The sequence below is a fragment of the Protomyctophum parallelum genome (assembly GCF_964188405.1).
Source record: "Protomyctophum parallelum genome assembly, chromosome: 1".
In the NCBI taxonomy this organism is placed as follows: domain Eukaryota; kingdom Metazoa; phylum Chordata; class Actinopteri; order Myctophiformes; family Myctophidae; genus Protomyctophum; species Protomyctophum parallelum.
The window spans coordinates 55,374,717-55,446,805 of record NC_139697.1 but is presented as its reverse complement, the minus strand read 5'-3'; the positions used below and the strand labels follow the sequence as shown (position 1 = coordinate 55,446,805).

At 41.9% G+C, this 72,089-nt stretch overlaps 3 protein-coding genes across 9 annotated transcripts in view; all 3 read right to left on the bottom strand.

Annotated features, from left to right (window-relative positions):
• The window catches only part of LOC310863920 (tripartite motif-containing protein 2-like), a 45,970-nt gene extending 29,096 nt beyond the window's left edge, over positions 1-16,874 (bottom strand). For all 3 annotated transcript variants that reach the window (XM_083772448.1, XM_083772449.1, XM_083772450.1), the window contains exon 1: positions 16,768-16,874. In XM_083772448.1, the coding sequence (XP_083628574.1) occupies positions 16,768-16,851 (84 nt within the window). In that variant the 5' untranslated portion in view covers positions 16,852-16,874. The remainder of the gene's footprint in view (positions 1-16,767) is intronic.
• Positions 16,875-30,686: 13,812 nt separating this feature from the next.
• Positions 30,687-33,518, bottom strand: LOC310875870 (FH2 domain-containing protein 1-like; the record flags this gene model as incomplete). Its single annotated transcript, XM_083789287.1, has 5 exons — positions 33,500-33,518; positions 33,145-33,245; positions 31,830-32,205; positions 30,847-30,917; positions 30,687-30,741 (listed from the first exon to the last, which is right to left on the bottom strand). Coding segments are annotated over exons 3-5 (249 nt in total), but the record flags the coding sequence as incomplete, so codon positions are not given.
• A 7,676-nt stretch (positions 33,519-41,194) lies between these two features.
• arfip2b (ADP-ribosylation factor interacting protein 2b) lies at positions 41,195-63,932 on the bottom strand. Of its 5 annotated transcripts, none has more exons than XM_083783478.1 (9): positions 63,553-63,932; positions 58,621-58,731; positions 53,844-53,900; positions 51,190-51,298; positions 47,911-48,026; positions 47,073-47,294; positions 45,919-46,076; positions 45,380-45,554; positions 41,195-44,997 (listed from the first exon to the last, which is right to left on the bottom strand). In XM_083783478.1, the coding sequence occupies exons 2-9, from the start codon at positions 58,717-58,719 to the stop codon at positions 44,842-44,844; spliced, it is 1,092 nt and encodes a 363-aa protein (XP_083639604.1). In that variant the 5' UTR covers positions 58,720-58,731; positions 63,553-63,932; the 3' UTR covers positions 41,195-44,841. The 5 variants fall into 5 exon arrangements, with proteins under 5 accessions (XP_083639604.1, XP_083639605.1, XP_083639607.1 ...); XM_083783479.1 differs by having other exon boundaries at positions 53,868-53,900; XM_083783481.1 differs by lacking the exon at positions 53,844-53,900.
• Positions 63,933-72,089: the final 8,157 nt, after the last annotated feature.

Below are 72,089 nucleotides of genomic sequence, written 5' to 3'. Positions count from 1 at the left end.
CACACACAATTTCCAGGGATTTCCAAATACCTACATACCGACAATCACAGATCACATCACTGGGTGAGTTTGACTATAGGAAGGCTAGGATTGGAGACAAATTAACAAATGAAAATATTATACTCATCTAGAATATTGTTACTAAAGGCATGAGCTGTCACAGCTGTCCTTATTTGACATTCTTCCACTGACTTCAAAAGGGTGCAGTGCTGTACTTTGTGCTATACAGTAGTTTGGCACACTGAAGAAGATACACGAGTGAGAACTGTGAAGCAGAGTGGAATCACAACATCATCAACAAAGTGCAAAGACACTCCTCAATCAAGGCTGGGCTCCAGGATGAAATGACTGAGGGGGGGCAGTTGAAAATGTACATATAGAACTTAAACTGAGGGGGCAGACTAACTTCAGGGGTGGCTATAGCTTATTTGATGCTGGTCAATGCACTATAAAATACGGAGTTGTTTACAGGTCCATTTGGTTAGACTTGTACACTCTTGGACATACCTAAGTGAAAACTGAGGATTTCACGTGGGGACCGCCAGTACTGCTGGTATTCTATCCTAAATGGGAAGTTAATTCCATTCAACTGGCATCTAAGTACCTGATTTGACACATATAGGGACATGAGGTGAATGCAATGAATGTTCTAATAGGATAGAAAACCAGTAATAACTAGAACTGCGCTCTGTCGAGTGCATACTTGCTTGTTGCACACTAGTAGGCCATAAATGGCCAACTAGTGCGCAAGCAGAGCGCGCAAGTACTTTTGACCGCTGTAAACTGTTAAATCTCAGTATCTCTGTGAAGGAACGTTTGAAATGTATAATCATTAGGTGTAACTATTTGCTACCTACCTACTTTATGCATATAAACACCTAGTATTATTAAGTATGGTTCAAGTTTCTATCTATATAAGAAATACAGTTTTATCGATGTAGATATATTCTGTAATACTACTTTCACATTTGTTAAAATATACATGATCTAAAATACTTCCGTAATCTGTAGTTGGATTTAATTGTTTAAAGCCTAATCTTGACATGTAGGTCTTTATACTTCTATCTTTCTCAGTATTATGGTCTTCATTGAAATCTCCTATTATCATTATACCCGCCATTTTATGTGTATGCAAGAAAAACAGCAAATCTGTGCCTGGTTTGCTGGGACCAGATTACACAAATGACCATATTTCTTACGTCATCATTAAGAGCTAGTCATACAAATACACACCACGTACTCTGGTCCCAGCAGATCAGGCACAATTTGCTATTTTATTTTTACTGGTTATGTATATAGTATACGTATGACTAGCTCTCAATGATGACGTAAGAAATATGGTCATTTGTGTAATCTGGTCCCAGCAGAACAGGCACAGATTTTTTTTTTTTTTTTTGCATAAGCATAAAATGGCGGGTTGGCTGTCACGGTGAAAGAGACTGGGCGAAATTATTACTTGCGCGCTCTGCTTGCGCAAGTAACAAGGTTCCCAGGGTCCCTGTGTACCAGGGTTAAGTAACAAGGTTCCCAGGGTCCCTGTGTACCAGGGTTGTAATTATAATATGGAGGCTAATTTCAGGCTGTTGATTGATTTTACTTCGGTGTCATGCACACGTATTGCCCAACCCTCAAGGGTTTATAAGATACCATAAATACATTTAAGAATGTAATTCATACTGACTTCAAATGCGGGAAATTGTATAAAAAGTTATATTTTGTCTTGCTCTATTGACAAAAACAGATGAATTCTATGCTATCATGAGGCTTGTTGGGATCATTGAAAACTTCAATAGCTCCGTGAAACTTGCGGGGTCACTACAGGCTAGGCTATAGGTGTACACTGCAGAATGTGTGGGCTTTCTTTCTTTATGCTTTCTTTGGACATGGATGACTTTACATGTGGTAAACTGAACTCGGTGGGCGTTTGCAGGTAAGGTCTTGCATATATTAAAGAGGAAGAAATAGAGTCTGCATTCTCTGCAACACTGGTAAGGACAACTCAGCTCCACTGGTTAATTAATTCAACGTTTCCATCACTGGGATCTTCTTCAGGAATAGTGCACCTATATACTAACAGAATGGGTACAGCTGATTGGCTAGAAAGATGAGCAGTGACTCGTGCCACCGGAGCTCTAACCAATTCTCCAATCTTCCAATATCACAAGGTAATAATAAACATGACAGGTTTAAGTGTATACAAGAACATCAAAAAGGTACACAGTATATAAGCCCAAATCTACACACACTGAATCCAGTATAGGACACAAATAATCAGTCATAGATAGCAGTTAATCTCATTTAAAAATCCAGATGACTCATTTGATTATTTTTTGTATTTGTGTTTGGTGTTGAAAATAAATAGAGAAGTCTCAAAGCTCCTGGTAAGGAAGCTGAGACCATTTCTTTAGCACCAAATTGTGTCCTATCCTATGGTGAGAACAAATGGATGGGGGACTGGTAGCTTGCATATAGAATAGTCATGTAAACAACATGGATGAAACCACCATAGACATAATATTATATAAAGGCTAGATGGCTCAAGACGGAGTCTCCGACGTAGTTCACCCGGTGGCCATCTTGCCTTGGTGGCGCTACAGTACAGTATGCTCTAGCTCTGGTCCATAGCCTTACTGCTGCAGTAAGGCTCTGCTACTTTCGCTTTTAAATCTCACATGGAACTCAGACCAGCCTCTCCTCTTTAGTGGAAATCTCAAGACCTACTCACCAATACAAAGACGGGTTGTGTCATTAGAAAGCCTACTTTCCTTAGTGGACGCACTCTGAGCACCCCACCACACGTATAAACGGTACTTTTTGGCCAGAAAGGGATTTGTTTTTCACCGGAGGAAAAATATTCTCTATGAGGCAATTCTCTGGGCAATATCGGTAGAGGGTGCATTGGAGTAACTAAAAGTATTTTTTTTCCTGGTGGAAACAAAATCCCTTTTTGGCCAAAAAGTACCTTTTATACGTGTGGTTTTATACGTTTCCCACTAAGGAAAGTAGGCTTTCTAATGACACAACCCGCCTTTGTTTTGGTGAGTAGCAAAAACATTCTTTATATTTACGCTAAAGAGGAGAGGCTGGTCTGAGTTCCATGTGAGATTTAAAAGCGAAAGTAGCAGAGCCTTACTACAGGGCAGAATCACAGAGCCTTACTACAGGGCAGAATCACAGCCTTACTACAGGGCAGAATCACAGCCTTACTACAGGGCAGAATCACAGCCTTACTACAGGGCAGAATCACAGCCTTACTACAGGGCAGAATCACAGCCTTACTACAGGGCAGAATCACAGCCTTACTACAGGGCAGAATCACAGCCTTACTACAGGGCAGAATCATAGAGCCTTACTGCAGGGCAGAATCACAGCCTTACTACAGGGCAGAATCACACAGCCTTACTACAGGGCAGAATCACAGCCTTACTACAGGGCAGAATCACAGCCTTACTACAGGGCAGAATCACAGCCTTACTACAGGGCAGAATCACAGCCTTACTACAGGGCAGAATCACACAGCCTTACTACAGGGCAGAATCACAGCCTTACTACAGGGCAGAATCACAGAGCCTTACTACAGGGCAGAATCACAGCCTTACTACAGGGCAGAATCACAGCCTTACTACAGGGCAGAATCACAGCCTTACTACAGGGCAGAATCACAGCCTTACTACAGGGCAGAATCATAGCCTTACTACAGGGCAGAATCACAGCCTTACTACAGGGCAGAATCACAGCCTTACTACAGGGCAGAATCATAGCCTTACTACAGGGCAGAATCACAGCCTTACTACAGGGCAGAATCACAGCCTTACTACAGGGCAGAATCATAGCCTTACTACAGGGCAGAATCACAGCCTTACTACAGGGCAGAATCACAGCCTTACTACAGGGCAGAATCATAGCCTTACTGCAGGGCAGAATCACAGCCTTACTACAGGGCAGAATCACAGCCTTACTACAGGGCAGAATCACAGAGCCTTACTACAGGGCAGAATCACAGAGCCTTACTACAGGGCAGAATCACAGAGCCTTACTCTTGACGGATTTACAAACAGGTTGGTTTATTACAAACGTTATCAATGTGGCTATGATTCAGGATGCTTATCTGCTTAATGTTTTTTTTTTATAGGAACGTCGTCATATAAAAGCATATAAGGACGTCTCTGACGTTTATAACAAACTAAACCGTTTGAAAATCGGTTGAAAATTTAGAAAGTTATGGTTATTTAAAAAGTGCATGCCCCATAGACACCATGTTATGCTGCACCGAAGTAAGATGGCCGCTGATGTGGCACGACTGTGTGTGTGTCTTGTTTATCCTAAGGTCCGGTGGCCAATACAAACACAGAGATTACCCACTACCCAAAGCTTGCAGTTATTAAAATCATTCCACTGTATAATGAAAGGCAGAACTCTGAGGTACTGATTGGCCTCAGACTGGCATATATTTATTGACTACACAGGGGAATTCCCCTGAAATGAATAAGAACAGCACGACCTGTTACATCACGAATCAAATTCGATCATATCAGTTCGTCTGGGGCGCCCCTCGAAAGTAGGACAGAAGGCTCGTCTGTCCTGGAGAATTCTGAAGTTCTTATCTCTTACCACTTGCTATATCAAAGCAGCGTTGGCCTATGACCTTGCATTACAAGTCTCTGCAGTACACTATTATAAGTAATGGTACTTACTTAAAAGGTCTATTTTATCCCACCACCGCCACGTAGCCATTGGCCAGCAGCGGGTGAGCCATCTAGCCTTTCTTATGTATATCTATAGAAAGTAGAAACAGTCATAAATGCTATGCCTTAAACTAAAAGATTGTCTGAATGAAGAGGTCGATCCCCACTTGTTGATACTGGTGGGGCTTATATAATTGTAAGAAGATTAGTAGCACATGTGTCGCTTGTGCACTTCAAGTCAAAGAGAGTGGGGGTATATCCAGTGCACCAAACCATTAACAACTATTCTGGTCTAAAGGCAGCCAGACAGTGGAACTACATTTGTTATTTATCACTGCCCATTTGTGTCCCTACACAGCTTCTATTAGTCTGTCTGTCTGTCTGTCTGTCTGTCTGTCTGTCTGTCTGTCTGTCTGTCTGTCTGTCTGTCTGTCTGTCTGTCTGTGCTGAGCCCTGGTGATGGAGACAGAGTGATACATCAGAGAAGTGAAGAGATACATTACATACACACACCATGACATCTCCCTCTCGCACGCGCGCACACACGCACACGCACACACACACACACACACACACACGCAAACACACACACACACACACACACACACACACACACACACACACACACACACACACACACACACACACACACACACACACACACACACACACACACACACACACACACACACACACACACACACACACACACACACACACACACGGCCATTCCTCTTTTGTAATGTCCAGTCACAAGTCTTCACATACGTACAGTACTTATATACAGGCCTATATATAGAACAATCACTTCTCATCCTCCTCTCACCACTGGCTGTCACCACGTGACTGCATGGCACACTCTCACTGTGTGAATCCCTACTGCACAAATATACATCTCACAAAGTCACAATTCAATTCATGTAGGTTGCAAAATAATTCCACAAGTCTATTACAAATATTATCCTTTTCACAAATCTATTTTAAATAGGTCTTGGTCAATAAGAAAAATATTCTCTACCCTTAAACGAGAAGATATATTCTGTACATAATGACTCCTGTTGTGGAATGTGTGGGGAATCTCATCTCTCACTTAGTAATGACTTGGGAATGCTGTGATCTGTTCATGTAACATTTATAAATAATTATCTGTATATCGTTGAATGAAAATAATGCTTGATGCAAGCAGACCACCAGTACAAGGCCATGTACTGTAGTAGTAGTATGGTTTACAGAGCAGAATATATTCAACATACAATATGTGCATAAGTTGACTGATAGGCTGAGGCAGATGTAAAGGCTTGTCTCCCAGTTGCCTTCCAGTTAGATGGAGGATTAGCCAGATCTCTTCATGTCACACTTTGCCTCAGGACAAACAGGTGTGAGCATGAGTCGTGTGTTGACAAAAACGCATACCTCGTCTGCGTATACTCTTCCCAGACAAGACACTGGAAGAGTAACCAAGAGAAAAGTATGCACATGACTATAAGCGTCTGTTGCCACACTATCATCAGTGGCGTGCACAGATAGACACTAGGGGGTGCTAGAGCACCCCCTGCCCTTTTGGCAATTTTGCTCTTAAAAAAAAGTTTTATTTTTTTTCTTAATTTGTAGTGTGTGGACCATGGTGACATTGATCAAATCTTGATAAAAAACGCTTCTACTATATTATTTAGGCCCCCACAATCTATAGCTATGTTTCTATGTCAGTGGTTCTTCGATTAAAGAAAAATAGCAGACCTACAAGCTCGTAGCGCGCCACTCGGTGGCACGCTATGAGCTTGTAGATCTGCTATTTTTCAATAGCTAAAGCACCAAAATGGGTTCCCGCCCCAAAATGCGCTGCAAAAAGGTGCCCTTTTTTCACTTGAGCACCTGCCCCTCTAAATGTCTGTGCACGCCACTGACTATCATTATGATTTATGCTAGCCAACAAGGTTAGATGCAAAGCCACGTCAATCGTTCTTTGGCCCATGGGTCATCGCCGGTCTAGGTGAAACTTAAACAACTTAAACTCAATAAACAAACTGGCTTACTTTAAGTGGTCTTTATGCATTGCCAATAGCCATGAGATATTGGACTTTTCGATGTTGCTAAAGAGAACTAGTACTCATTTGGGTTTTGCTCACACCACGTGTTATGAGCATATAGATTTGCATTTTTTTTGAAAAGCAAGTATAAAATAGGGCAGGGGTTATGAAAGTGGGTGCTATGCCACGTAAGGGTGACTTGATGCAAGTCCATGTGTGTCACAGAATACTTCAGTTTAACAGTTTCACTGTACAAGCCGTTTGTACATAGACATGCATGGCTTAATCTTTGAGACAAGCATATGCTACTGGCAGGATCAACCAGGTAGTAAAACGGACGTGAGTTGAACTGTACTTGGTGTGTTCTTTTTCAGCCTACAGTCTCTTCTCCAAAAATAGCCGATCTACAAGCTCACAACACATTGGCTAAATTGGCTATTTTGGTGAATGTTCCCTTCACCAAGAATGAGGATGGTGAGGTTCAAGTGGTTAAATGCCAAGTATAAAATATTCAATCTGTCCTAATGGAAACAGATATTCTCTCAAGTTTTCCTCGTGACATACTGTATCAGGGGGAAATATTTACAGATGTGACATAAGGCGCTACTAAACAACATAATTCAGGGGTGCCATGGATGAAATTTCTATTTACAGGGGTGACCTGAGCCAAAAATGTTTGAGAACCACTGAAATAGTGTAATGGGGTCGTATTCCTCATTTAGTTGGGGACCCCCTGGAACCCCCTCAATTGACCACACACACACAACATTCCAATTACACAGCTGAGCTTCATCTAGACTAATGTGAGAGGCATCAAGACATTACTGTCAATCAGCTTCACTGAGCCTTAATTAAGAGTGATAGACTCTCTATCTTGCAGCGTGTGAGTGAGAAAGCAGATTAAGTATGTGAGTAACTGAGCTCTGTCTTTTCATTAAACACGCCTGAACTGGACAGTTTTTGAAGCGAACGGTAAAAATGAGTTCTACAATGCCGTAGTTTACAGAGAACCACACTGCAGTGTTCACAGCTTCTCACTTTAAGGCCGGTGCAGAAACTTGAAGAGGGACAAGACACAACCCATCACTCCAAGCAAGGTGATGTGGTTTGCGGGATGTGGGGTGCAACACATACAGTAATTGAATAAATTGATTTAAAAGGACCACTTCAACACTTTTCAACCTATCTTCATATAATACGTCCTCACTAATAATCATGATAAAATGGCACGATTTCTTTCTACTCAGTCTGTGTCTCATGGGAGGGCTGTGGGCAGTTTAGAAACCGTCCTCCAGTGACATCTTCATTAGGCAGATTTATTTTACAAAAATGTTTAGATTTTCATTATCGTGAGAACGATGGCTTCCATTTTCGCATTGCAACTTTTCAGGACTAGAAAGCCTGCCGTTTCTATTAGCTTGTATTCCCCATCGATGATGTCACTGGCGGACGGTTTCTGAACTTCCCACAGCCCTCCTCTGAGACACAGACCGAGTAGAAAAGAATTGCACCTTTTCTTCATGATTATTAGTGAGGACCTATTATATGAAGATAAGTGGTGAAGTGGTCCTTTAATCTAAATCTAAACCTGCAATAATTTAATAAATAATCAATTCATTATCTATCCATGTTTTGGGCATGACATTAGGTGAAAAGTAGAAAAGAAAGTGGTGAATTTGTTGTAGAAATGTGCTTCTCGATTATTTGATTAATCAAAAAAGTAATCAATGGAAGAATCGCTGAGAAAAGTATTGATAGTTGCAGCACTATTTGCAGCTACAACAAAAAACACAATACGGGTCACAGATGGAACTTCCACAAGACACGCTAAATGGACATCAAGTACAGAAGTGCAAAACACAGAGGAAGCATGCACATTAGATAATAGACTAAATGTGTGCACGCGCACACACACACACACACACGCACGCACGCACGCACGCACGCACGCACGCGCGCACACACACACACACACACACACACACACACACACACACACACACACACACACACACACACACACACACACACACACACACACACACACACACACACACACACACACACACACACACACACACACACACACACACACACACACACACACACACACACACACACACACACACACACACACACACACTCTCTCTTTCGGCACTCTTTCAGCAGAGGGGAATAATTTCAGTGAAAGAGAAGCGTGTGCCACAGGGTATAGGAGCTGGTCCAGAAATAATTTGTTTCTTTAAATAACCACACAGAGAAAGGCTCTGAGCTAAGCATGCATTAACTTAAACAGCAAGGTGCAGGACACCGGGCATCACACACATTAATCACAACACAATGGCCTTTCAGCGACATGAATGTTGGACATGCAAGGCCTGTACAGCTGTTTATTTCTGCGTGTGTACAGCGCGTTGTACGCGTGCGTGCATGTGTATGTGCGTGCATGTGCGTGCGTGCGTGTGTGTGTGCATACCATGACTACAGCCTCCAGTTTCTATGCTAAATAATTGATATCTGTTCTCATTTTAGGATGACTTCATCCAGATACCCGAGGAAAGCAACAAAACATCAACATATTTCTCCGTGTTCGTCTCATCACACCACCATGATTTGCACTGCAATAGCATGGTTGCCTATCATTTATTAGAGTGGATTAGTTCTGAATCCTGCTGATAAGACCAAGGATTAAATCCATGATGTACAAGACTATACCAAGTACCCAACCTGTATTTTCGAACATAATTGGGGCTACAATACTAAATGTTTCATTTACAAAGAGATACCCAGGGAGTATGTACACTTTATGACATAACATTAGCTTGAGTCGCCCCAATGTATGTAAAAGTTAGGATCACATCTGTCTAAGGCACTGATGTGAAGTATATATTTTTGTTTTCTATATCACAAAACTTGTGAGGCCAAGGTTAACAGGATCTGCTCTGCATTTGATCGATTGCGATACTGGCTGACAGCCATAAGAGGAGAGTGTATAGATCTATATATAGATCTGCCCGCTTACCAATAAGGACAGCAAATGAAACCACCCATGTATTCATTAAAAACAGAAGCTCAGTGGTGTAAAGTAACTTTTACTCAAGCACTGTACTTAAGTCCAATGTTTAGGTATTTTTACCTTCGCAGTGCGACAGATTGTCAGATAGTAGATCTGCTATTTTAAAACGATTTTATACATTTGATACATATGGAAAGTTGTGAAATGGGACAGTCTGCATACTGAGTACTTTCTACTTTTGGTACTTTAAGTACATTTAATTTGGATACCAATACTGTTGTACTTGAATACTGCATTTCAGTATTGATACTTTTAACCCATTCTGACCTGAGATCGGATTCATACGAGTTTTCCACTGGACACACACTGGTCTGATTAACCCATTCTGACCTGAGATCAGATTCTAAAAATGTCAGTCGTTCTTCGATTTTTCAAAAAATAGCAGACCTACAAGCTCGTATCGCGCCACTCGGTGGCGCGATATGAGCTTGTAGATCTGCTATTTTTCAATAGCTAAAGCATAACATGATGCCAACACCAAAATGGGTGCCCGGTCAGAATGGGTTAATTAAGTAAAACATCACACCCGTGTGAAGTGAGGGGCGCTCTTAACGTCATACATCACATTTCTTGCTCAACCAATCAAATCATCACAAATGTCATTCCGGCCAATCACTTTTGGCGTCTTCACTTTTCTGCCCTCACGTTAATCTTCAATATGTACTTTGCTCAGCCACTCAAATCATCGCTATGGGGTGATCAGCCAATCACAAGCCAATGTTTGTGTTGATGTGTTAATTCACACAAACCCGGAAAGCTGGCCATTGGAGAGGCTGCCGCTAGCGCGCCTCAAAAATGTGAGTACTTTTTCCACCACTGCAGAAGCTGTTATTGTGTGAGGTAAGATGCAACCATTTTCATTTCAAGGACCATTATCGTCTCCACCAGGCCGAAGGCATGGGGGGAGAGTATGTTTTGCACTCCGTCCGTCCGTCCGTCAGTGTGTCCGTGTGTCCGTCCGTGTGTGTGTCCGTGAGCAGCTAATCTCGGCCACCGTTAACCCGGTCGATGCCAAATTTTGCGCACACACTCCCTGGATGCCAACGATGAACCTCTGCCCCAAACTTTCCAGAACGGCCTGTTATAGCGCCACCAGGAGGCCGCTTTGTGCAAAACAAGTTTTTCTACATTCCTACAGATTTTGTCCAAACATCGCGCAGTCTCTCTAGAGCCATTCAACGAAACGGGTCTTTCAGATTTCTCAGACTCCATCCTGATTGGTTAAGATTGGCTTCCAAAGTTCACAGGAGTGCTCAGTTTCAAACAAAATGCTGCAAATCATGAACACATCGCGTGATTTCCGTGAAATTGTGCACGCACATTCCCACTAGGCCGAGGAAGAAATGCCACATGAACAATTTCAACTCAGCCTCAAGGTGGCGCTATAACTGGCCGAAAAGTGTTTTTACCTCTAACTGCACAGATCTGTGGATAACTTTGTATGCCAACTCCCTAGTTTACTTTTGTTGCCCTTTTATCCAACCACCAGATGAAGGCAAGCTGCAATGTCCTACATTCCTATCCTGGTGGAGACCTGTGCCCAGAAGGACACTTTTTCTAGTTTATTCTGCATTTGAGCCACGGGCGACCATTTGATGATATTTAGCTTCTCAGACCCAAATCTAAAGAATATTGTCGTTGAATAATATTTTGTCCACTATCCATGCTGTATTGATGTTGGTACCATTAGGAGAGATAACATTGCTCAAAATAACAATTCTTCTACATTCTGTAATTTCTACAAGGGTCCATTACTGAACCACCTGGAACCTCCTCAAGGACCCCTGGTGGTCCCCAGACCACTGGTTGAGAACCACTGGTATAGAGGCTGAGCATTGATGAGGAGTCTCTGTCTCAGTCTCTGTCTCTACTGTCCTCACTGGGACCATCTGACATCAGCACAGTTATAATTATCAGCCATCCTCATCTGAGCCAGGCAGGGCACGGAATGTGTTATAGGAACCGCCTGTAACAACATATGAACTCATGGCCTTTTCACACAACTAAATACATGTGCACACACATACGCACACTCATCTAATCACACAGACAGATGCGCATTGCGCACGCACGCACTCACTCTCTCTCTCTCTCTCTCTCTCTCTCTCTCTCTCACTCACAATCACTCATAAACAGAAACACATTCTGGCTAAATAAGATACACAAAAGACAAAAGCCAGAAGTGATCATGAAGACATTGTGACGGCATGACTTATACCTGTTCAAAGTGCCTGTTATTGCTGCTTGCAGCTATATAATTTTGTACAATTTGTTTGTTCGTACAAACTTCTCTTTAACTGGGATTTCAGATAATGGTCCATAGATTGTGTGTAAAAACTTTCACGCAGATTGCTCAAAGAATCAAAGTGCTGAAAATGGCGCAAACTCTGAGGGCGGAGCTTATTGGTCAAAGTGCCATGTCTTTTGGCCAAACGAGGCATGAGTTATGCCCGTTTGCATGTTGGTTTCAGTGCTACATACTGTAATGTTTCATACACATGTGATGCTGCTGCATGTATGTATTTATTTTCATAAAACTGATATTTTCATTGGCTCATAAAACCTTCATTTTTTCACTTAAAAAAATGCATTCCCAATTTTTTGTCTGTACAGGTCCAAAGTTCATGTGTAGAAAATTTCGTGCATTTTGATCAATGATCAAAGCGGGAGGAGATATATTTTTTTACTGTTTTTCCCAATCATTTAAAATGGTGGGTGATCTAAAGGTCAGAGGTCAAAAGTCAGAACACGAAAGTTGTTCGGCATGAGGAGACAAATGTGTATAGAAGTTGTATTGCCAAGTTACGGTTCAGCCAGAACTGCTATTTGTGGCGGGAGGAGGCCAGAACAAACTGTGAAAAACAAGTTTTCATGAACATTAATGCTAATGGTGATTTCATAGTAAAAGCACATCCTGGAGCCATGGTTGGGACCAAACCTCTTTGCACTTTTGAAATCATGTTCAACACAGACACAGAAGGAAATGTCCACAACAGCACAGTGATCATTTTATATCTTTGACCTGGAAAGCTCCCTGTTTGATATTCTGTGAGGTTGTGACTTGGGGGAGAACACACAGTGGAATGTGCAGTTCTAGTTAACTTACTGTGTCCATAGTAGCAAGTTCACCATGACTCAAATAATTAACTAGATAAACGGCACCTTGCTCCAAACTAACCAAAAACCAAACAACTCTTCTGCCTAATCACACATCATACAGATCAAGGACTTCATTTTCCAGTTGTTTCTGCTGCAGCAGAGAGATAGAATTCACACATTCACAGTATTGGACAAACTTTCCAATATCAAGGGAAACATCTGTTTTAGGGTGGACTTCCCAAATAATAATAATTTGAAAAAATATAGTAATAATACAAAGGGAAAGATATATATCACACTGATAGCAGTGCAATGCTGCACAAACATACACAAGTACAGTACATAACACTGGGGTCATACTTGTGTGTGATCATCACATGAAATGACTTGTGACTAACTGGGCTGCAGTGAGTGAAATAAGAGATAATCATCGAGACACTGACTACTGTAGGACCAACAGTAGAATGTTATTACAGATAACCTGCATTGTTAGTCTACACTTCACAGTTTAGAGTTTACAGAACTCTAGTTTGAGATTAAGAACGTTAAGCCCTATACTTTGTCAAATGCTAAATACAGCTAAAATAGCCTACAGTATTTTTGTTGATAAGCAATTGATAGGCTATCCAATATTAAAATTGCCTGATGGGAGGACCACAGCCACAGCACTCATCACCTGATATGCCCATATAATTTATATACAGTATAGGCATGTCACTATGTGCATATATAGGGGACTGACCAACCAACTTCAAATTTGGTGCGCACATCGACAAAGACCTGAGCAATGTGGTACGTGGTGACGTTAATGCGGTTGTCCAGAACCATAGATCCAACTGGCAACCGATAGGCTCAATTAAACTGTAAAAGGTTGTAATCTTTTTGTATCCATAGTGGATCAAAGTGGAGTGAGGCTGTATGATAATCAGAAGGTCACCGATTCGCCGACCAACCCGGGCCTGTGTGTCAAAGTGTCCCTGCGAGTCTTCACTTAACTTCTAACTGCCACCCCTGCCCAAGTGCACATCATATGCAATGCATCTGAAGCTGAAACTGAATTTCGGGTAGGACTAACAAATGTCTCTTTCATTTCAGATTCAAGATTGGATGAATTTGGTGTCCTTGACCTGAAAATGCATTTGGCCCTAATTTAACCAATATCCTTTTGCTTTTGCATAGCAAGATGCTGACTATTAATAAGACTGACCCACTGTACGAGTAAGGCAAGACAAACTTGGCTGACCAAGCATGGTGGAGGACAGGAATTCTGTTCCTGTTATCCATGGCAACTAAACCAACTCCAGAGTGTATCGAATCTGTAAGGTTTCACCATTGAGACACACACACACACACACACACACACACACACACACACACACACACACACACACACACACACACACACACCCCTCTGAGGTTAAAAGAGTAATTAACAGTGTTGGCTGACAATGCTAAATACCACCTTCAGGTCTAAAGGGCAAGAGAGACAAGCAGTTACATCACTCACAGACAGTGACAGGGGTGCTTGTGCGTGCCTCTGTGTGTGTGTGTGTGTGTGTGTGTGCGTGCGTGCGTGCGTGTGATAGAAAGAGGGAGAGAGCGCAAGCATTTGTATTTTCAAATGCATTGTGTCACTGTCTCCATTGATGGAACTAAAGACTCCTTTGTACTGAAGCTGAAGCCTGATATATGCCTCGTCTCTCAACGTTGTCGCTCACCGAAAATAGCTGTAGCTGATATTGGCATTTTCTATTTTAAACCTGCAATACAATGAAACACAAATTAAGCTAAATTCATTCACAGCCTTCTAATAATGCTAATATTCTCACGCAGGAAGAAAGAAGAGACATGCAGCAATGATGACAGATGAAAGTTGCTGTAAGGGTTGAGAATGTTCAGTGGTCACAAGAGCGGAAGTGCTGACCAGAGTAAAGTCTTGACTAAAGATTTAAAGATGGACAAGTTAAAGATAAGCTTAAGTTTTAAGGCTTAGGTTTATATTCTCAACCAGACAAGATTGAAGTTTATAATCCGACAGAGAATGGTTCAGGCAAGATGCCTTATAAAGGGTGGATGTGACGTAACGACTAGGTCGATGACGTAACAACTAGGTAGTCCTGACGTCAACCCTGACAGTTGTGCTATTGTACTGTAAGTAAGACTACTGTTGATATGACTCCGAGACAGGTCCATTTTTCACACTCAAAATGAACTAAAAGAATACAGAGAATTGTACTGTACTGTATTTACTTCCAGGGTTCCATTTACATCCCTCTGGCATGTCTTGCAGCCCCCTGTTCATTTCCCAGCCCCTCCCCTCCCCACATTCCACCCATACCAGCTGGACATTCCTCCAATACCACATCACACACACACACACACACACACACACACACACACACACACACACACACACACACACACACACACACACACACACACACACACACACACACACACACACACACACACACACACACACACACACACACACACACACACACACACACACACACACACACACACACTGGGAAATTGTCCGTGCTCATTTAACCATTAAGGTTACATTTGTACATGCACTCTCTGACACACAGAGACATTTGCATAATGTACTTTTCTGACACCACAAATGATGCTAGGGTACGGTAGATGTTTGAATGACAGTCTGAAACAGACACAGACGTGTTAAGAGCTGATGCACATTACAATCCGTAATGTTCATTTAACTTTGAAGTCCATTTTGGTTCCATTTGTACACCGTTCGAAATAAAACTTTGGTGGAGCTTTGGGTGGTGTGGTTTAGTTTCCATGATGTAACTCCTGGCCATGGACACTACACTGTGAGATCCTCAGGCCAGAGGGAATCCCCGCTTGTCCAGGGGACGGGTTTGGGGCCTATGAGCTTCAGGCGGGTTTGGGGCCTATGAGCTTCAGGCGGGTTTACTTGTCACCCAGGTGGTGTCCTACCCGACCATGGTCTAAATGGATCAATGGACGAGCAGGGAGACCACCTCCAACCACTGCAGATGTGCTATAACAACTACTATAATATTCTACCTGCCATACTGATTGGGGTCAAATGATTCCTTAACCGATTCTGACCTGAGATCAGATTCATACGATGTTTCCGCCGGACACACACTGGTCTGATGAACCCATTCTGACCTGAGATCAGATTCTAAAAATGTCAGTCGCTCTTCGATTTTTCAAAAATGGCAGACCTGGTGGCGCGCTATGAGCTTGTAGATCTGCTATTCTTCAATAGCTAAAGCATAACATGATGCTGACACCAAAATGGGTGCCCGGTCAGAATGGGTTAAGTTCTTGATTGTAGATTTAACTCAATTAAATTGACCCATTGATTAAAATTAAACTCAAATTAAGTTGATTACGTTTGTATACACTCTCAGAGTTACACATTTATACAATTAACACTATGGATTTGAGTCTATAGCCGTCTCACCTGTTTGGGATTCAGTGGCCTGTACGTGGTCTGTATTTCATGGAATAGATAGGAGGAGGAACAAACACCCATCCTCCTTCTCGACGTGTGAAACATCACATCAGTACAGGGCCAAACAGGTGAACATGAGGTCATGTTTCGAGTTTTCATGTTATACGTTGGTGCTCAACAAAACAATCACAGGCCAAGCTGCAGACAGTAACGATACCCATGACACTGATAACACAAGCGCACACACATTATCACATACCACACGTGCATTATATGTGGATGGTAGGGAGACCAGAGGAGAGGAGAGGAGAGAGAAGGCGGGAGAGGGAGAGAGAGAGAGAGAGAGATGCTGTGATGGATGGAGGATGGCGGCATGGTGGTGTCATACAGCGAGAGAGAGAGAGAGAGAGAGAGGGCTGTTCTCACCTGATGGAGGAGAGAGAGATAGAGGAGCAATCGACTGTCAACGGGAAGCAGCCAATCTTCTCCGGAGGGAGAGACATCCACCATTAAAGGCCGACATCGCAATAAGAGCCAAGGAGGAAATACCACGAACGGAAAGAGAGGGGCAGGAAGAGACAAGCAGCAGCAGTCCGACGCATGTACAGTATGTGTGTCTGTGTGCGATGGTGATTGGGATGTTGAATGCACGTATGTGTGGAGAAAGAGGGTGGCAATTTGTGATCGAGAGACAGAGGGAGATTGTAATAAGCTGATTGGCCAGAGTGAAAATGGGAGGGGGGAATTGAACTGACCAATGGCAAGACAGATGAGCAGAGGGAGACGGAGATGGCAACAAAGAGAGGATTTTCATTCCATTATTCCTCCCTTGAGTCTCTCTCTCTGTCTGTGTGCGCATGTGTGTGTGTGTGTGTGTGTGTGTGTGTGTGTGTGTGTGTGTGTGTGTGTGTGTGTGTGCGGGCATGTTAAGAGAGGAGAGTGAATGAGAGAAGAACAAACTATCAGAAGAAGGGTTAGCAATGCTTCTTACGAGACAATCAATTACTCTGTGACTTCGAGAGGAAAAGCAAGCGGTCAGAGTGTGTGTGTGTGTGTGTGTGTGTCATCGTGTCATCCTGCTTGGAATTCCAATATTTGAAGGAGACAGAGTGACAAATGTGAACCCTAAGAGAAAAGGAGGGGCAGGAAGAAGGATATGGAATGATACAGAGAGAGAGGGACAGAGGGAATGATACAGAGAGAGGGACAGAGGGAATGATACAGAGAGAGGGACAGAGGGAATGATACAGAGAGAGAGGGACAGAGGGAATGATACAGAGAGAGGGACAGAGGGAATGATACAGAGAGAGGGACAGAGGGAATGATACAGAGAGAGAGGGACAGAGGGAATGATACAGAGAGAGAGGGACAGAGGGAATGATACAGAGAGAGGGACAGAGGGAATGATACAGAGAGAGGGACAGAGGGAATGATACAGAGAGAGAGGGACAGAGGGAATGATACAGAGAGAGAGGGACAGAGGGAATGATACAGAGAGAGAGGGACAGAGGGAATGATACAGAGAGAGGGACAGAGGGAATGATACAGAGAGAGGGACAGAGGGAATGATACAGAGAGAGGGACAGAGGGAATGATACAGAGAGAGGGACAGAGGGAATGATACAGAGAGAGGGACAGAGGGAATGATACAGAGAGAGAGGGACAGAGGGAATGATACAGAGAGAGAGGGACAGAGGGAATGATACAGAGAGAGAGGGACAGAGGGAATGATACAGAGAGAGGGACAGAGGGAATGATACAGAGAGAGAGACAGAGGGAATGATACAGAGAGAGAGGGACAGAGGGAATGATACAGAGAGAGGGACAGAGGGAATGATACAGAGAGAGAGGGACAGAGGGAATGATACAGAGAGAGAGGGACAGAGGGAATGATACAGAGAGAGGGACAGAGGGAATGATACAGAGAGAGAGGGACAGAGGGAATGATACAGAGAGAGGGACAGAGGGAATGATACAGAGAGAGAGGGACAGAGGGAATGATACAGAGAGAGGGACAGAGGGAATTATACAGAGAGAGAGGGACAGAGGGAATGATACAGAGAGAGAGGGACAGAGGGAATGACACAGAGAGAGAGGGACAGAGGGAATGATACAGAGAGAGGGACAGAGGGAATGATACAGAGAGAGGGACAGAGGGAATGATACAGAGAGAGGGACAGAGGGAATGATACAGAGAGAGGGACAGAGGGAATGATACAGAGAGAGGGACAGAGGGAATGATACAGAGAGAGAGGGACAGAGGGAATGATACAGAGAGAGGGACAGAGGGAATGATACAGAGAGAGGGACAGAGGGAGAAAAATAATTAAGAGAGACACAGGTGAATGGGAAACATTACAGATTTTGTGTGTGATCAATGGATATATACAGTAGAATGCACATATATATATATATATATATATATAAACGAATAATTATATAATGTAATAATATAGCCAATAAACATTAAATTTATTTATATGCCTTTAAATTAGACGGGTGTGTGTGTGTGTGTGTGTGTGTGCGTGTGTGTGTGTGTGTGTGTGTGTGTGTGTGTGTGTGTGTAATCTGTGCATGCGTGCCAGCGTGAGAGAGAGAGAGCATTGTGCATGACCGTGGGGGGTTGGGGGCTAGTTCAACTTGCTAATTCTACTGCGGGAGCACTATGTTGCCATGGAGACTGCATCCGTTGCAGCAGAACACACAGATGGCTGCTCTCTCTCTCTCTCTCTCTCTCTCTCTCCTCTGCACTTTATATGTCTCTCTATCATCAACCACCTCCCCTTCTTTCTCTCAGACTCTCTCAGTGGCGCTAGCCTCTTAGCAGCAGCATGAACACTGCTAGCCCTGACATGTGGATAACATAAGCTCACAGTATCCTCCAGGTACAGACAGTCCTGTGACTCAGCAACTGTCATTGTTTTTCATTCATGTCAGAAGTTAATCCTCATTCCACATTTCTTGTATGTACGTATACGTACTGCCTGCCTGCGTGTATGTGCCCCTACAGGTATGTGGCTCCATGTGGCTATGGACCACAGACACAGCTATGGACGTAAGTATATAAAGATCAGAATCAGTTATGTTCAGGCAAATGGAACAATGCATATTTGTTTCCCCCACTAGAACATGTACCGTAATTTCCGGACTATAAGCCGCTACTTTTCCCCATGCTTTGAACCCTATACAACGGTGCGGCCGCTAATCTATGGATTGTTACAGCTAACGGCCACTAGGGGACCTTGTAAATCTATCTCCATGGCCTCTATGCGGTTTATAGACCATCTGTAATCCACCAAGTCTCTGTAATCCACGTGACTCGAGAACCGCTCGCCCCCACCGACTTCAACACGTGACACGCGCGCTCCACCCCACCACAGGGGGCGCTGTTGACCAGAACCGCCCTCCGTTTCAAATGTGCCGTGTGGTCTGGTCGGGAGCGGATGATATCATTACGTCATGTTGTCGTATTGTTTTGTAGACCTCAGGCAGGAACAATCAAACGGAACTTCCTTTTCCCTCAAACCGGAAGAATATAACAATAAAAGCTCTCGAGTCGTATAGCCTGTAGCTTTAATTGAGAAAACTCGTTTCTGAGGGAAAAGGAAGTTCCGGAAGATTGATGACTACTACAAAACAATACTACAACATGATGTAGCGTTATCATCCGCTCCCGACCGGTTCATGAACCCGAAATGGAATGGTGCCCAGGATAGTTCTGACATAATTCTGACGGCTGCATAGACTCCATATTTGGGCATGCCTGACAAAGAACTCAAAGTCTGGGCATAAAAGGGACACGTACATAATATCTGGCTGGGGCATGCATTTCCAACTTGCATCGTTCCAAGTAGGCCAGAATCCCCAACGGGCAGCGCTCTAGTCTAGCACTCATTAAAGCATTTCAACTTTCTGCCTCGCTGCGTCTTAGATGATTTCAAAACGTCTGTGAATGCAGGTAAATGGGTATTAGTTGAGCTAGAATAGACATACTGTGAGGTCATGACACAGCTTTGCCTGTGTGAAGTGCCCATGTGAAGTGAGGGGCGCTCTTGTCGTCGTCCAATAAAAAATTAAGTCAGTGTTGGGTTTTTCCAGGAGGGGTTGAACTACTGCATGCTTGAAGCAGTTGGGAACTGTGCCAGTGGCCAGGGAGCTATTTATTATTGCCAGGATGCTGGGACCAGTCCAGCGGTGTTGGCAACCTCTTTCAGGATGGCAGAGGGGACAATGTCAAGATGACAGGTGGCAGGCTTCATGGTGGAAATTATCTTGATGAGGGTGGGGAGTGTGGTGGGAAGGTAGCTGTGTAATGTGGAGGTGCAGGCCGATGGGGTCGATAAGGTCAGATGTGGGTGGGGGGAATATTCTGTCTGATGTTATTTACTTTGGTGATTAAAAATTGAAGGAACTCGTTACATTTCGCAGCAGAGATGTCCATATTATCGCTCAGGGGGAGGGTGGATAGCTGAGTTTATGGTTTTGAAGAGGATCTGTGGATTATGGGAGTTGTTAGAAATGAGGTAGGCTACTGTAGATAGATCTATAAAAAATATATACGGACAGACGGACGGATAGACAAACGGACGGATGAACGGATCTTTATTGATCCCACAAGGGAAATTAAGTTGTCATGTCAGCACCGCAGTGTCAAAGACAGGACAGATACAGGACAGCATACTGTAAGTCTACAAACGTGCGTGTCATGCTGGTACCAGAGAACCTATGTAGCAAGATCACAATCTCAGCAATCAGAGACAGTGTGCTAAGTGGCTGTGCAATACAGTTCATACATTTTCACAAACATGAAATAATTATATTAAGTGCACTGTATGCCCCAACCCACCTCACCCCTGTCCATTTAGACAGGCTGGAATGGCTTAGGGTTGACCAGAGTACAGCATCTTGGGTCTGGTCTACAAGATTCGCTACACCACTAAGACGCCATGTACCTGTCTAAATACTTCCTTAATGTCAACGAACTCCACACTCGCAACACCAGAGGGAGTTCAACAAACCATGTGCAACCTAGATTCAGCTCAAACAAGTGACTAAATTAATGTTGCTCCTATGCCACAAAAATATGGAACACCCTACCAATAGCCATTAAGACATGTGAATCCCTTGACTCCTTCAAAACCGCTCTCAAAGGGCACCTACGGACGGCTGCAATTCAAAATTGGCCCCCCAAGTCTGAGTCCCCCCCACCCACAGACACCCCCTTTTCCCCATACCGTACATGATTTCCCCTTTTTACTTTCTTTATATGATGATTTCCTGATTTTTTTTAAATAGAAGTGTATATTTGTATGTCTCAAAATATTCTGATGAATTGAAAATGGTGGACCCTGTTGTAAACAAGTGTAAATGCTTTATCACGGTTCGTCCACAAGTAACAGTTTTTGTATTGACTTGTGCTTTCATTTGAAATGTACCCATTCTACATACTGTGAAATAAAAATGTCAATCAATCAATCAATCAATCAATAAATCAATATTAACAGTGCAAACCAAGTCCAACATATTCCCTGTCTTTCATTAGCTAATCGCTTTAAACTCCACCCCATCCACTAATATCAGTTACAGAAGCCTACAGGTCGTTCAAATATAACTTCAGTTCTGGTTTGGTCATTTTAGTAATGAAGGGAGGGGGGGAATTAAAAAACTTCAGTGCACTGTGCCTACACATGTTGCGACCGAAGGTCGCAACATGTGTAGTCACAGTGCAAGGAATAAATGCATTCGCCATGTATCCGAAGGAAGTCTGATCCAATCACTTTTATATTTCTCCAGTTTAATCCTGAGTTTAAGTTTTGTTGTGTTCAAGATCTGATTTTAGGCATGTTTAAGCCTCCAGGAAAATCCGCGTTGAGGTTCTTAATCCACTGTTTTTCATTAAAATGTCTTTGTCCTACTGTCCAGTTGGGATTGTGTTGAAGTCCAGCGCATTTTAGAGGGGGGGGGGGGGATACAGACTAGTACATTTGTAGAATGTAGTTCGTTGAACTATGCAATCAAGACATAAAATATGACAATATCCTTAAATATTGTGAGATCACAACATTAACATTTGAATGATTTAAATAAAATATTTCTCCATTCCCCACACACACACACACACACACACACACACACACACACACACACACACACACACACACACACACACACACACACACACACACACACACACACACACACACACACACACACACACACACACACACACACACACACACACACACACACACACACACACACACACACACACACACACACCTTACCCATCCATCTTGCTGTGAGAAACGTTGGTCCGTGGGATTTTTCCAAATGCTCCTCGTTTCCTGATCGGAAAAACAGCTTGGATTAATATACATTAGATCTGAACAGTCAAAAAACATTTGACTATTTTAAGAATATATGTTTGTGAAACACTGCTCTCTTCCCCCATCTTGTGACTGACAATAGTAACAATCAAATAATGGACGATCAATGAGTGCATGTTAGAACATCATTAATATATATGCGTAGAGGAGACCGGAGTGGTTTCAGGTTTAGATTGAAAATCAACACTCCACCAGGTGTTGTGAAAAAGGTGTACAAATGTATGTATTATACAGGAAACCTGACACATTTAAGAGCCTTTTTATATATATACCATTGAGCTAATAGAGCCGAGCTGCTTGCTCAGGGAATACATTTAATCTTGACCATCAGGTAAACATTTGTGTCAGATCCTGTCTAAGTGAGACATGACCTGGCTTTGACATTAAATGTCTCAATAGAAGAGCAGGGAGACAAAATACAACCACCCCAATTGTATAAATTATATTGTATTAATAATACTCAAAATTACATTTTATTTACAAAATAAAGTTACATAGTGTGAGGCTTTAATAACATAGCAATTCTTTAATATTATTATCATCTCATTAAAATGCTAAAAACACCTTAAAATGGAGTGCATTGCATAACAAATACAATACAACAATACAGTGCAGTACAATACTACATTACAAAGAGGCATTTTAATGCACTTTGAAAACTAAACAACTGGTTTCCAGGGAGAGAGCAGTAATCTCCATAGATATTTGTAATGTCTTTTAGTCTTTACATTACACTGAGCAGAGTAAAGTGCAGGTGTTGTGGTCTTTTTTGGATAAAGGCTTAATGGTGTGTAAATGCTAATGAGAGAACAATGTCTCCCACAAAAGTCACACACTTTGAGAACAGGACTCCATGATGGTGTCAGTATTACTCAACATTCGACAATTAATCAATACCATACTATCAATAATGTGTATTATAAACATGATCCTACTGTATATCTCAATGATATACTTAATAATATATATTTATCATATTCCATGAATTCCATGCTAGAATGCTTTCTTACCTTTCTTTGTAGTTGTTGCGTCCCCATCAAAGAGGTCCAGGTGTTTTTTGTGCAAAAGCTCCTTGTTGGCTATTCCCCCTACCATAAGCGCTCAATGAATTGCATTGAATGGGAATTGAATGGGGCTATGGGGTGTTGTGCTAATTCGCTTATTTTCATCTAAATAAGTAGTAAAGTGTGCCGCTTGGGATATTATTTACATTATGAAGAGAGGATATATACAAAATAATTATAATTTTGAGGGATGGAAATAAGCGAACACCCCATAGCCCCATTCAATTCCCATTAAATTAAATGCAATTCATTTAGGGCTTATGGTAGGGGAAATAGCCAATAAGGAGCTTTTCCACAAAATAACACCTGGACCTCTTTGGTGGGGACGTAACAACTACAAATAAAGGTAAGAAAGCATTCTAGCATGGAATTCTCCTTTAACACATTTGTTTTGTCAAAACTTCTGGCATTATATTATACTTATTACAGTTCATACATTGTAGTATTGCGATAATAAAATGGTGCCCAGTATATACGTTAAATCTCATCATACTGCTTTTATTACAGGGGGGGCTATAAAAAAGAATGAACTACTGTCAGAGAACATCACGTTGCATCACAAGAGTGGTTTATTCACTCAAGTCTGTTTTAACCTCAAATCCAATTGCAACGCTCACAAACATAGTGTAATGTTATTACTTTATGGTGTGTACTGTGTACACAGTTAAAGTGCAAACCACCACAGTCTTTAGACAATGTGATCTTGTGTCTGCCTTCTGAGAAGCATTGGGATTGGATTTCAGAGCGGATTTGGTCTCACTCCTTCTCCACAGAGTTCCCAGGGTATACAATAGTTTTACAATTGAAGCATCCAATTACAAAATCTAACATTGCAATACAGTGGTACATTCCACACAAAAGGTTACATTGATTTCTTATTGAGTGCCAAACAGATATTTCGGATTATTTCTTTTTAGATGTGAAGTACATTTGCAGTAGGCCGGCTACTGTATATTCAATATAAACAAATGAGAAAATAAAAGGATACCGTGTCAGTTTCAGGCAGCCAGCGGTTCAGATTTAACAGTTATCCAGTCGTCAACATACAGTATTTTTCTCCACTCTTGCCGTTTAGAAACATCTTAAGTCAATGGCTTCTTCCCCTCATCCCTGCCTCTCATTCTCTGCTCTGGTTAAATGCACCGGCACAATACAACTTTATTCCCCCTTGTTTCTCTGGGCTCTGTCTGTACCAAGCCCCCCCTCCACTTAATCCCACCCTCACTCTGAGCTCAGTCTGTGTACTCGCCTTCCACTTGGACACACACATGCACGCACGCACGCACGCACACACGCACGCACCTACAGAATACACATGCACAGGGATGACTAATGGACTAGTCTCTCGAGACAGACTGTTGACTCGCATAAACTAAGGAAAAGAGGGTGCCGTTTCTCCTATATTTGCAGACAGGTTCTCAGATTGCAAGTACTGTTTTCGGCCAATCAGGGTATTGTGTATTTTTGGCCAATCAGGAGCCACTGTTTTTACATAAACATACACAGTTACGTCATCAGTCAATCCCTGATTGGCCGAGCGACGGTGTGGATGCGATGTGGATGACGTAACCAATTTGAGTTTCAAACTTATATATAGGACACTATATTTGCCCATTTGCCAAAGAAGCTTGCAATTTACAATGGGAAAGAGAATATACATAGGCAAGACATCCTCGCACTTTGGACATTCTTGACACCCCCGGTCTATAGACCAGGGGTGTCAAACTGGTGGCAGAAGGGGGGAGCGACAGTAAGTTGACAAGAGTCAGAGGTAAGTTGCGCGCTCTGCTCGCGCACAAGTAGGCCATTCATGGCCAACTTGTGTGCAAAGTGCAAGTTGGCAGCTCGACAGAGTGCATTTCTAGTTTAGATCAGTGGAACCCATCTCAAGTCCTCATGAGACTCTGCACTGCAGTGCTCAGCATTATGACCATCACAATGGCCTAATTGTATTGTGACTCTCACTTTACTTCGCATGCATCATGATTCATGACACATGCTATTTTTCTCGCCTATGTGAAGTGCAAGTCTATGCTTTATATGGAATTTATTTATTTAGTTGGCTACACAATTGTCACACTGAAAATGAAATGTTGAATTAATAATCAAGACTGACCAGATATTTTATGAGTTCTTCATTCCTTCTTGATGATTCTTCTATTTCCAAACTTCCCCCTTTGCCAGGCTATTCATCAGACCCCTTCTTTTGAAATACAGATGTCAGCCATTGTCTCCACTGAACTGGCTGCCAAAAAAGAAGGGATGGAGGGAGGGATTGAACACAGCACCTAGAAAGGAGCCTATGTGGGGCAGATCGTTCCAGAGGGTATGATTTCACTGCGACACCAGCCAAACAAACTGGTTGTAAACAAACACCGTTACCCTAGCAACACAGCCTCTATCCTCTGCCTGTCCTGAAGACAAGAGCAGACAAACTACATGCAGTTGGGACATTTGGGGCAATCTGACATTTAGAATTTTAGACAGTGCAGTCTACCGAGTCTACAAAGCAAACATAACATAGACAAAATACTTCAACTTGTAGTAACTTTCTCTTACCCACTGTAAAATACTCAAAATACATGTTTAAAGGTTTTATGACATTCATTTTAATTTATTTGTCTTTTTTTTTTTAGGTTTTATGACCTCAATTACACCCAAAAAACCTGAACTTTGAACATTCAGTGGATTTTCTGTGGTCTGAAGTTTTCTTTGGGGTTTGGAGCTACTTTTGAGCTACAATGAAAACAGGCAACACAGTGAAACAGTGACATCTGCTGGCAAATCCCATTGACATATATGGGATTTGCAGTAAGTGATGTCACTTACTGCCGGCAAATCAGAGCACCTGTTTGAGCCAGAAAACCCCAGATCACAGAAAATCTACTGAATGTTAAAAGTTCATGTTTTTTGGGTGCAATTGAGATTAGAAAACCTAAAAAAAATAAGAACAATTCCAAAACCTTTTTTTTATGTCACAATCCCTTTAATAATAATAATAATCTGTTTGATTATTTTATATTAGGGGTGTTGTTATACAAAGACCGAAGACACATTTTGGAAGTTCATTGGTGCAAAAATCTTCCGACCGTACAGATTCAGATGAGTCAGGTCGAGCATTCATGCCTGTCTGATTCATCTGACCGTCAGATGAGTCAGAGAGGCATGAATGCTTGACCTCGGCAGTGGGAAGGCAATGTACCTGTTAAGCAGTGGCATTTTCATGGCATAGTTTGGGCCCATTTGTCCACACTCGTGGACAAGGTTAAGGTAACCGTCTGCAAATCTATCTTGTTATTGTGGATCATCATGCCGCACCATTTCACTACTCACATTTGTATGAGTCTACATTATGGACAGACATGTTGACATGTTACTTTGAGAGCACCATTTGACAGCACATTTTGTGTGACATGTCGAAGCATTAATTACAAGAAAAGAAAAGTTAAAATACAAAGAGAAGAGCTTTCTGCCCGACAGTACAGGTGGAACAAACATCAAAGGTGCTTTGCTACAAGCAGAATAGAGCTACTTACAGGTGGTAGTCCTTGGTGGCAGGATGGTCTGAGCATTGCGACTACCAGCTGTCAGTCAGGGTCATGAGCTTGGAGCCATCCTTTAGCGATGTTTCGCCCCTTTCATCCCAGAACATCTCCGGATGGTGGGGCCCACAGTCAGTGACGTCTCCCTGTCGCTCTCTGCAGCTGGACTCGGGACTATGCATGGCAGGGGCGTCCTACTCCCTGAGCCAGGTCTGAACCTGGCTGCATACCTGCTGCTTCTTGACTGGGAGCCGTTAGTGAGGCCAAGATTCACCTGCTCCAGCCTCCAGGGTTCCAACTGCAGGCTCTCATAAGCAATGCAATGTGGCCTGGGAAATATACGTGGCCCTCTTCTCCATCATATATATATATATATATACACACATACACACACACACACACACACACACACACACAATACATACACAGAGCATAATGTACACAAGGCTGGCATATACTATAGGATACATTTATACATTATATTTGTAGACAGTCATTCACTCCAGGAGTAGGCTACGTACCGTATATGTGGCAGTGTTTGAACTGAACAGAAAGTAAATTTAAAAGTGACTAGGATGTTATGTCTAGTTTTTAACCATTAACCTTTACAGTCTCATAACGAGCAGGGTATTTTCTACTGACTTCTTAATTTACCGATTACCTGCCTTAACTCATTTTGCAAATTCTTTCATGAACGTGAAGTAGCCCACTGTAAAGTGCACAGAAAACCATGCACTTTACGGCACAAGCAAGTACTTTGTCATGCAGAGAAATATACCGGTATGTTTAAACCTCAAACACTGTGCCCAACGCTCACAGAAACTTTGCCTAAACACACGTAAATATGGGCGAAACACCAGTAAATGAGCGCTTATTTTACCAGTGGTTGTAGACCACCTATAGCAAGCCGTTTTAACATCGAACCACACTCCTATCTGTAATTCAATTTTACTACATACATTTCTCCTACATAAAATTGTATTCTCACTAGTCATATTGAAAATGATAATAAATAACAATTGTACAACAAATGTATCCTATAAAAAGTCAATTTAAGATAATATAGTTTAATAACATTTAGCTAGACTGGATATGTATTCTAGATTAATTTAATTCTTCCTAGTCAAAAGTAACTTTTCACAATCCACAATAACATTTGTCGCTTTCTTTTTTTTTTTACAATGGTGGGCAGATAACATTATGGACCTTTTAAGGCAATAGTAAATACCCGTTTAGATCATAGTCATGGGACAATATTAGTTTTTTAACAGTGCTGAAAAACACATTTTCACATGGTTTTAAAAGTTTATTAAAAATTGACATTGGGTAGAAATCCACCCTTTATTAAAAACAGACAAAAATATTAAAAAAGCCAACATAGACAAAAAGCCAGCATAGACAAAAATCCAGCATAGACAAAAAGTTAAATGAAGACGAAAGACAAACTCAAATAAAACTACTACCTAATTCCTGTCTTAATTTCTATACCGGTAGTTTTACTCCTCCTGTACTCCTGGTCCGTGAACGTTTTGAAAACCAAGATAACCCAGAAGTGTGTTCCTCTGCACTGCGAATCAAGGAAGAGTCAGAGGAACCTCTAGCTCTCTCCACCTTCAAAGACTCTGTTGAGGTCGTTTTTTGATGTACGCCTCTCTTGAAAAGGTTCCCCAGCCAAGAGCCGTATCCCTTGTGGTCATCAAGGGAGATAGACCTTGGGATCGCACCTTGGGAGGCTACTCTCTGCAGAGCTGGGCAATCAGGAAGAGAAGCAGACTCCCCAGATGCTTTTATGGAGGACGCTGGACTGTTTGGGTCAGGGAAACAGGGTGGGTAATGGTCGCCACCAGATGGTCTGGCAGAGAGAGAGGACATGCGGGGGAAGGTGGGGGTGGTCGGGGTAGAGGTGGAGTATGGCGAGCCGGGATTTGGGGACAGCTGCCAAATTCCTTCGTCCAAGTCGTCTCCGCTGGGCAGAGACAGGATTTTGTCGAGGCGGAGATTGCGTCTGTTGCGCTGCCGGGGAGTGTCCACCCGAGGGCAGGACAAGGGGCTGAGTATAGTCCAGGGGGAATTGCTACCGAGGGAGACCAAATCCCTGTTCCTGGGCTCCGGGGTACCTATGATGACGGGGGAATCGAGGGAAGCGTCCACTCTGCGCGGGCTGCCTGGGTCTTTGTGACTGTGGCGGTGGCAGACCACCTTATGCATCTTCTCAGCTTTCTGCTCGTTCACCACAGCAGGCTCGGTCCCCTCTCCCACTCCGTCTCCTTGCAGCTTGGGTTGTTTCTTCTCAGGGCTTCTCAGCGCCTGGCCTCTGCCCGAGTCCTCTGGTTCTTCTGTCGACATGTCAATCAGGGAGAGGACCTCTACGGAGGATACTGCTACCGGTGCCGGGGATCCTGTGATCGGGGAAAGGGCACGTCTCCTGCTTCGGACGCTTCCCTCCCGAGATGTACTGAGGAAGCTGTGGAGGACATTCTCCAAGCTGGAAGCTACCATGGAAGACTGGGAATCGTCACTGGTTACAGATCGTGCGGAGCGACGTCTTGTGGAATTATTAATGCTCTCCCTATTTATGCTCTCCCTATTAATGCTCTCCCTCTGCTGGCGCCTGAGGTCTGCTGCCTCACGCACGCGATTCTCCTGCAAAAGAGTTTGAATTTAAACCAGTCAGTGTGTTTTCTGTCTGTACAGCTTCATTTCGGGTACTATTATTGATTTGATTATATTTATTCAGGGACAGGGTACTAGGTTTACTAAGCCAATGTTGGCCAATGCATGAATGAGGGTTAGGGGTTAAGTGCCTTGCTCAAGGGCACTTCAAAGGTGGGCGTTGAAGGGGTTGGTCATTCACCCACCCAGGTTATTCCTGCTGGTCTGGGGAAACTCTTGGCCACAATAGCACATCACTAACATTTAGGCCACCATGACCTATACATTACCTTGTAACGCCATCAGTCTCACCTGTATGGCTACATCAAACTTCCTACAAAAGGAGCTGAAGATGGAGCAGCACTCCTCCAGTTTGAAGACAGAAGGGTCTTCACAGAAAAACTCTGCCACAGCACGACTCTGAGAGCCGAGCTCTTGGAGAGACTGTTCCACGTCAGACAGCACAGCGTCAGCCCTCTGCAGAATAAAAACATAGATAGTAAGAAGCATTTTAGCACCGACGATGGGCAAAGGGAAATCTAAATGCAATATTAGTTTTCAATCAAATGTAAATTAGCATGACGGACTGAAACCTAAAGGCCTGCTGTGTTTCAGACTTCAGAAAAAAACATACTCACCAAGATAAACGTCTCAAGGTGTTGAAATAGATCAGGTTGTCTGCTGGCAAACAGTTTTACTTCCTTGATCTTCTGGACTTCTCTTTGGAAGTCCTTGTCAACCTCGTCTTTGGAACATCTACACAGTCACCAACATATAAACAATATAGGAAATGAAAAAGATCAAACATTTTTTAAATGACTGACAGTACACAGTACAGTACGTGCTGTATCTGCCACCAACCTTAATGCTTTTCCAATATGTTCAAGCTGGCTGGAAAACGTCAGCAACACAGGGTCGATGACCTCCGCTTGCTGCAGGTTGGAGACAATAATCAGAGATAAGATGGCAGTGCCATGTCAGAGTTACCATATAAAGCTACGGTCACAGATATGCATTTAGCTGCATCGGATGCACCAGCTTCCCTGTTCACTTCCATGTAAGTGTAAGTGCTGGAGCGCATGAACTCTGACACGAGTAATCTTGACTGCGCACCAACCAATGGCAAAGGGTCAGAAGCGTTGTGCGTTGGCACATTTATGAACTACACACCGGAAAACCAGCACCCCCGCCGGCACTGCCAACAGCCCAGCAAGATAAAATGGGAAATACCGGTAGATGCATCTCGGATTGGCTTGCATTGACCCATTCTGACCTGAGATCAGATTCATACGAGGTTTCCACTGGACACACACTGGTCTGATTAACCCATTCTGACCTGAGATCAGATTCGATTTTTCAAAAATGGCAGACCTACAAGCTCGTATCGCGCCACTCGGTGGCGCGATATGAGCTTGTAGATCTGCTATTTTTCAATAGATAAAGCATAACATGATGCTGACACCAAAATGGGTGCCCGGTCAGAATGGGTTAAAGACGCATTAACTATCTGACGCAGATGTCACTGCAGCCTATAAAGGCATTTAATTTGGCCCATAGTGCCCTGACAAGCAATGCATAAGAAAAATAGAAAATACAAGAAAATCAAATAAAAAAAAACTGGTAGGACTACAATAAGATTCACTACATAAAGGGATATACAGTATTACTGCAATGTACTTGCAGAACATTATTCAAAAACTATTATTACAACTATATCCACAAGACAGCTGATATTTGTCTTTCATCTTAATTAATATTTAGTAGCAGGCAACCTTAAAAGAACGTATGATAATCAGTGTGGTGAGGAGTGATTGGTGCATCCAACACCCCCACCCACTTCTCACCTTGGCAACAAAGTGCATCAGGTTCATGCCAGGCTTGTTGGCCTTTGTGTCTGCCAGCTTGAGGAGTGAGGCCATCCTGAAGCCAATGGCGTTGCCGCTGTAGCCACCCTGCACAATATACATTTGTGGTATTTGGCTGATAAACGTATTGAGTAATTATAAGCAAGCAAAACCCTAGTAATTCCTCAGTCATTAAACTGACAAAAAGACTGACACATTCTAATCATTTATAATAAATAGGATTGCGATTTAACGATGATAGCTGATAAAACTGTATAATTATGTACAGTAGGAAGAATACCCACAGAGTTCATGTAATTCCCAGCTTTCAACACCAGACGAATGACTGAGTGGAGATCATCACAGTCCAACAGCTCTGTAGGGGAGAGGGAGCGAGAGAGACAGAGAACAGTGTAGCCAAAGTCAAGTCTGCTGTACTCTCTGATTTTGAACGTCTTATCTATGCTTTTATCTCAACCCGACTCCTGTAATGCACTTTTATGATGCCGTTAGCCAAGCCTGCTTGTCACGACTACAGTTGGTCCAAAACGTGGCCATTTGCCTCTTAAAGGGGTGCGGACTGCGGAAATGTGATCACATCTCCCCGATTCTTGCCTACAGTACCTAGCTACATTGGCTAGCTGTTCGTTACAGGATTAAGTTTAAGATTTTAATGTTTGTTTTAAGTCTTTAAATGGGTTGGCACCACTGTACATATAAGACCTTCTAGCTCCCAATAACTCTACAAGGGTCTTGAGGTTCAGTGACATGACTGATATAGTGATGTTCTGTTCTTGCAGTTTTAATTGCAATCCGGACTAATTTGTTCTTGATCATGTTTTTTATCTTGTTATATTGTGTCATCTTTCTTTTGTTGATTGTTTTTTTATGTAAAGCACTTTGGGCTACATTTGATTTTGATGTCATGAAAGGTGCATTACAAATAAAGTTAATTATTACCATCATTATTCTATATGTTGTCTTGTCTTGTATATAGCGTTTAGCTTCTTTATTTTTTTATTTTGCATAGAATTTCAAGCATAAGAATAAAGGGCAGTCCATACTGTCTCCGACCACCAAACTTTTCGTCGGAAAGATCAGACTTTTATTTTTTCTCCGAAGTAGAGTTCGGAGAGTCACAACATCTGGGAGTGCAGCTTTCAGAACAAAAATTCTGAGAAATGCGTTTCAGAAGTTGCGAGTGACGTCATGTTGTAGTTGTACCGGAGCTTTCCGACGAAAAGTTCGGTGGTCGGAGAGAGTATGGACTGCCCTTAACTCTTTGATCTGGTATTGCGTGATGTATGCATGTTACCTTTAGCTGCCTTGGTCAACACTGCAGTGGAGTTCTTCACCTCCTCCATAAGAGGAAAGAACTCCTCCCTGAGCACCAATGTTTTTAGCTGGTCCTCATAGCTAAAAGATAACATCACAACACACTAATTCATTTTAAATTAAGCTTACACACACTCCCCAAGGTGGTGCTCCCCATACAGCAACATAGGAATGGGCAATATATCTGTTTCAATCTCTGCTCAATTGCCCAACCCTACAACAACTGTATTCCTCAAGTATAGTTTCGTGCAAATTATAATTTTGGAGGCTGTCTTTTTAGACAGTGGTGTGTGCTCATTTCAATTTAAAAGTAAAGCACCCAAACCATGACTTACCGTGGCACTTTTACCAGCTCCACCATAAACTGATCAGCCTCGGGTAACTTGGCGAGATTTCCACTGTAGGACAGCAGCTGTCTCACCTGTACAATAACACAAACACTGGCTAATATGTTTTAATAACTCAAACTTATATAGTGCAGAGTACCTAAAGAGGAAGCAACAAATAAAAACAACTTTATTAGAGGAAGAAAATGAACACTAAAAGCTAAGGAATAAAACCATTAAAAACAGTGAACTCTCTCTCTCTCTCTCTCTCCTCACAATACGTCATTCTGATTAAATATTGAACCGATGACGAAGTAAGGAAGGAAGACAATTAAATGAGAACTGTAGAGTTGTAGCTACCTCACTTTCCTCTGGAAGCATTTTACACAGTTCTTTGAGTTTGCCTGATCCAAATCGGAGCCAGTTCCCAAGACGAATGTCTTCAACCAGTTCCTTGACTGGCCTGTAGAGGGAGACAAAGGACAATTGAAATATTGAGTAAGGTGGTAGGTGAGCCCTAATATGTATGAATTGATTGATTGATTGATTGATTGAAATATTTATTAACAGTTTGTAGAATTTACAGTACATTTTAAGCACAAACTCAATACAAAGACTGTCAACTGTGAGTGGACGACCCAATTAAGCATTACACTTGTTTACAACAGGGTCCACATTGTTATAAATAACTACCAAGTAACTTCTTGGTCCCATATGTGATCTTTAAATGTATTCAAGATTGCGTTTAAGATCAGTCTTATCTACTGTATATCTCTATTCTCTCAGACTCAAACATGGTGTGTGTGTGTGTTAGGGCATTCATCAAAAAATCGATTTATCGATAAACGAGTCACGAGTCGACTCGCAGCAGCGCGAGTCGAAAGTTGAGCTTTTTGTTTCTTCTTTTCTCCCCTTTTTTCATTGCATTCAGAACGCGCCCTTAATTAAAAACCAAATGCAGCTGTGTAGGCTATGTGGCTCTCAGCGCGCGGTGTCCCACTATTGAGACTGGCTGAAGTCTGTTTGAACTGCGCTGTGTCAGAGAAGTAACAGATAGAAGCACGCAAACGTTACCCCCAAACGATATCCCCCTCACCTCCGTGCTGGAAATATAACGTCTGGGTTCCCGAGGCTACATGCATGCTGACGCAATGACTGTCTGTTTCTGGCTAAGCTTTACGCGCAGCGCACATGAACCTCTCCGTCTCCGGTCAGTGCGGGTTGTTGTTGTTTATTTGCATGGCTCAGAAAATGAGTAACAAATGAGAACGTTATCGAGTTGTGGAGGAGGAGGAGAATAATAATGTCATATCTCTTATTGTGTTCTCGGTGCTGCTGCTGCGCTGTGTGCCAATACCACTACTTTACCTGGATAACATCATCTTTTCATTTTGACATGATTCACATGAAATAATAATCCTGTACCGGAACCGCGTGTAGCGTTTGGTTTCATTAATGCGATCGTCACAAAATAGCCTACAGCTGCTGCTGCTAAAGATACAAAGATTGGACATTTTTAAACGACGCAAAACTTAGAATTCCCCTCTTGCGTACCAGTGCCACGTGTCCCGCGGACCGGCACCGGTGTTTGGGAACCTCTGATATAGATGATACATGCACTGTGACTGTGTCATATTGGAGAGGCCACTGAATGCGCAGTGCTTTGTTTGACATGCTCCGTATTTGAGCGCGCGGCAGCTCCACCCGCCCCTGTTAAATCCCCCCCCCCCCCCCCCCCGCGCGTCCGCGTCCGCCCCCCCCCCCCCCCCCCCGCCGCCAGAAACGATAAATCGATACGACTTCAACTTTACTGTCCGACAAGTCGACTGGGAAAAATCTCAAGTCGTTAATGCCCTAGTGTGTGTGTGTGTGTGTGTGTGTGTGTGTGTGTGTGTGTTATGACCCGGGACTGCCTAGTAGCAATTTGATCAGACTGAGAACCGCGATTGTACAACGACCATATCATATGCACAAACTGGTCCAAGTCAGCTGTCACCCGCCGGTCTAATGAGAATAACTTAACACTACTGAAATGGTTTTGTAACTGCTATTCCTGCACCCCTCATCTCTTCTGGTAGTTTCATTCTAATGACAGCAGAGAAGGAGGTGTTTACAATGAAGCTCTACCTGATAACACCACTCGAAGGCTGCCAATATGTTTTGAAATTGAAATATTATTCAAGGTTGTTACAGCGCTCCGCTGCTGACGCACACACTGAGAGGTGCATTTGGTATTCAAATTGAGACCTGAAGCTGGAACTGAAAGTCAATATAATCAACATGATAAGGCTCATATACTGCACATAAAGTGGAACAGAACACTAGGTGAAACACTTGAGTTACACTGCACACTACATTTAGTTCACAATAACATCTCACAACTAGAAAAAGTGCCCTTCTGGGCACAGGTCTCCACCAGGAGGATAGGAGTGTGTGTGTGATGTAATATATGTAATATAAAGATGTCTTTTTGTTTGTTTGTTTTTTGCAACAATTTTCTTCATTTTGTTGAGGAAATGCAGACTGAGCCAGATCACTCATAGCATCTCTGAGGATAGAATTCTCGATGAGCAGGACATGTGCAGCATTTTGTACAAAACGGGCTACTCCTGAAGTGTAGAATCTGAGAAATTCAACAGGCTCGTCTTGATCACATGACTACAGAGATCATGTGTACCGATTTGCGGCCTCATGGTGGCGCTATAGCAGGCCGTTGAGGAATATTTGGGGCAGAGGTTCATCGTAGGCATCCAGGGAGTGTGTGTGTGCAAAGTTTGGCATGGATCGGGCCAACGGTGTCGGAGATTAGCTGATAACGGACGGACGGAAGGACGGACACACACACACGGACGTGCAAAACATACTCTCTCCCCAAGCCTTCGGCCTGGTGGAGACAATGATGTCCACTCCAGACCCAAGATCAATTTCAACAGGCAAATGTAATGATTGAACCTATGATGTAAAATACACAGCTAAAACTTCTTGTCCTTATACAGACTTTTATACAGACTTTAAATGACCAACTCAACAGTTCACAAACTGCACTCTACAGTAAAATATAAATAACAACCAACCTTTCATAGGGCATAAACCTGTTGTTCTGACCTTGCTGCTCAGCATGTGATTATGTTCCTAGTTTTTATCCTATTTTTGAAATACCGTAATTGTTGTCATGGAAACCCCCAAACGCCTAAGTCAAGATACAGATCCTCTAAACCAGCGGTTCCCAAAGTGGGGTCCGCGGACACCTAGGGGTACGCGACGCATAGCCAGGGGGTACCCCAAGCCCCCTTTTCTTTTTTTGAGGGGGCTAGTGAATCATGGTGTGTGTGTGATATGAAATGTCCAGTACCTCCCCAGTGCCTCTTCAAGTGCCACCCCAGTGTCTGCCCTGCAGTGTCTGCCCAGTGTCCGCCATGGTGCCTCCCCAGTGTCTGCCCAGTGCCTCCCCAGTGTCCCCTGAGTGCCTCCCCAGTGTCCCCCTGAGTGCCTCCCCAGTGTCTCCCCAGTGCCTCCCCAATGTCTCCTCAGTGGCTGCAGTTTCTCCCCAGTGTCCCCTGAGTGCCTCCCCAGTGTCCCCCTGAGTGCCTCCCCAGTGCCTCCCCAATGTCTCCCCAGTGGCTGCAGTTTCTCCCCAGTGCCTCCCCAGTGTCCCCTCAGTGCTTCCCCAGTGCCCCCCTGAGTGCCTCCCCAGTGTCCCCCTGAGTGCCTCCCCAGTGTCCCCCTGAGTGCCTGCCCAGTGTCTCCCCAGTGTCCCCCAGTGCCTCCCCAGTGTCCCCCTGAGTGCCTCCCCAGTGCCTCCCCAGTGTCCCCCTGAGTGCCTCCCCATGCTCCCCAGTGTCTCCCCAGTATCTCATTGTCTTATTAATTAATTATTGAATCAAATTAAATTATTCATCAAAATGTTCGAAGCAAGAAGGCCCCCCTGCGACCTGCGCCCAGCACCATGCCAAAGCTTTTTCCTGCAGGAAACACTGCTTGTGGTTGTAAATATATTGTTATCTGTGTTGCGAGGATGAGGGGGTACCTGGAAAAATATCTACCCCAAAAGTGGTACCTGGTCCAAAAAAGTTTGGGAACCCCTGCTCTAAACCATAAGACCTCCTCAAACGGAGCCTCTTACACAGCCCACTGACAGCTCCCTGCTAATACAGGAAATAGTCATTACAGTAATAATAAAATGACTCAAATAGAAGACTTGTTGACTTTCTTCTGACTCACATCATTTGAGGTAAGTTAAAAGATCATTTGAATGTATTTGAATATGGAATAAGATACCGGTAGAAGTCAAACTTAATTTCTGTCTGACAGTGTTTGGCATAAAGTTAAAGTACTCCTCTCTCTGCTGCTGTAACTCCTTTGGGTGGGCTGTGAATCGTAGAGTGAAGCCCCATGCTCTATGCTTACTCATGCTCCCCTGTGAGAGAAAGTGTAGTGGCACTACAAATGGTAAATGGTGTATTTATTTATTTTTAAAATAATTATCCCACGATTTTGTAACCCATTTTTCACCCCTGTGTCAATTATCTAATGTGATCCTGGGTTCTACACACCCTCCGCCAACCTAGTCCCCAAATATGGGGGACATGGGTGTCCAAGTTGCTCTTTTACACCTGACAGGGGGGAGTTTCCCTGGTTGGACGTAGCGCGTGGAAGGAACACGTTATTCCAACCAGTTCCTTTCCCCTCCATCAGGCGCCCGGGCTGGCCAGGCGGAGGCAGTTTAGAGACCAGGATTACTGCATGTTTTTTGTGAGGGTACCTAGTACCTACCTACCCTAGGGGACAAGGGGAGAACATGCAAACTCCACACAGAAAGGCCCTTTCGCCAACCAAGCCTCGGGTATGGGCACTGATGACGCGGAGGAGGAAACACGCCTCCAGCACCCACAGAATCCTGAGCGGGAATCGAACCCAGGACCTTCTAGCTGTGAGGAGACAGCACTACCAACTGTGCCACCGTGCATTTATATAGTGCCAAAGAGCTTTACAATGTGCATTACTCTGTTTAACTTTAGCACCGGTTGAAAAACATGGCCATGTTTTTGACAAAAAAGATAGAAATGCAGCTTAAAGCTGTAATCCAGGCCTGGGCCACGGGCGTGGTGGTCCGAGCACCCTAGGCTGCAATGCCAGCCTGACAGCGTTTCATGGGTTCGAATCCCGACGACCTTTGCTGCGTGTCTCTCCTAATCTCCATAAAAGCCCAAAAATAATTAATAAAATATTACTTTGAGTATAACTAGCAATGTATAACTACAATATAACGAGCACATCTGCAGTGGTTGAGGTGGTCTACCTACTCTTCTATTGAGATATTCAGACCCTGTGTTGGGTAGGACACGGACACAAGTAGTACAGTACTGCCTAAAGCTCATAAGCACAACATCCCCCTGGACAAGCTGGGGATTGCCATCGAAATTAGGCATTTCATACGGGAGACCCAGGTTTGAATCCTAGGTGGGAGAAAAGTTATGCTGTATACAAATTGCAGTTTCTCTCATACAGGAAAGTATGAGAGAAGAAAGGATTAAATGTTGCAGCCTTCCGGCCCATTACCTCTTGAATTGTTTCAGGAAGATCGTAAGATTCATACTCTTCTTGGAGGAAAGAATTGACACCTAGAGAGAGAGAGAGAGAGAGAGAGAGAGAAACTGCTGATTATTACAGCAGGTCCAAAACCGTTCAAACAAACAAGCAAACACCGGAGACACCTCAGAGTTCAGCATGACATCTAGCATTGACTATGGGGGAGCAACATATCAGGTGTTGTTTAATTTATGACTGAACAAATCTTTGACCACTTCCTCAATGATGAACAGGTTTCTATGAGAACTTCAACTCCTGGTGGTTAGGGTTAGGTGGTTGAAGCTAGCCAATTACCTGTGTCTGATGAGAAGGCAAGCCCTTGCGACCCAGACTGTGGGAGTGCTGTTGTGGGGCCGATTTCTTCTCAGCAAAGCTGAACAGCTCCTCCATAATGTTGGTGTCAAGCACAAGATTCTTGTGCGACCGCTCGCACGTCCACACATTCAACTTCCCTATGACGCTCTGGTGGGGGATGGCATCCCAGTTCACCTTCTTCATGGAATGGCGCTGGGTACCCCGAATAATTCCAGGTGGTTCCAGGAGTGGAGGTGGTGGGGGAGGTGGAGGAGGTGGTGGAGGAGCACAGGGTGTAAAGATGTTGCAGGGTGGGGAAGGTGAAGCATGCTGATCCAACACCTCCTGTGCGTTTGGATGAGAACGGATGTCCAGGGGAGGGGGAAATGCAATTGTTCCTTTCATCAACATCACTGTCACAGAACTCAGACCTGAGGGAACATAAGACAAAGTTTAACCATGGCCATTTTACAACCGCATACGAGCCACCTGACACACTGGTCACACATTCAAAGCCAAATATAATCTACAGTACCTTTTTTAAAGCTCCAACAGACAATGTTATAGCACCTTTCGGAACCTTTTTGTATTTGGGATGTCATCCCAAATACAAAAAGGTATACAGCCTACAGGGTTCTGTAACAAGAGGCTAACAATGTTACAGCATTTTCAGTACCAACAATCAATGGCAATTGTGTTTAGAACATGTCGTTATGATTACAACTTTGCATTAAAAAAGTGAAAGCTTATTGATTACTTTTTTTTCAAGTCCAGAAGCCATGTTCTTAGGATAGAAGCCATCTAGCCAATATATTCAAAGTGGATCTACAACATCCATCATTAATATTGATCAAGTTACAAACCACATTAAATAGTCTAAATTATGCTATATCCAATATCCTACTGTTTTTATTCATAACCCTAGTTCCTGGCACTCTTCCCTGGTGTCCTGCTGCTGCTAAATGCTGCTGCTTGCAGGCCCAGCATGTTTACTAATCTCTCAAAAGTCAAAATAGATATTCATTAAATCATAACATTGGAAAAAGAGTACTGGTATTTTAACAGCCAATCAAGTAAACATGACTATTTCAACTGACAACGTGCAAGAGTAGAACATCGAGGCTATATTCATCAAACATTTTCATGCAAATATAAACAGTGTTCAGCATGATGTTCAAAATAGATTTGAGATTCAGCCAACATCAAATGTTTTCATCCCTACCGACAAGGTATAAAATGTAGCCGACCACAGAATCCAGCATAGAGGAGTAAACCACAGGATGTAATGTCAATAAACTACTGCAGCTGAGCTGAGGAGTGAGTCAGTGAGGAGGACGCCCCATTTTGATATTGCCTCCCATCTTTGACGTGCTACCGTGTACGCCCACACGCGCACACGGGCTCCGTCAGGCATCCATAGAGCCTAGCCCTAGGCCCTTGGAACTTGGAAGCGGTTCCACTGTCCAGCCAGGTGGTCCGACCTCAGGTAGACATGATGGGGAGTTGGTAACCAAATGTACAATTATGTAGGCCTATCAGCCTGTGTATCTTCTACGGTAACTCGAACTCGAACAAACCGGGTAACAAAAAAGGCAGTAGGTCTAGTCGTCATTACCGCAACAGGTAATCTTCTCAGATATTATGACGCAAGCAAGGCAAACAGCGACATCCAGCGGCAGCGCCAGAAGCTCACAATGCACACAAATTACTATAGGCCTACTAATGATAAACACATTGAAAACGAGTTAATACTGTAGATTAGAAGAAAGAAGGAAAAAAGAACAGCACCAAAACAGAGCGATTGAAAAATGTGTAGTTTAATTCCCTTGGGAAGAGGGGCCACGTCTGAGTGAGGAATGAAGGCAAAATATCACTCAATATCATCCACATACTTTTACAGCAGGTACAATCATCCATACCATACAATAAACCATTGCACCTTAGAACACATTGATTGTTCACAAATGAAATCTCACTGCATAACCCTCATCTCCATCTGCAACAATCTCATCTAATAGTTGAACAGTGACTTCATTCATGCCACACCTCACTTCCCTAGTTGGTGAATAAATATATTTAGCTTCTACAAAGTACATAGATGCGGGCAAATTGGCAGGACAGGGTCACACTAGGTTCATATTGCTGTGCAGAAGTCAAAAGGATAATAACACCAACAGGTGCACAAACATCAAACGACTGCGTACTGAACAGAAGATCAGTAATAAACCATGCTTACTTTGCACGATTCAGAGGAATGCACACTTCACAATTTGAGAGACGAGACCCCGAAGAAGTCATTGGGTCCAATTTGACATTTGCATGGGTTTGAAAAAAATAATCTCTTAAAAAAATATTCACAACCGTATAAGAGCCGTGCTATTGAGCCTATTGATCTTGCTGTGGCCAGATTCAAGATTTAGATACCTGGAAGCATGGAGTTATGCCACTATGTGCGAGCTGGCACGTACAAAGGCCAAGCTTAAGGGTCACACATAGGTAACAAATGGAGTAGACCAACACCTACTACACATTGTCTCATTGACTACCATGCAAATACACAAGAGACAAGCCATTTGGAGGACTAACCTGTGTAACTCACGTAGATCTCTCACTTTATTACTTTTTTTTTTATTGGGGTTTTTAAAGTGGTTTAATAATGCAACATGGTATTCAAAATGAAACATCCTTCATACAGGCTAGTGCATTTTATGTCATAGACATAGAGCATCAGCACATAATATGCACCAGTTACAGAATACCCTTTGTATCCATTCAAAACCATTAGAACAGCTACATAATTATCAAACTTATGGATTAGATAAAGGGGGCTGATTTCATAAGTTGACCCATCTCGAGTTGTCAGTATTGCAGTTTGCTGATACCAAGACATTAAGATGAACACATTTTAATTCATAAATATATAGTCATGTAGCTATTTGAAAAAAATAAATACAAAAATCATACAATCTCAACATCATGCTCCTAGGTTGCGGTAAACCGAATTTTCATTGCCATCTATTGAAGATTGTAGCCATTCTGTGTTCATACCATGAAAATGTTTTACTGGTAGTTAAAAAGGGATAGTTCACCCCCCTCCCCCCAAAATAATCTAGCGATTACTCCCAACATGGAGACTTGAATTCATGGATACTTATTTGTTTCTGACGCTTTTCTAAGCCAATCAAATGATGACCAGCTCCCGATATACCCTATGGAGACTATGGAAACTGCTGGTCATCAAATTATTGGCTTAGAAATGTGTCAAGAACAGAAGATATCCATGAATTCAAGTTTCTATGGGAGAGTAATCGATTGGGGCGAAATCTAACTCGTTTTTCTAATAAAAAATGTCTTCTGCTTCTACTTGTTCTGTAAAGCGACTTTGGGTACCCAGAAAAGCGCTATATAAATCGTATATATTATGATGTACAGGTTTCTTGTCTACAAATATTACTGGGAGTGTGCGCATTGAGGGGGCAACCCACTTCGACTGAAACACTCACAGGTTTGTCAGCTAGAAAAGTGGTTCCCAACCTTCTTTCATTGGAGCCCCCCCGGGCCCCCCCCTTCTTACATCATGATCTGACACAAGCTGAGACCCTGAGGCACAGGTTAAAAAAACAACAACCATGTTAACCACTTGAGCCCAATATACACGATTAATCGTAGCTGATCTATGAGCTCACAGTCAGTGTATTGCAATGCGATGAATTGTGAGCTTGTAGATCTATTTTTGAAAATCTTGAAAAATGAATGCTAACCTGTGACCCTGTGCTATGCTAAAGTTATGATTTTGTGCAACATTTTGGAACCACTTCCAAACAGACAAAGCCCCAGGTTGGAAAACACTGAGCTAGAACAGCAGAGTGTGAGAGGTGAAGATTACTGGCGTCGATATCCTGATCCCTCTGATTTTCTCAAAATTACCAATCAACAGTTAAATCATTGGGATTTGTCATATGATTATAGATAAACTAGTACGAAGAATGCAAACCAAAATGTATATTGGTACAGTTTGGGTGTTTAAGGTTCTACAGTAATTTCAAGTGTATTCAAAATAAATGTATATTGCAAACATAATTTGCATCCTTCGGATTAAAAAATAAAAAACACTAAAAGTAACAAATTGCGCATTTCCAAACAAGTAGATAGTCCTTGAAAACAAATAAATACCGCTACTCAAAATTGCGACCCTTCAAGTTGGTGAGAGCATGACTTAGTGAATCCTTCATTTGACTCTAGTTAACTTGTTATCTATCACACCGTCTTCAGCCTTCAGTGACACTGAATCCTTGAGTGTACTCACTCATTCACACAGAAGGGATAGCTTTTCTACTCTCAGGCAAAATTACACTTTGTCAAATTAACAAGCACATCAATTGTGATAAACCAGATCCAACCACATCTCGGTTCGTAGATCTTTGTACTTGAAAGCCGACTGACCAAGTGGCTTATATTAGCTGTGTTGTCACAGCCAGAAGATGCCTTTCAGAATCATCTGGTCAAAAGTCTCTCTAGGGAAAATGACCCAAATCAGTACATGTCATCATGTACCATTTAAAGTCAAATATTTCTGAGTTTACAGGTTACAATTTCAAATCTGTAGTGCAGACAATAGTGTTTTTTATACTTGTACTCCAAATGCCTGTGGACACCGCCTTTTCTTATGCACATATAAACTAGAAGTGATTTGATTACCGTAGCAAATATAAAGAGAACAGTCAAAAGTAAAGAAAATAACTAGGCTAAACACAACAATGTTTTGTGTTCCTAACTACAAACAATCATATATTTATCTCAAAGTGAAAGTACATAATTTGGAATGTACATTGATTTGAAACATCTGAACATTCCACTTCCAGTGTACCATACAAATCCTCTTTTTGTTTTTAAAACGGATGGCCACATGTTTATTCAACACATATTGGAGTGCATTGCTGTGGACCACCTTGCCTCGACGTAAGCAAAGGTCTGGAAGAGATTTGATGTGGTTGTCATCCATGTTTGAGGGTCTTTTTCCATCTGTCAAAACCAGCCACACTATTTAAATGGTATAATTTGTACCATTCTCTGTCTTCTCATGTTCGGATGGTGCGAGGTAGAGTCTTATCTCTGCAAACAGGGTAGCACTCAGGGTGTGCAGTAGTAGCAATCATATTGTCTAAGCAACAAACAACAAAGAAAGGAGTGGTGTGGCAAGCGGAACAAAGTCACTAGGGGTACAAACTGCAGGAAGATTATTTTTAAGTGAAGACAGGGGTGGAGTGCAAGAGGCACTAGAAGCACCCTGATCAATCATTGAGTGTTATACAGACCGCTGATCTCTCCTGCTGCCTTGATCCTACTCACTGAAATATCCTTTCATCCATCCATCGTTCTAATAGTTTGCACATATCCGTTTGTCATTGACACTTTTCCCTCTGTAGTGTTCCTCTGGATAAAAGGATGGTAGAGAAGTAGATGTCCCCTCACTGTTCCTCTAACCAGGATGGCTTGTCGGCTCCCGGAGGCTTCAATATGATGTTGAATTGCTTCAGTGTCTGCTCCAGCTGTTGCTGGTTGCCAGCAAAATATGCAGAGATGGCGTTGTGGAAGAGGAGGAGTTGTTTGTGCATCACCTTTACCTGTGTCACAGCGATAGGAAGAGAGTGAGAGATGGTGGTTTCATGGTTATAGGCCTCTAGACCTACTAAATGTCCTAACATTACTATATATAATTTACTTGACACATGAAGTTCATATATGAGGTTGTGTTAACATTTTACTGCCGACCAGAATGTCCAGCATGATTACAACTTTCCAAACAAATATAGATAGATTGTAAATTTTCAATACAAATACTGAACATGGGAAATGTCTTTAAAAGAAAATGCATTATCCTTAGGGAGATGGTCCCACACACAATGTGTGGGACAATGTAAGGGCATGATTTTACGGTAGTTCAGAGAAAATATGACACACAAAACACCCAACTGATGAATATGGTGGCCTGCTCCACTCACTGACCTTGTTCTCTTCCAGGAACTTGAGTTTAATGGTGACGTCCGAGCGCAGACGTTCATACTTGTCCTTTTGAAGCTGGTATTGTTCCTGGGCGGCATCTATGCGGGCCATGGCCACCGCATCTCTGGGGCCCAGGCTCAGCTCCTCCAGGTCACACCGGTAGGCATCAAACTCAAGTCTGTTCAACAGAGGGTTTTGACCATTACATTTCTTAGCTGCACTTTAGGGCTCTAATCAGTCGTCCAATAGGTCAGACAAGAGGTACATCCACTACATTGGTCCCAAACAACATAACTCTGAAACCACTAGCTGTCATGGAATCTGCTGTGCATGTTCATGCTCCCCAGATGATGAACCCTAATGATATTGGTGACCCAAAGGTGTTTCCTCTAGTACATACATGGGCAACTGTCAGCCTCCTGAATTTGAAATACACAATAAACGTGCTTCATCAACAGGCAGAAAGTAATTTATCTTATTGGTCAATTGTTTCACTACTAAAGCAAAACTTATCAGAGACCAGGTAACGCTAGTGTCCTCACCTTGCATTCTCGTACATCTTGATGGTCATCAAGGTGTCCTCCATGGTTTTGTTGACCAGCGTATTGATGCTGGACACAAAGAAGTTGATGGCACCCAGTAGAGTCTCCCCATTCTTACATAGCAACTTCTGAGTCTCTGCGTTGTAGCCAAACTCATCCTGGGATGCAATCAAAACATTTAGTCACTCACTAGGCTATTAGGAGGGTTTGTTCAGCACGTCAATAAATACCTGCACTCTCAAGAACAACTGAGCATATTTATTATTTTGTTCTAAGAGAAGGGTTTGTTCAACCTAGCAATATAATTCAGTGACTGACAGACAGAGAGACAAGACAGAGATCCCACAAGGGAAATTGATGTCACAGCATTAAACACAGTACCGATATACAGCTAAAAAATACACCCATCTAATAGGCGGGCTGGCAGTGTTTCCTTACTTAGATTATTTCAAATATGATGCTTTTTCTTGTAAGGTCCCGTAGATATTAACCTTCCTGTAATACACCAAGAGTGTAAATAAGTGGTATTGTACCGATATTTAAATTCTGGTCTGGCTTTCTGCACTTGGACTAATAGGGATTTGCAAAAATGACTTAAGGGGCAGTGTTCACCAGTGTCTTCCCGGCTGAAAAACCAAGGTTCTCACCTAAAAACGCTTCCAACACCGAGTTGAAAATATTTAAACTTTCAGCAAGTAGATTAAAACATCAGACATGAACACAGTGTGGAATAGACACTCAGCACCTCATTGTGATATACCCACTTATTCAATATACTGTATTCCGTATAGTGGATTGATACTGGATATGGGATGAGGAGTGTGTGGACATCTCACATGGGAGACCTGTTCGTAGCTACAGCTGGGGCAGAGACATGGCACAGGGGGTAGATGTGGATGGCATCTACACAAGAATGCTACCAATGCCATATACATTTTGGGGTGGTTTCATGGAGAACCACAGGTGTGTTACACTTCCATTCATTGACGTGGTGTTTATTTGAGTGTGTGATGTGGGATAAGGTTTCTTGTTTGATTGTTCTTCTAATGTGGATATTGAAGTTAATATTAATGTTTTATTAATTAATTTCTTAATTTTGTGTCACTGTCTCTCTCTTTCTTTGAAACAATCAAGATAGACTTTAGAGGCCTTACCCGCAGTTCTGGAGACTTCTGACTGAGATCAGCGAAGGTGTCGCCCAGGGCGTGCTGCGTCTGCACCATGCTGTAGAAGTGGTTGGTCAGTGCTCTGGCCAGTTGGAGTAGGTTCTCATACTTCTTTTTGGTGTCCCTCAGGACCTCGATCTGAGCTTCCAGCTCCAGGTCCACGGTCCGCGAGCCGCGGCCAAAGCGCTCCGAGAGCATCTGCTTCGTACACTGACGGCAGACAGCACAGGTCAGAAACCAAGTAGTATACAACATCCGCTTCAGGAACCTGAGTTGCAGGTCTTTCCCATTAACTTACTATCTCTCTACTGTTTTTGTCAAACTGCTCTTTCTATGATTAAAAATCACACCCGTGTGAAGTGAGGGGCACTCTTATCAATCATCATACATCATCATGGCGTAGCATGTCTTTTTGCTCATTCATTGTCAATGGGAATTTTATTTTGTGTAGGACGAAAATAGCCGATTTGCTCAGACACATGACGTAAAGTCTTCATTCATTGTCAGTGGGAATTTAATGTTTGTGTAAGACGGAAATCTACACTAATAGCTGAATATAGGAGGGGCTAGCGCCCCTCAAAAAAGAAACTACTTGTTGGCCTGCCCTACTGCATCAAATCAAAGCATGAGTGTGTTGTGAATTAATTAATGCTGGGCTAACAAGTTGGTGGGAATGATTAAATCAAGCAGCCCAATTACAGAACCAGAACCCATGCAAGTCTTTACATTTTGTGATGTTTTTGTATTGTATGAACGTACAGAGAAACCTATTGAGTCAAGTTCCTCCTTGTATACATACATATAAAACCATCCACCAGCAACATACCTTGTAGGTGTTGAGGCCCCATTTCTTTACATACTCCAGTTTCTCTACAGCCACGCCTCGTGAGGCCTCCTCTGCTGTTATTGATGAGCTGCTGCTACTGTGGTGCATACTGGACCCTGACAAAGGAAAGAGAGACATCCCTATTTTTGGCATGTCATTATAGGTGAAAATGCTTAAAAAAAAAGTGTAGGCCTATTTGGTTTTAATCGTGTCACACACATGCAACTTATATACGTAACTAGTAATAAGTAATAATAGTATAAGTAATATAAGTAACTGACCAGGAAAACCAACTAAAGACATCAACTACAAGATCTAGGCAGCGTTACCATTTAGATAATTTCTGACAGACATCTTCTAGAATCTAGCCCATGCCCATCACTACTAGAATTCAAATTACAGCATAGTGACAACATGCACAACAAGTGAGTGTGGTTTGAGTGGAAACATGAAAGGGAAATATGATTGAGTGGAAATAGGACAAGAAAAGTAGTGAAAGTAAGTGATCAAATTTAAACTTTATATAGATGTAGTGGCACCTTCTCCCCAACATATAGTTATAATGCTAATCCTGTTAGCATGGCAACATCTAGAATCTACTGAGGTTTGGAGCAATGCTCGAGCTTATGGACAACTTCTACCCCTTCAGCTTCTACATGTACCTCTCTCTACCCGAGTGGGTAGAGAGGTCTGGAAACCCAACAGTGGCCAGTTCAACCCTTGTCCCTGTGCTAGACACAAGCCCCTAACAGCTCATCTCGGCAGCCATTTACGGGATGAAGCCGTTCAAAGTAAATTTCCCTCCCACGGGGGCCGGAAAACACTCCCTTTACCTTTGCCTTCATGTGACTGGCTGGCTATGTGGCGGGTGAGAGAGCCGCTTTGAGGAGCGCTACCTCGCCTGGCCTTCATACGCAGGTCTGTGGTGGGTGTGTGGGTGGGTGGGGAGGGATCAAGGGTGAAGGGGTAAGGGTTGGTATGGGTGGTATAGGGTGGGGCATGTGAATGCCATAGGTTTTGGTCAAATGCATTTTTTTTATAATGGCGGTTGAGTTATAAAATGCATAGAAATAACACAATATGTCATCGTATTGATGTATTGTAGATTAACAAAGTAAAAGTTTGGATCAGGAGGAACATTTTATGGAATGCCAAGGGAAAGATAAGAGGAGGATGCCAGAGGAAGTATTCATGGGTAGGAGGGAATGATGACAAATGGAAGACAAAGATTGGCATGAAAAAAAGACAAAGATACAATGTTTAGTGAGAATGCAGACAAAGACAGAGACCGTGTGGCACTGGGTAATGTTCAATTGCTTTGACAAGGCACACATGCTATGTTAAATGTTGTGATGGCTGAATGAAAATCTCCCTCCTGTCATTAAAGACACTAAAGAATAACAAGAGAAAATGCTTAGCAGATGGCAGACATTAAAGTCCTATTAAAAAAAAATATTCAGCTGAGATCCGGCCCAATAAAGTCTCCATTCATATACATGCCCCTGTTCCAGTATCAAAATATTTTCTCTCTGCACCAGAGATCACTCTGGTGAGTCATTCTAGTCTTAAATAAACCTCCTCCCAAAAACAAAACAAGAAAAGCAAAGACAGATTATAAACAGCAGCTCCCAGGTCCCAAGAAAACCCAACCTATGAGCAGAGGAATAATATGGAAAAGAAAGGATTAAGTGTTAGAAAACATCCAAGGAAAAGACAAAGTGGACAGGGAGCTCCCATCACCTGGAAAAAGAGTAAGGACCGATTAATATGGAAAAGGGATAGAGGTGGAAGCTTCCCAGTGATTCTCACTCAGACTCCAAAATACACATTCAGAACAGAGCCAGAGGAACGAGAGGATTTATGAAGTGTTGTATTCCAAAATGACATATCTCCCATTTGAAAAACAAGTGACACCTACTCTGTCATCTGATGGAACATACTGCCATCAATACATCTCATAGTCTATTCACAGCTCCAGTCATATATCGTACACAAGCACAGACCATTCTACCATTTACAGTAGGTCGTTTATGTTTATATTTTGTGCGCTTTTCGATTTCCCCCCGAGCCATTAATATGTTACTGAACATAGTTGAATAACTGAATCAATGTTGGCTAAACATTATTGTGCACTTAAGATGTCATGAACGTTATTATGAATTAAATCAATATTTCCTCCAGGGACCATTTATTATTAGACATTTTAAATCAATCCGTCTTTTGAATGCAATAATGCTACAACAACATAATCTTGACAAAATAATTAAATAAGCAAGTTTCAGGTCTCTGCAAATGTTATAATCAAATAATTGTACAAGGCATTTGTACTCTTAATATTTGTTGTTTGTACAGCCCTGTAATGTAACCAATAGAGCATTTAACCACTTAAACAGTAAACACTTTAAACACGCCTTTAACTCGAGTTCGGCAGAGGTCTACAGATCTAGTATACTAGATCTGCTATGTTCACCCAATGTTCGCCACAGGCTAGGGACGCTAGGGTCCTGCTGGTAAAAAAATAAATAAATCTGACTCTAGCCTGAAATCCATTCTGTTTAGAGTCCTCCCTTGCTGCATGTATGCTTTGGAAAATAGTGAGCAGTAATGTCAAGTATACAAAGAATCATAGTCAAAGGGCTACACATGCCAGAACTCTTCCATGGTCATTTAACCTTTTCAACTATATGACACTTTCTGTCGACTGGAGTCTATATCTTACTAATATTGAGAAACGTTGTTCTATATTGGATTATGTGGCTTTTTGGAAAGGATCTCTTCATGCGGAGGTAAGGTAATCATGACAAGAGAAAATGAAGTGCCACCTATTCCTGTTACTGTGATCCTTTTCTGAAACTCAGGATTGTAGCGCACACCAGGGCCTGACGGAGAACAAAAAGACATAGAAATGCATAAGGTTAGTAGTTAGTTAGTAAAGAGCGTGATTGTCTACCCGTCAGAGAGGCATGAGAGAGCAATGTGGAGGCTAAAAAATTAAATAAAAAGTGTATACATTTAGAAGAAAATGCAGAATGCAGATTGACAGTTGCTGTCTGGTCGCCAAGTGGAGGCTACGGTGTTGTCAGGTAGTTGAGAGGCTGTCCAACAGTTTCCGTTGATGTAAGAAATTTGTCATCGTCACATATTGTCATAAAATAAATATAATAAAATAATAAATCACACCATAACTAGAGGCGGTAGCAGGAGGAATCAAAAAAGGCAGAGAACAGCATGATAAGACATTTAAAGCAAAAAAAGACAGCGGGTGAGAGAGACCTATACCTTTGATGGAGCTGGTGGGGATAATGCCCTCTGCTGTTCCACCGTAACCCCCCGACACAATGCTTGTCTCGTTGAGATTAGGACCTGATACCATCACCTGCTGCAGGTCCTGGAAGGTCAAGCAAACGCAGGGAAAGATGGGAAATAAAAGAGAGATGGGGGAGGGGACATATAGACACAAGACTGAGAGGGTTAGTCAAAGACAACAAGCAAGCAGGTTTATTGAGACTGAGATAACTAGTTTTAGAGGTTATCCACTAGAGGGAGACAAACTATTACATTAGAAAGGTTAGAGTTAGAAATTACACCATTCTACACCGTTTGGTTCCAAAAGTTTGAACATTAGACACTGGCGGCAATGTTGGATTTGACCTCTCACGATCCTTAGAGGTCAAAAGTCACTTCACTCCACATAAGAATTATGCCATTTGCAAAAACTATACTAGAAGTTTCATGCTTTTTTCATATAATGCACAATTATAATACTGGCAATACTGCACACATCTTTAGGTCACTAACTCTATAACGCATATGTAGAAATATTCTCCGGAACATGGGAAATTATCCCACCACTAGCCAGTCAATGTTTAACCTGACTAATCTACTTTGTTGAGCCCTCTTCAACACGGCACTGTCAGGGAACAGGCAGACTAGTATAGGCATCTACAGCCCACCATGTTTGGAAGACAGAGCCAAATGTGCTTTACTTACTTTACAAGCTTTCTACTGTCAGAGTCAGATCATACATTTGTTTTGGAGCTCACATTTTTCATTTTAGCTACGTATCTGTGTAGCTCATTTTAGCTACGTATATGTGTACTGCAGTGCGGTAGCAAACTCAGACTGTGACTTGAAAGCCGAACTAAAGCGAAAATATTCACTGTCGTGTCAAGTTAGTCCTTAGCAGGGCATATGGTGTGACAGTTCCTGACAAACCGTTTAAGCTAGCTAGCTGTGTTGGTTCTTAAAATGTGTCAAGAAGAAACTCTGGTGTTAACACGAGACTCACCAAGAAGGGGAAATAGGATGTCTATTTCCTGTTTATAAACAAACAAATGGACAAAGCCTCCCTTGAGTTTATAAAGGAGGGGTCCAGCATCAAAAATGTGTTGAAGATAAATATTCAATAAACACTCCTCCGGATGTTAAATAAAGTAAGTTTTGGATTTTTATATATTGTGGCCACCTTAAGTAAAGGAGGGTCCAAAATATATTTGTTTGCAATGTTTTGTATTATTTTAAAGGACCTATAACATAAAATTCAACTTTTTCCATTTCTTTTGTGTTTTTGGGGCTCCCATATGTGTTTTCTATCCCCACAAATAACCACTTTTGAACAATCAGGCTTTCATATCATATCAGGTGCTTTAATGGAAATTGCTCTCAGAAACAGCTCGACTGATTTTGGCCTCATCGTGATGTCATCAATGTCACCCTACTTTGTATAATTCCTCCTCTTCTTCAGTCTTCAGTTCCAAATTTGCATTTCCACTTCCAAAATGTCCACCATTGTTGATTTTCCAAGCTGGCATGGAATGGAAACAAGCCTGGTTTTATCTAGCATCAGTATTATAATGACTAAAATATTAAATAAGCTGCATATCAGCACCCCCACCACCTCAGGACATTGTGGTACTGCATCTAAAACTGATTTCAAAGTCCAGAAAGAAATGACAAGGCCTGGTTATATCAGAGTGGTGATTGAGGCTCAAACCATTAGAAATAACTTTGAGGGACATAGACCATATGATTATTAAATATTAAAAGCAGTTTTAAAATGCATGTTATTTGCGCTTTAAGTTAAATGTCTTTATTGTACTACTATTATTGATGTCACACACAAAGTGAAGAGAGAGGAGTGTGGCTAAGACTAACGTTCCTCTAATACAATTATCCTGGTCATAATAACATAACATAACATGGGAGTTAGACCTGAGAGCATTAGTATGCAGAATTCACTAACTACTTTCTCCACACAACCCAAAGCTATGTTAGACAAGACAGTGTACTACAGAGCACACCAACATCACATTTGTTATTCATACACCAGCATGTCCTGTCATCAAACAAAGACAAATTAATCATACACACGCATACACAATACACAGAAATGTTCATTCCGGTACAAATGTTAAACCACCGTTGTGAATTAAACCAAAACAAAGATGAATGCTTGAGACTAGGTGCCTTTTGTTAGGGAGAATGAGGCTGCGAGATGTCTCTTAAAAACAAGGAATTCAACATTAGTGTAAAGAGAGAACATGATAAGCTATTTTTCCCATTGTGTTTGAGAGACACGCTGCAGCTATTGGCTACTTTGACTAGTTAGTAGCTAGGATTCAAGGAAACAGGGGGTACCCAGTTCAGTCTGCACAATGGTTTGTAATATCCAGGAGTTTTACATGTTAATCACATGAACCCCAGTGTCCCTATATGGCATTTGGTGGGAAATGGAGCTGGCCTAGTATAGAGCCCTGAGGAATACTGCATACCGGTCAACTAAGTATATATGGCTTAAGTGGTTGTTTGAATACAAGCTCATTATAATCATAGAATGTCAAACCATTGAGCAAAACCGAACGATAAACATTAAAACGTGTGTGCGCACGCACGGACACACACACACACCACGCACACACACGCTGCCTGCTCACCCTGCCGTCTCTGGAGAGTCCTACCTTCTGATCTAAGCTCCACTGAAGCTTTGCAGCCTGTGTGGATTGATTGACACACAACGATTGACAAACAAAAGACAAACGGAGGGGAAAGGGGGGAGGAAAAAAGGAGAAATGAAATCAAGAACAAAATGAATAACTGAAAAATCATCCAAAACGGGACAGAAGACAGATGGAATATCATGAGGGGAATCAGCACTGCTGTCAACAGAGAGCAGTGTGATGTGTGATGATGTCAGAGCAGTGGTGTCACACCACAAGTGTCGACATATGGTGCGTTCACAGTCAGATGAAACGATGCAAAGGTGCACTGCGAGTTGATTTGGAGCAGCTACATGCATCATTGCGTCTTTGCAACGTCATGTCGCTGGCATCCATTGACAATGAATGGTAGACTGCATCGTTTAATCTCCCTGCGTTAACGCGACATTAATTTAGGCATGGACTCGGGGTGAGCTGAAGACCACAGGAACATATCCTGCTTTTAATTTCACAGTGCCAACCCTGTGAACATGGTTTACATCCGTGCATAACGACAGGACAGTTTGTATTGATGCCCTTTAGAGGTTTAAAATGATCACAACAGGCCATTACTCTAGTAAGATAATAATCAACCCCATTTCAAAACAGCAAGGCATTAATTGTTTGTACTGTTGCGTAGTTGCCCTGTAACCCTCAATTTAACTACGACATTACACATTTGAAAACCTACATTACTACACACATTTTCTATATTGTGTTATAAATGAAGTTAAAAAAAAAAGGTTTAGTTATAATTCCTTTCAATAACAAGCCTACCATCTTTTGATTATGTGATGTCAAATCGTAATAATCGCTTCATGAAAATCCCTGGCCTGACTTGGAGCTTGGCTGTTCATGCATTGTCTTTCCTGCTAGGACGTCCCAATCGTCTTGAATGCAACCAATGACACTCAAATGTAACTTTGGTCTTTCTTGCATGCTCAATGTTTGACTTCTTTTTTCAGTGTTAATGTCATCATCACATCACTTACTGAAAATACACTGATAATGAAATTTGCAGACATGAACAGTGAACACGAAATAAACAACTTACTGACCCCCCCCCCCCCACACACACACACACACACACACACACACACACCTTCTTGCTTAGATCGATCTCTTATCTTGCACCAAAACGGGATTGGCATTATTAGACTCCAAAATCTGGAGCTCTACTCTTCAACCCCTTATACAGTAGCTACATGTGAATGCAGCAACACAGAACGTCATCAGCCTATTTAATCTCCCATGACAAAAAACAAATACCAAGAATCTTCTAATCCTGCCTGTGCATTGTGATTCATCATTGGTCTTTGTAGGCCTGCACAGTGAAATAGTCTCAAGTTAAAGGACAACTTTAGTTTTTTTTTCAACCAAGGTTCATGTTTTAGGTTGTTATTAGAGAAACTAAAAGGTGAGTGTTCATTTTCTTTCATTTGCTGCTTTCTTTCGTTTTAGGGATTTTAGCAGTTTTTGACAGGGGGGCGGGGGCATTCGAGCATGGGGCTAAATATGTATTTTTTTACAAATTGTTATGGCGATTTATTATTTTATTATTTACTATAGTCCTACTAGACCCCAAGAAATTACATCTGGCCACAAAAGATCACAGGATCTATTGAATGTGACAAACTGACATATTGAGCCTATACACACACACAGTATAAGCCTTCCCCCAGTAGGCTACCTTCACATTCAGTAGATCCTGTGATCTTCTGTGGCCAGATGTAATTTCCTGAAGTTTATTAGGACTATAGTAAACCATAAAAAAAGAAATCACCATAAAATTGTGTAAAAGAATACATATTTAGCCCCATGCTCGAATGCCCCCGCCCCCCTGTCAAAAACAGCTAAAATCCCTAAAACGAAAGAAAGCAGCAAATGAAAAAAGATTAACACTCATATTTTACATTCTCTAATAAGAAACTAAAACATGAACCTTGGTTGAAAAAACTAAAGTTGTCCTTTAACCACTCTCAACTGAATGCTTCTTTCTAGTGTCTGTTCTGGCACTAAAGACATCGCCAGCACTTACAAATCTTTGTGTCTTTGTGTGCAGTCTTTGGGTCATCAATATGTCCATACACAGACAAATGTGTCCGTGGAAAGGACTTGCCCTTGTACTACGTGGCAAATTCTAGATTTGCTATCTTACATTGCTATGCAGGTCAAGCTTTCGCCACCTAAGAGCTGTCCATGTTATTTTGCATGGCTGTGTTGTTGAACATATACACGGCTTAACGTCGGGAAAGTTACACGACTGACCCACCCAGGTGAAGCAATAATACTAATGACCCTAGTCTTACCGTGCAACATGAAAACTCCTGTCGGGTGGTCGTTAAAAGTTGATTTCTCCCTCTGTCATTTCCTCGTATTTAAATAATGTCGAGTGCATAGCCTACTGCACGCCTGGTTGACTAGATATAGAAGACTCTTGCTAGTGAAATGATCCATTATTTATATGGAGAAGTCCTGCCATTTAACATGCATCTCTATGGGGGAGGAGGACAGCTTGCCCGGTCTCCTCGCTGCTAACGTGCGTTAGCCCTTCGGCTTTGCTGCAGGTAACACCTCTCTGTCACACTTTATGTCTCGATCCAAATAAAGCAGAATGTATCAGGATAATCTAACAAAAAAAAAAAAAAAGTGTAAAGGGACGCTCTTATCGTCATACATCACATTCCATGCACAGCCAATCAAATAATCACAAATGTCATTCCAGCCAATCACTTTTGGGTTTGGCGTCTTCAATTTTCTGCCCTCACTTTTTATCCTCAATATGTACTCAGCCAATCAAATCATCGCTAAGGGGTGATCAGCCGATCAGTGTTCACAAAGCTGGGCATAGGAGCACCCCTCAAAAAAAGGGAATAATGTGAGAAGACAGTAAGACACAATAGCTGTGTGTGTGTGTGTGTGTGTGTGTGTGTGTGTGTGTGTGTGTGTGTGTGTGTGTGTGTGTGAGAGAGAGACACGGTGTACAGAAGCTGCCTATCAGTGCGATCTGAGGGGACTAAAGCCCAAGGACAAAGCATGGCCAGCTGCAGATTAATTGCAGAGTTACTATGACAACTGGTTAATATCCAGTACTACACAGTGCAGCTCAACGCGCCTTGTTCATGATGAATACATTAAAAAGGAGATATCCGCTTCAAATGGCTGATATGAAAGGTTGAAGACTTACTTTACTCAAGCACTGCGGGCACTCAAGCCTGGAGAGAGCATAGGATTTTTCCATTTACAACTCAGGTGCAGCACATAGTTTGGTTAGCAAATAACATGTTTAACTGCCACTGCTTGCTCCAGGATCTGGAGCCATTGATAAACGAGACTCTGTTTGCCGAACAAGGTGTGCCTTAGGCCATGCCAATACTTGAAACCTGTTCCAGAAACTCCCATTACTCCTCAACTAATTTGTTTGCAGAAACGTACTGTTCAGTGTTCACATCCACATAGTCAAACAAAGCATACGGCAAAAGTTACCCTCAATTACAGTATAGTTGTATTACCTTAAAGTGTCCATAATCTCATTTCAATATTCAAAAACAGTGACTTCTTCTGGATTTGAGACAAAGTACCCAGGGGTTTCTATTTATCGAGCACACCAGCACACGTATCTCTGTAACCCTGAAAAGCCACGTCAACAGTTCCCAGAAGCTGTGTTTCCCAGGGCGACCAAAGCACTCCAGCAGGTGATGTCCCCGTTGTCCCAGTGGGATGTGTTTTTTTAAGAGGTACATAGCTCAGCCATACTAGGCAGCCTGACAAGTATACTGTTGGTGTGTGCATAATTGAGTGAGCCAAATAACCAGTTGGTTAATCGGTTATTGTTTTGTGTTTGTGTGTGCGACTGTGCGTGTATTATTTGAGTTTTGCACAAAGACACACAGTACGGCAGATATACTAGTACTTGTAGATTGTAACAGAAAACCTATAATTTAATCACAAAGGACTAATTTACCCACATTTGGCTATATTGGGTTCCAAATAGGAGATGTTCTATAGCAGACTCACAACCACAAACTGGTGGTGGGTGTTAATTTGAGACCCTGATTGATGCATTTTAATCTCATCGGTCGAGGGGCGGTAAAAGGTCATGAAAACCCCTAACCGTATATGCATGTCATGACCTACCAACACATTTTTTACTACTGTTACAGCATATCCAAATCACTATAATAAAATTATGATTTACATTACGTAAACTGAAAATACAATGAAAACTAACACCAAAAAGGAAAAACTATTTGCCAATTGAGCAATAAAATTTGTAAATAAACAGAAATACTTTTGATACAAATCCAGTCCACTGGTCTATACATCTCAAGAGTCTGCACAGTGGAATAGAATTTGCTACCAGTCAGTTTATGTTTCGACCAACACAACATCAACTCCTGTAAACTTTGGATGTATCTTACATGATGTGCACCTCTCCTTTATCCCGCATACACACTATACACAGTACACATTCAAGTACTATTCAATAAAAGACAAGGTGGTCACCAAGTAGCAGCATACTTTAACCTATTTAACCTGTAACTAATATATCTTTATCCGGGAACACCTTTTGGGGTTGTTATTGTAGCAACATTTTTGGTATTTTTTGAATAAAGTAAAGTTTTTCATAAATCTTAGGTGAGGATGTAGAAGGCGTATTTAGAACCGGCCTCAGGTCTAAGTGGATTAAGAGAAAGAACAGAAGCCATTTGTTAGAGCTTAAACCGCAACCCACCTGTTCCAGGCTGTCGTCCTCCGGTAGAATCCCTGTGTCTCCATTACTATTGATGGGAATCTCCATGGTGGCTGCTTTGCTCATGATACTGTCTGTCATTCTGCACTGTGTCTGAGCGACAGGACAGAGGGAGAGAGAGAGAGACAAAACAGAAAAGGTGAGAGAGCGAAACGAAAGCAAGAGAGAGAGGGATAAACAATGAGGCCTCGATTCTGTCATAAAGAGCCCGAGACCCTCAAAGACCCGAGAGCCCGGAGGGTGCAAGCCAAACAACCGAGCTATCAGGCGGATGAGAATATAATTGGCACAAACAAGTACAGAGGTGGCATTTCAAAGAGCGTGGCTAGCACTCAGCCTGCGAACACCACCTATCAAAGCCTTGCGCACTGGAGCCGCCAGTACAATGAGCTGTCTTGTTCAAGTGGCCACTCCATTTTACAACTCCATTAGCGGTATAACTTTACCGCCTGCGGTAGTAGCCCGAGTGAGGTTTCAATGAAACACTGCTGTGGTAACAACACTGTATCCATCATTCTAGTAGCTTGTGTCCATTCAGTCGGCCACATAGTTACATTAATTATGAACGTGTGTTGTGTGTGCAACTGTGCATTACGTAAAAATAGATTTAGCTGAGAAAATGCTGGATGTGCAATTTGGGGAGCTAATTTTAGCTCAGCTGTGACAGCTGACAGCATATTCGCCCATACAAAAGCACAGATTGCGTGTGTCTCAGTGTCGAGCAAGGCCATAAAATAATGCATGGACAGTTCGAGGTTCAACAGAGGGGAGAGAGAGAGAGACTTATCAGGGCGTTCATATAGCAGGATGTATGTTAAATAGGTAAATGTCGTCACACCTAGATAAACCCCAGTACATATAGGCCAATGCAAACACGCAAAGCACACAGCCTGTTAAATTAAGCAGTTAAGGATGGTGGTTATTGGTGAAGGGGATAGATAGCAAACCACACCCGAGATGCACCCCACTATTCATACAGTTGATTGTGTTTAGGCCTATGCTGTATATTATGAAGGTGTTTTTGTTATGCTGTCGAGTGTCGACAACTCTCCTTGCTAGCTCTGGCCTGTCTAAAAAGACTGAGATTGAGAGCTGGTAAATTTAGATTTTGCAAAATGTAATGCATTGCCCATGATTGCCAGGTAGAAGACAGTTGTCCTTTCTGCCTTAACAAACAAAAAAAGAAATAATTTTTTTGGCAGGCAAAGCAATATACTGGATTAGGATTTAAGAATCCTCCAGTAATAATGAAAAGGGGTTTGAGTTAGTTGGACTACTCCTCGGCTGTAGAAAATACTAAAGTTTCAAGCTGTCCTCTAATTAAGATATACAGTTGGTTAGGTTGACAGGTTGAGCCGAATGTAATACGTCCTTGTGGCTCTCTTTGCACTCTCCAGTTGAGCTTGGGGGAAAGTTTAGCCAAGGTGAAATAGCAACCTCTTGGTTCTAACTGCCTGGGAGTTATGAGTCACTTCATAGTTTGGGTCTTTGGGAGGACACCATCAAGAGGAAAATTCCTGCTTCCTTAAGACGGCTGACCCAGCTTGGATGGTTCTACGGCAGATGAATACTGGGTCACTGCTGGTCATAAATGATACAATGATTTCTATGTTCCATACTAGACTGTTCTCGGACTAAAGCACAGACAGATGTATGGTTATTGGTTACTATTCAAGATAGTAGGAAAGTTGGAAAGCAGACTACAGTATAACGCAGATTCAGGGAACAAAACTAAATTTCAATCATTTCTAAAAATAGAACAAAACCAACGGTCGTCACACAGTGCATACTATGGCCTCAATAATGCCTCGCCTTAGCAAACTAATACACCAACTGAGAGTCTTATGAAGGGTAGGAACATTTGCCAAAATTGCCATTGTTGATTTTTCTATCATTTTACCTTACAGTGAGGTACAGTAGATTAACAGGATGTTAAAAGTTGGCTACATAAAACTGTAGATATACAGTATGTTATGCGACTGCTACGGTAATAGCGAGCCATTGACACTTAAGGTTGCCACCTGCCGCTGGCAGGTAAATAAAACTTTGGGGCAGGTAGAGTTTGCTGTCAGGTTGCCCGACCAGGCAAGTGCTCATTTGAGAAGGGGGATGCAACCGCCTGTAAACACAACAAGATATCTATCTAAACACCTGTCCTGAACGTGGCCAATCCAGGGGCTCTGTCTTCGGTCTGTGGAATGTAAATAAGATAAGGTAAATAAGGTAAATAAGGTTCTGTTTTCAGGTAAATAAGGTAAATAAGGTTCTGTTTTCACTGTCGCTACACTTACAATAGTGTGAAGTGAACCCATAGTCATATTCATAGCTATGTAGGTATTTGGCATACAAGATGAGGTATGACATATTTTATAACACAGCCCCAGAAAGTAAAAAAAAAACATTTAAATAAAAAGTAAAAAATAAATTGAACAATTAGAATTAGTATTTGCCCGACAGGCAAGTGCCTGAAACCTTATTGTCAACTGTCAACCCCCGTCATAATAATAATATTAACCTATTAAGAGATCAAGATGTTTAAAAGGAAAATTCCCTGAAAAACAGCTGATCTACAAGCTCACAATGCTTCACACATTGTGAATAAGTATAAAGTATAAGTAATTATGTAAGATTTGAGGTATGAGTAATGTTGACCTGCATTTGTTATGCTTGCCTAGCTGGCTGAGAGGGCTTTCCATCTCAGATATGCATTTGCGCCAGGCCCATGTCTATTTCTATAAAATGTCTCCAGTGACTTTTCCAGTGACTGTTTTCCCTGGCCCGCAGGAATATTTATGTTAGCCTTAAAAATTATAACAGAGCCATCTCAGAAGGCATGAATTTCAAACTGAAAACACACTCATGCGAGACTTTATCTAGCTTGAGGCCCAACAGCCCTGAACTTTCCTTTAATATCAGTAACTGAAGAAATGTAACGCTGACTAATGCCATTAACTGGCAATGTCGAGCACATTGAAATGTGGTGTGATAAAAAAAAAAACGCTATATTATGATTCATCGATATGAATCCCAGTAAAGGTGACCCATTTCTCCTGCTTTTTAGCTGGATAGACAGGGAAAATACATTTTAGGGTTGCGAATGGGGATACCATTACCAATTTCAATCAGGAGAGAGTACTTTACTCATATAAGTATATTAATACATTATAGTATATAAATAGATTAATGTACTTAATGGGTTAGATTTAGTTTTGTTGTTAAATATTACTAATATATTATTTTTATCTACTTGATTGGGTTTTAGACTATAGTGTTATTCTATTTGAATGAATGGGTTCTATCTCCCGAAATTGGTGACTCTGGTCTGGGAGACCTCTGCTACTGAAAAAAACAACTGTAGCAATATCAGACTCTAGAATTTAAGCTTAAAAACTTGTAGTTTAATCAATTCAAAACACATCACTTGCAGCACCTCCCTTTGAATACTACGTTTATGGTTTAGGTCAGGTTAGCATGGCCCAAATCTAGGCTATTTTAGTAGAGACTATAACAGCATCTCAGTAACAGTATCTGCTGAAACTAAGGTCAGAATAAATACTTGACTCTTTAAAATCTCATCTCAATTAACTCGAGGAACATTTTGTCTGCTGGTTTGAGATGAGAAACACATGAGTCGGTGGAACGGTTAACTAATCTGAAGTAGCAATAGAGGGTATGCGCAGGCAAGTGAATGGCACATCGAGTGGAAAATAGAGTGCCAAAGCAACATGCAAAGTGAGTTTGACATTGTTTGACGTTGTTTAATGCAATCAAATAGGACTTTTCTGTTTGGATGTATGTTGGATGTACTGAGTTTTTTGCCACTCAGTAGACGTTCCTGCATAACTTCCGGGTTTGATGATGATGTCACACGCATACCTACATGTACTGTAGTTGGTGTCTCAACTTGATTTAACTCTTGATGAGAGTGCATTATCATTACCATTTATTCAGCACATGTGATCCTATAGATACTACACGTGTCTCCTACTACATTATGTGTGGAAACTTACAATGAAAGCTTCTAGTCATAAAAATGTTTTTGTTGGATCCTTAAAGACCAGGTTCCGTGCAAGTATACATGACTGAACGCAACAGTACTTTGGAACATAGTATACTTACTTAATTAGTGTAGTAGAATTTAATGTGAAAAAGTTACTCTAGACCATAAGATCAAGAAAAATGTTTAAAAAGATTTTGTTTTCTCTGAATGAGAAACCAATGGTGTCCCCATGACAACTGACCCAAGAATGCTCAGTTGGTCAAAGGGCATCAGATAAAGACCAAGGCCCTGGAAAATACCACCCTAATTAGCACAATGTACACATTTGACTGAATAACACAGTGATCTATTGTGTGATAACTTAAATTACAGCTCTGAGAGGCGGCCTCTTGAACTATGGACCAGAGCTAGTTCAACCCTAAACTAACTAAATGAAACTATATGGAAATCATTGGCATATAAACATACTAATAATACTAAAATCATATCGCCCATCAAAATACAATTTGCCACACTGCCTAGCCCTCCAGTTATACATACAGTAAATGCAAGCAGGGAACAGGTGCAGCGCAGAACAGGTGGATCCTTTCTGGCAGGTAAATTACTAACGTCATGGAGAGTGGGGAGGAGGATTTGTCGGGCCTTCGCTGTACGACCTAGCGATGGTTTCGCCATGTCCCTGATTATTAGAGCCGTACACAACATACAGTAGGCCTGCTTCCAATGCAATGTGGGTTGACTTGGAACCACCAATATTGCACGACTTCATTTCCAGCGTCAAAATGTGCCAACACCTCACCGCGAAACATTGGTCATATGGTGCCGTTTTGAATCAGAGGAGCCATGTCAGGACAACATATCAATATCAATCATTCTATACAAACATGGTTAAGTGGTCTCACTCAGACTCTTACCGGGATATTCTTATTTCTTGCGCTTGAAGCTCTTGGTAAAAAAGCCCCTTCCTCGTAGGCAGGCAGGCAGGCTAGCGGGCAAGCTAATAACAAGCTACCGTCACTCAGCGGCAGTGCATCCCAGCGAATGAGCCGACTGACTGACTGGTGCTGTCTCTTTTGTCAGTCCAAAACAATCCACCGACGATGCAGTAGAATACTTCAGAATGCGGGTTTAAGAATACCGGTAAGTCAATGGCATTCTCGGTTACAAAACAAGACTACGCAGAGCACTGTTTTATCACCAGCTATCTTGGAAATAAATAATCCTCTAGCTCTCTCCTCATCGTCGCCGCGGCCGAAGGCTGGAACGCTGCACGGAACTGACGACATTTTGGTGGGTTCTCTTCCAACGTTTGATTTCAAGCACGATCACGTCACCAGTCTTCCCGCAGTAGCTTCGGAAATCGTTGTTTCAATTTACTGCTCGGTGATCTGATCCGGTCTAGAGCCCGCAATTTGTGCAAACACATACATACATCCACGCATTGTTTCCGTATCCTCTGTACGCCCACACCGGATCAGCAACCTTGAAAGACCCGTTAGCTCGGCTCATAGGCTGCACGGTGATTGGTTGACAACGCCAAAGCGAGGGACCAAATTATTGTGTAAATACAGTACATTTGTAATTGAGCTATTGGTGCCATTGCCAATAATCAGAGGGGGGAGATCTCGAAATGTATAGCAATGAACTCCAACATGAAGCAACTCTATTTTTGATAAAAACTTATTTTATTTAGCTATGAGTTTATAGGCGTACAGACAGTCAACAATAATTATGTCAGAGAATTTCTATAAATATTCTCAATATTGACTAAACTAAAATGTACGCTGTAGTTCATTGTAGCAGCCGACCTGTTTTTCGTTCAGAGCATTATGACTGCAGAGTGCAGATGATAATCGGGGGAAAAGTGTCCCCTTGTGGTTGGAACTTGGAACTATTCACTGTCAAATTGCAACACAGGCGGCAGAGAGGCTTAACTGGTTTTGGCATTTCCTTCTCTTTTGTGGCTGTAGCACCCATGGGTTGTTTTTACATTTGGCCAGTAAGTGTCGCTATTAACCTACATTTTAGAGAGTGACACAAGAGCCAAGAGGTGCAAAGATGGAAAGACAGACAGAAAGATAGCAGGCTACCCCATAATGCATCCAATTAGTAGAGGGCACTTGGTAAATCTGGACACCAAAACAGAGTTGGCACCAGGTCAGGAATAGCATGGGCAACAAAACAGAGTGGATACTGCAGGGCACCGAAGCAGAGTGGGCACCTGAGAAGTCAGTGGGCACCAAACACCGGGATTTGTGAGCATTAGGCTTATTTTATTACGCATCCTAAAGAAGTATGTCTCTATTTATCTATATATCTATCTGTCTAATCGCTATGACTGCATATTCTTAATTTCTTTGGAACGGTTTGTGTTATTATGAGAATATCTAAATTAGAGGAGAACCCCTACGATCGGCTTTTGGCTGAGGAACTTAACCTGTTTGGCACATGAGAAACTAACATATGTAATTAGGAAGAAACCTGCAGTATTCTATAAGATATGGGAGAAGTTCTTGGACTTCATTAAGCGAGGTGATATTGAAGAGGCTTTGGATGTATAGTGGTTAATTGGAGTAGTCAGCTGTGGGGTGGGTGTAGGGAACTGTGACGGATATTGTGTATTTGTTTGGTTAACTGTATGATGTGTTTTATTTTCGTTTTATCATTATTTATTTATTTTTGTGTTCTGTATTTATTATTGTCAAAACATTTCGTGATAATATTTTATTTGTATTTGTGCTGCCATGGGGATGTGGGGGGGGGGAAATATCTGTCAATTGTTTTGAAAATACTTCTTTGTACTGTAAAAGAAATCAATAAACATATGTTTAAAAAAAAATAGAGGAGAAAAGGTTAAACCCAATTGAAACTTATAATGAGTGAATGGACAAAGACATTTGTAGTTCTGTGGTCTAAAATGCAGTTGCTAGGGTATAATAGGTGGTTGCTATGCCCCACCCATTGAAATGAATGGGGGAATTAAAAGTGAAATATCTCTAAAAACTAAAAGTACTAATTATTTCAAAAATAAGCCGACATGTACTAACTAGGCCTAACATTGTAGAGTTGGAACGGGGTGTCTTTCTAAAACGTGCATAATAGTGGCAATGATCTGCTCTTTTAGAAAAATAGTAAACATTTGTGCAAATCTTTTAATGTTTTAAAGTGAACATTTTTAACTCAAATCTTTGCTTCTGGGGGTCTGTGGCCAAATATACATTTTGGGGATCCTTGACATGAAAAAGTTTGAGAACCACTGATATAGCAACATCATTATTAATTACGTAGTAATGAAAATTGGAATTTGTCCAAAAATTGGAACTTTCTCATTGAGATAGAATGAGAACTTCCGCATTCCATTCAAGTTTATTATTCGTTAGCCTCATAGGAAAAATGCCTAAGTCATTTTTTGGCGAAATTGAGATTTCTGCATACAGGTGATCTCCTGGGGCTGCTGCATCGTTCTGGATCATCGCCTATGTCCTCAGCCAATCACAAAGCTCACAATCTTCAAAAATGATGATCTGCCTAAGTCACTTGTGTGATTTGAGCATTTTTACGTTGCCGCCTAACTCACTTTGTGTGACTTGGGCATTTTTACATTGCATACACAGCAAACAACAGTTACTCTAATAGACCCCCAGGTGTTTAGTATGGAGTTAACATTACTCTAACAGACCCCCAGGTGTTTAGTATGGAGTTAACATTACTCTAATAGACCCCCAGGTGTTTAGTATGGAGTTAACATTACTCTAATAGACCCCCAGGTGTTCTGTATGGAGTTAACATTACTCTAATAGACCCCAGGTGTTTAGTATGGAGTTAACATCACTCTAATAGACCCCCAGGTGTTTAGTATGTAGTTAACATTACTCTAACAGACCCCCAGGTGTTTAGTATGGAGTTAACATTACTCTAACAGACCCCCAGGTGTTTAGTATGGAGTTAACATCACTCTAATAGACCCCCAGGTGTTCTGTATGGAGTTAACATTACTCTAACAGACCCCCAGGTGTTTAGTATGGAGTTAACATCACTCTAATAGACCCCCAGGTGTTTAGTATGGAGTTAACATCACTCTAATAGACCCCCAGGTGTTTAGTATGGAGTTAACATCACTCTAATAGACCCCCAGGTGTTCTGTATGGAGTTAACATTACTCTAACAGACCCCCAGGTGTTTAGTATGGAGTTAACATTACTCTAACAGACCCCCAGGTGTTTAGTATGAAGTTAACATTACTCTAATAGACCCCCAGGTGTTCTGTATGGAGTTAACATTACTCTAACAGACCCCCAGGTGTTTAGTATGGAGTTAACATCACTCTAATAGACCCCCAGGTGTTTAGTATGGAGTTAACATCACTCTAATAGACCCCCAGGTGTTCTGTATGGAGTTAACATTACTCTAACAGACCCCCAGGTGTTTAGTATGGAGTTAACATTACTCTAACAGACCCCCAGGTGTTTAGTATGGAGTTAACATCACTCTAATAGACCCCCAGGTGTTCTGTATGGAGTTAACATTACTCTAACAGACCCCAAGGTGTTTAGTATGGAGTTAACATTACTCTAATAGACCCCCAGGTGTTTAGTATGGAGTTAACATCACTCTAATAGACCCCCAGGTGTTCTGTATGGAGTTAACATTACTCTAACAGACCCCCAGGTGTTTAGTATGGAGTTAACATTACTCTAATAGACCCCCAGGTGTTTAGTATGGAGTTAACATCACTCTAATAGACCCCCAGGTGTTCTGTATGGAGTTAACATTACTCTAATAGACCCCCAGGTGTTCTGTATGGAGTTAACATTACTCTAACAGACCCCCAGGTGTTTAGTATGGAGTTAACATCACTCTAATATACCCCCAGGTGTTCTGTATGGAGTTAACATTACTCTAACAGACCCCCAGGTGTTTAGTATGGAGTTAACATCACTCTAATAGACCCCCAGGTGTTCTGTATGGAGTTAACATTACTCTAACAGACCCCCAGGTGTTTAGTATGGAGTTAACATTACTCTAATAGACCCCCAGGTGTTTAGTATGGAGTTAACATTACTCTAATAGACCCCCAGGTGTTCTGTATGGAGTTAACATTACTCTAACAGACCCCCAGGTGTTTAGTATGGAGTTAACATTACTCTAATAGACCCCCAGGTGTTTAGTATGGAGTTAACATCACTCTAATAGACCCCCAGGTGTTTAGTATGGAGTTAACATCACTCTAATAGACCCCCAGGTGTTTAGTATGGAGTTAACATCACTCTAATAGACCCCCAGGTGTTTAGTATGGAGTTAACATCACTCTAATAGACCCCCAGGTGTTTAGTATGGAGTTAACATTACTCTAATAGACCCCCAGGTGTTTAGTATGGAGTTAACATTACTCTAATAGACCCCCAGGTGTTTAGTATGGTAACATCACTCTAATAGACCCCCAGGTGTTTAGTATGGAGTTAACATTACTCTAATAGACCCCCAGGTGTTTAGTATGGAGTTAACATCACTCTAATAGACCCCCAGGTGTTCTGTATGGAGTTAACATTACTCTAACAGACCCCCAGGTGTTTAGTATGGAGTTAACATTACTCTAATAGACCCCCAGGTGTTTAGTATGGAGTTAACATCACTCTAATAGACCCCCAGGTGTTCTGTATGGAGTTAACATTACTCTAATAGACCCCCAGGTGTTCTGTATGGAGTTAACATTACTCTAACAGACCCCCAGGTGTTTAGTATGGAGTTAACATCACTCTAATATACCCCCAGGTGTTCTGTATGGAGTTAACATTACTCTAACAGACCCCCAGGTGTTTAGTATGGAGTTAACATCACTCTAATAGACCCCCAGGTGTTCTGTATGGAGTTAACATTACTCTAACAGACCCCCAGGTGTTTAGTATGGAGTTAACATTACTCTAATAGACCCCCAGGTGTTTAGTATGGAGTTAACATTACTCTAATAGACCCCCAGGTGTTCTGTATGGAGTTAACATTACTCTAACAGACCCCCAGGTGTTTAGTATGGAGTTAACATTACTCTAATAGACCCCCAGGTGTTTAGTATGGAGTTAACATCACTCTAATAGACCCCCAGGTGTTCTGTATGGAGTTAACATTACTCTAACAGACCCCCAGGTGTTTAGTATGGAGTTAACATTACTCTAATAGACCCCCAGGTGTTTAGTATGGAGTTAACATCACTCTAATAGACCCCCAGGTGTTTAGTATGGAGTTAACATCACTCTAATAGACCCCCAGGTGTTTAGTATGGAGTTAACATCACTCTAATAGACCCCCAGGTGTTTAGTATGGAGTTAACATCACTCTAATAGACCCCCAGGTGTTTAGTATGGAGTTAACATTACTCTAATAGACCCCCAGGTGTTTAGTATGGAGTTAACATTACTCTAATAGACCCCCAGGTGTTTAGTATGGTAACATCACTCTAATAGACCCCCAGGTGTTTAGTATGGAGTTAACATCACTCTAATAGACCCCCAGGTGTTTAGTATGGAGTTAACATCACTCTAATAGACCCCCAGGTGTTTAGTATGGAGTTAACATTACTCTAATAGACCCCCAGGTGTTTAGTATGGAGTTAACATCACTCTAATAGACCCCCAGGTGTTTAGTAGACATGTATTAAAAAATGCCTAAGTCACAGATTATTTTCTTGAAAATGGCCTAAGTCACTTTTTTTTGTTATGGAATGACTGTCATGTTTATCTTTTTGTAAAAAACATTTTGTTAACCCCTCAGGAAGCCAGTGTAAAAATCTGCATTAAAAACTCTTACATACTTGCGAGAAAATGTGTTTTTCCTTATTATCCGAAAATCATAAAAAATGACTTATGCATTTATCCTATTAGGCTAACGTATTATTATTATTATTATTAGGTGAGCACTCTTCCACTCATTAATGCTGATCATGAACAGCTGGGGGACCAGCAGCAAGCCTTAAAACTGCTGAGGGCCAGCCAGTCAACTCTTCCTCAGCACTACTAACTGGTAATGGTGGCAGCAATGGGAAGCATTTTCAATCTTGTTCTAGTTGCACTGGCTCTTTGATTTTCCCAAGGTAAAATCTTTTTGTTTAATGTGCATTTATTAAATTGTCTGTTGCAGCTTCATAGTGAGACTGACTAAACACATTTCGACCCCGAAATGTTATTCTGACCTAATAGTAGTCTACAGACAGTAAATGTTTTGCTCCGAGCAGGGAGACAAAACCAGTGTCTAATAATCCTGAAGGGCATTATTTTTCAACGCTGGCCTACATTATTCATTGCTTAACGTACTCTTGCATTTTAATCACTTAAACAAAGTTACATGGTGGCTGTTGTGCATAGCCTATACTCTATGGGCATTGAAGCCAATCATCCCCACTGCAGCAGTCTTGGTTCTTTAGTTAATATGCTTTGTGTCAGGTCAGAGCTACTAACTTAATTTGGTAATTTCCCTGTGAAGAAATGTATTTAAACTCAGAATCTTATGCCAACAGGATTCCGTTTCATGAGTCTGCCTGACAACCCCAGTTTGAATGACAATGCCATACCCAACATGACCTATACCTACATAGCAACATGATGAACAACATGAGTGTCAGGAAGGAAATGGAAATGGCTGACGGCGGCAACATGAACCAACGCTGGAAATATGACTATGACAGCAACTTACTTGATCAAGATGTGGTCAATAATCCTTAATATGTCTATTGGTTTTAATTAAAGCTTTTAAAATTATCATTAAGGGTCCTCTTCTTTCCCTATGCTGACTAAACTTGAGACAATTTACCAAATGTGGGTTCAAGCTATCCTGGTTAACCATTCTCCCTTGAAAAGAGTCATATTTGAGGTCGAGTAATCTTTAAACTTCCATGCAGTTTACCACTTAGACCCTCAATACGTTATTATGAAATGGTTAGCAAGTATGTACTGCATTTCCCCCCCCCCCCCTCCACATGAAGGTGTGTGCATGATGTGCATCAATCCTCGTCATTGTAGTTTGGGAAAATTAGCGAAATGTGTGGCAAATCTGCAAAAAAAAGAAGCTTACCCTAGCTTTCATAAAGGTCTATCATTTCTCATGATTCGGCCATAGCCACTTGCCCAAATGTACCATCACTGCTATGGCTGTTTTTAGTTGTGTTCTTCGTGCAAAACTAATGCTTGCAATTGCTTCAGAATCATCATCAATCATGAATAACCCCTAGTTTGGCTGCCATATTTTCTATATTGTCTATTTTCTATGCATTATATTATCTATTTACTACGTTTCTATATTATCTATTTACTATCGTTATAATGACCAGGCTTCAAGAGTCAAGTTCACTTATATGACGCCCATTTCCGTTATGTCAGCATATAGGGCGTAGACTAGGCGCCTCCCAGAACAGTCATGGCGCTTCCGTTTGTCAGTGACACTTTAGTGTGAGACGGGAGCAGTCGCTTGTTAAGGAGCGCTGCATGTCGCAATGAAAGGTTCGTTTTGTTATTTTGGTGTCATGTCATTCAGTTATTTGTCAACATTTAAGTTCCTCATTGCAAAACATTACAAGGTTTATTGATCGTTTTTGTTCATTATGTTTCTTTGCAGTCCTGGTTATGAAGTTCATGTTTGGTTCCTTTCCGCATGCCCTTTGAGCTATGGGCAGCCAGTGAGGTAAATAGCGTTTGTTTTGAGCATTTGTTTGTTACGCTATGATTTATTTCGTTATGTGTTTAATTTGGTACTCATGTTAATCATGATTTATTCTTTTGTGTGTTTCGTCACTCGTCAGTTTGACGTAGGCTTTTGGGCATAAAATAAAGCCTCCAGTATCAACAAACAAACTGCCTCGTTCATCGTTCACGACTTCAAGATCAAAGGGTGTGACAGTCAAACTCAGACTGCAAAGTCAAACTCAACGCCAAGTCGAACTCAACGCCACAGCCACAGACGACTTCACCCACGGCAGCCCGGGTCGCTCGTAAGCGACGGGGTCCAGCAGACGTCAGCCACCGCCAGCGGGCCCGCTGGGCCGTTGAGATCCGCGACGCGGCCGGCGTCACATCGGCTGTTGCCTGCCTGGTGAAATACGCTTATCCATACAGACTAAAGAGCCAGGCTTGATAAAGGACACGATCATTGTCGACTACGACAGGTAATCGCATACGCACACATGACACTTTATTCGTTCTGAAGGACAATTGAACTGTGCTGCTAAGTGCGAACCACAAGCCACTTTAAAGACATTTTTTGCACAAGGAAACTGAAGAAGGAAATCACATTACAAACAAACAGGTCTCGAGGGAACTGTGTTTTATGTGTTTTATTTTTGACTTTGGTTTCACTGCATTAATGTTTAATTAAATTCATGTAACTGTTTGAAATTGGGTTTTTAATTGGTTTTTAAGTGTACGGTTATAAGTGTGTTAGCTAAGATGTCAGGCAAAGGGGAAGCCAC

Excerpts from the sequence above, each read along its gene's own strand:
- arfip2b (XM_083783478.1), bottom strand. The coding sequence starts at position 58,719 with ATGACAGACAGTATCATGAGCAAAGCAGCCACCATGGAGATTCCCATC. Across the intron at positions 48,027-51,189 it reads CCCCACCAGCTCCATCAAAG|GGTCCAGTATGCACCACAGT; the intron begins GTATAGGTCTCT and ends TTCCTTTGTCAG. Across the intron at positions 45,555-45,918 it reads AAGATGTACGAGAATGCAAG|ACTTGAGTTTGATGCCTACC; the intron begins GTGAGGACACTA and ends TCTGTTGAACAG.